Below are 72,089 nucleotides of genomic sequence, written 5' to 3'. Positions count from 1 at the left end.
ACAACAAAGTCTTAAAAGCGAGGGATTCTTAAATTGGGGGGTTTGAAATGGGAATACATTTACACAGGTTATGAACAGAAAGTCTGAGACAACAAAGTCTTAAAAGGGAAGGATTCTTAAATTGGGGGGTCTTGAAATGGTAATACATTTACACAGGTTATGAACAGAAAGTCTGAGACAACAAAGTCTTAAAAGGGAAGGATTCTTAAACTGGGGGGTCTTGAAATGGGAATACATTTACACAGGTTATGAACAGAAAGTCTGAGACAACAAAGTCTTAAAAGGGAGGGATTCTTAAATTGGGGTGTCTTGAAATGGGAATACATTTACAGAGGTTATGAACAGAATGTCTTCTTCTTCTTCTGCTCGATCGCTCAGACGAACAGAATGTCTGAAACAACAAAGTATTAAAAGGGAGGGATTCTTAAATTGGGGGGTCTTCAAATGGGAATACATTTACACAGGTTATGAACAGAATGTCTGAGACAACAAAGTCTTAAAAGGGAGGGATTCTTAAATTGGGGGGTCTTGAAATGGTAATACATTTACACAGGTTATGAACAGAAAGTCTGAGACAACAAAGTCTTAAAAGGGAGGGATTCTTAAATTGGGGGGTCTTGAAATGGTAATACATTTATAGAGGTTATGAACAGAATGTCTGAGACGACAAAGTCTTAAAAGGGAGGGATTCTTAAATTGGGGGGTCTTGAAATGGTAATACATTTACAGAGGTTATGAACAGAAAGTCTGAGACAACAAGGTCTTAAAAGGGAGGGATTCTTAAATTGGGGGGTCTTGGAATGGTAATACATTTACAGAGGTTATGAACAGAATGTCTGAGACAACAAAGTCTTAAAAGGGAGGGATTCTTAAATTGGGGGGTCTTGAAATGGTAATACATTTACAGAGGTTATGAACAGAATGTCTGAGACAACAAAGTCTTAAAAGGGAGGGATTCTTAAATTGGGGGGTCTTGAAATGGTAATACATTTACAGAGGTTATGAACAGAATGTCTGAGACAACAAAGTCTTAAAAGGGAGGGATTCTTAAATTGGGGGGTCTTGAAATGGTAATACATTTATAGAGGTTATGAACAGAATGTCTGAGACAACAAAGTCTTAAAAGGGAGGGATTCTTAAATTGGGGGGTCTTGAAATGGTAATACATTTACAGAGGTTATGAACAGAAAGTCTGAGACAACAAAGTCTTAAAAGGGAGGGATTCTTAAATTGGGGGGTCTTGAAATGGTAATACATTTATAGAGGTTATGAACAGAATGTCTGAGACAACAAAGTATTAAAAGGGAGGGATTCTCAAATTGGGGGGTCGTCAAATGGGAATACATTTACACAGGTTATGAACAGAATGTCTGAGACAACAAAGTCTTAAAAGGGAGGGATTCTTAAATTGGGGGGTTTGAAATGGTAATACATTTACACAGGTTATGAACAGAATGTCTGAGACAACAAAGTCTTAAAAGGGAGGGATTCTTAAATTGGGGGGTCTTGAAATGGTAATACATTTACAGAGGTTACGAACAGAATGTCTGAGACGACAAAGTCTTAAAAGGGAGGGATTCTTAAATTGGGGGGTCTTGAAATGGTAATACATTTATAGAGGTTATGAACAGAAAGTCTGAGACAACAAAGTCTTAAAAGGGAGGGATTCTTAAATTGGATCTTGAAATGGTAATACATTTATAGAGGTTATGAACAGAATGTCTGAGACAACAAAGTCTTAAAAGGGAGGGATTCTTAAATTGGGGGGTCTTGAAATGGTAATACATTTACACAAGTTATGAACAGAATGTCAGAGACAACAAAGTCTTAAAAGGGAGGGATTCTTAAATTGGGGGTTTTGAAATGGGAATACATTTACACAGGTTATGAATAGAATGTCTGAGACAACAAAGTCTTAAAAGGGAGGGATTCTTAAATTTGGGGGTCTTGAAATGGTAATAGTAATACATTTACACAGGTTATGAACAGAATGTCTGAGACGACAAAGTCTTAAAAGGGAGGGATTCTTAAATTGGGGGGTCTTGAAATGGTAATACATTTACAGAGGTTACGAACAGAATGTCTGAGACGACAAAGTCTTAAAAGGGAGGGATTCTTAAATTGGGGGGGTCTTGAAATGGTAATACATTTACACAGGTTATGAACAGAATGTCTGAGACAACAAAGTCTTAAAAAGGGAGGGATTCTTAAATTTGGGGGTCTTGAAATGGTAATACATTTACACAGGTTATGAACAGAATGTCTGAGACAACAAAGTCTTAAAAGGGAGGGATTCTTAAATTGGATCTTGAAATGGTAATACATTTATAGAGGTTATGAACAGAATGTCTGAGACAACAAAGTCTTAAAAGGGAGGGATTCTTAAATTGGGGGGTCTTGAAATGGTAATACATTTACAGAGGTTATGAACAGAATGTCTGAGACAACAAAGTCTTAAAAGGGAGGGATTCTTAAATTTGGGGGTCTTGAAATGGTAATACATTTACACAGGTTATGAACAGAAAGTCTGAGACAACAAAGTCTTAAAAGGGAGGTATTCTTAAATTGGGGGGTCTTGAAATGGTAATACATTTACACAGGTTATGAACAGAATGTCTGACAGGGATCGCGCTAACTTTTTAAAAAAACGCGTAAGTCATACGCAACGAAACGAAAAAAACGCGTCACGGACCAATATTTTTGCGTACTACGAAAACACGTACAGACACAAACAAAACACGCACGAAAGACTTAAAGACACTCCTTACCTAAATACGGCGAGTTTTCCTGTCGAACTCCGCGCACGCCTGTCGAATAACACCCCTGCTGTCTCCAATCTTCGGGCCTTGCATGCTAATGAGCATGAGATTGTTTCCCGCTCTAATACGACTAGACACACTTTCCGCCTTTTGGAAGCGCGAGATGGGAGAGCAGCTAATGTCTGTTTCATTATCCGACAAGACATTATCTGGTAATACCCTCGTTACGTTCGTTTGCGATACTTCGATGCAAAAAGAAACGGACTTTAGTTTTGACGCGCAGATTTCATGTGTGTCGTCACTTCTCGAGCCCTATAGTCAGTTTCAGGATCGGGTGATTATTAAGTCAGAGCAAAAGCGCTGCGTGAAGACAAGAAAAAGTTACAATATTTTTGCGTATGGCTTACGCGGCGCGGCGAAAAAAACGCGTCAGCGACTTTTAAAATGCGTCAAATACGCAAAAATCGTGCGTAAACGCGATCCCTGGTCTGAGACAACAAAGTCTTAAAAGGGAGGGATTCTTAAATTGGGGGGTCTTGAAATGGTAATACATTTACACAGGTTATGAACAGAAAGTCTGAGACAACAAAGTCTTAAAAGGGAGGGATTCTTAAATTGGGGGGTCTTGAAATGGTAATACATTTACACAGGTTATGAACAGAATGTCTGAGACAACAAAGTCTTAAAAGGGAGGGATTCTTAAATTGGGGGGTCTTGAAATGGTAATACATTTACACAGGTTATGAACAGAAAGTCTGAGACAACAAAGTCTTAAAAGGGAGGGATTCTTAAATTGGGGGGTCTTGAAATGGTAATACATTTACACAGGTTATGAACAGAAAGTCTGAGACAACAAAGTCTTAAAAGGGAGGGATTCTTAAATTGGGGGGTCTTGAAATGGGAATACATTTACACAGGTTATGAACAGAATGTCTGAGACAACAAAGTCTTAAAAGGGAGGGATTCTTAAATTGGGGGGTCTTGAAATGGTAATACATTTACACAGGTTATGAACAGAAAGTCTGAGACAACAAAGTCTTAAAAGGGAGGGATTCTTAAATTGGGGGGTCTTGAAATGGTAATACATTTACACAGGTTATGAACAGAATGTCTGAGACAACAAAGTCTTAAAAGGGAAGGATTCTTAAACTGGGGGGTCTTGAAATGGTAATACATTTACACAGGTTATGAACAGAATGTCTGAGACAACAAAGTCTTAAAAGGGAGGGATTCTTAAATTGGGGGGTCTTGAAATGGTAATACATTTACACAGGTTATGAACAGAATGTCTGAGACAACAAAGTCTTAAAAGGGAAGGATTCTTAAACTGGGGGGTCTTGAAATGGTAATACATTTACACAGGTTATGAACAGAAAGTCTGAGACAACAAAGTCTTAAAAGGGAAGGATTCTTAAACTGGGGGGTCTTGAAATGGAGGCTCCACTGTACATCTGTTGTGCTGTATGATGCCTTGTAGCCCAGTTGGTAGAGCACTGGACTTCTGATCGAAAGGTCGCAGGTTCGAATTCGGGCCGGGACGGACACGGGTCAACTTTATGTGCAGACCCAGAGACGGAAGCCATGTCCCACCCCCGTGTCATCACAATGGCACGTAAAAGACCTTGGTCATTCTGCCATAAGTGCAGGTGGCTGAATACACCTAAACACGCAGACACCTGGGTAGCGCGACTCCGTTGCTGCTTGCTTTCCACTGGGAGGAAGCGACCCGAATTTTCCAGTGATGGGACAATAAAGTAATGAGAAAGAGAGAGAATGAGAGAGAATCTGCTGCTTGCCATTGTGGTCATGTTTTTAAACTGTTTGATTTCAGCAAGAAGACAGTGGACGGCAAAGAGGTGTTTGAGTACAACGGCAAGTACTGGGAGGCACGCAAGGACCCCGGCTTTCAGCGCATGTCTTTCGTCAAAATCTACTGAGAGAGTCACGCAAAGATCCCAGCTTTCAACGCATATCTTTCAACAAAATCTACTGAGAGAGTCGGCCAGATGGTGCTCAGACTATACTCCACAAGTCGCTGGAATGCTCATCTTAATCTTCTGAGAGAGACGGAAGCTGAGGTGAAAGTCGACCAGGGAAGACGCTGGTTGGACTCTGGTGTCTTCTTCTTCTCGTTCGCTTGGATTCTGGTGAAGAATATTGCATGAGAGGGGCGGTCAAATTTTTGTCAGACACTTGTGAGAATCTTGACAAGATGCTGATGAAGATCCCCTCACTAAGTCAGCGAAGATTTGGTTGAATGTTTGTGAGAATCTTCTGGTAGAATCTGTGAGATGCTAGTTATAGACACTCTTGGGAAAAGATTGACGAGACGCAGATCATGATTCTCATAGATAGTCATTGCGACACAAATGAAGCTGGACAGAGAGAGAGAGACGGGACAGATTGTGGACAGATTTTGACGACTGTAATGTAGACTACTAGCAGATTTTTGGGACTCTCCTTTAAGCCTAACGCCACAATGTTTGTCAATGATGAGTTGAACGCTATGGACCTACACCTGTGGAAATCTGTCGTTCTAGAACTGGAAGGAGAGCTGCTACATGTGTGTAGTTTTGCTGCAGTCTGTAGCAGCTGTGTACAGCCTTGGTATGGTGGCATTTCATAAGTTGTTCTTCTTGTGTAGTTCTCAGCTTAGAAGTTGAAAAGTAAACAAAGAAGTTAAAGACTTTTGCGTAGAAATGGCGGTTGTCTAGACTTTTCTGTGTACTTTTAAATCTTTGAAAACGTGTCTTCCACTATTGCTACCGATTCAAAGACCTGGAAGGAAAGTTGGAGAGGGGGGAGGGGGATAGGGAATAAACCTGAGACTTTTACTTTGTTTTATGCGTAGTTGAGGTGTACGGTGACTTATAGTCAATAGGATTTCCATTTGCTGGTAACGTAAGCAAAAAAGACAGCTTTAGCCTGAAAGACTTGAGACAAAGAAGTGCACATGAAACTTTCACACTGAAAGGAATTTACAGTTACTGTGGCAAAAAAAGTTCATGGCACAACGGTTGCGCCTTGACTTAATAAGAAGATCAAATAGGATTTGATTTGTAACCACCGTACATATGTATATATTTGGAGTGCCTACTTGAACCATAAGCCTGTGAGTACATGTACTAAGTTGCAAGAGGGTTGCTAAGTAAGATAGTACATGTAATAAGTTGCAAGAGGGTTGCTAAGATAGTACATGTAATAAGTTGCAAGAGGGTTGCTAAGATAGTACATGTAATAAGTTGCAAGAGGGTTGCTAAGATAGTACATGTAATAAGTTGCAAGAGGGTTGCTAAGATAGTACATGAAAATTCTATAATTCATTGTAAAAGTCATGATCATGCCGAGAAACGAGTGTATGCTGTTAACAAAGCTAGAGGCCTGTTTGAGTTGAAGCGAATGGTACTCAGCGTTACTCCTAGACCCAACCACTTTTTGGGAATTGGGTAAAGTAGCAAAGGTTTTAATGAAGTTATCTCAAAGTGACTTGAGTTTTAGCGTAGTGTTCAGACCTATTTTTAAGGAAGGTTCAATATCTTGTTTTAGCTTATAGCAGCAATTGATAATGTATTGTTAAATCCAGCATGAATGTATGGTTGAAAGGAAATTCCACTACCTTTTTTATGCATATATATATATATATATATGTGATTATATATATATGTCATTTGTTATTGACCAGATCATGACCTTAAAATGTGCAATGAAGAATTCCTTTCTATCTCCTTCCTTCTTCTTTGAAACTAATTTTCTCAGATTTTTTTTTTTGGGGGGGGGGGGAATTTACCCCCATTGTAAGACTGCCACCTTTTTGGGATGACCTAATTTTCTCAGATTTCTGGAGGTCTTGAAGGGGGGGGGATCTACCGTATACAGAACATGGACAGAGTGAATGTAAGCTCTAAGCATGGTTTACACATGAAGGGTTATAGGTAGGTACCTTTACAGCATCACAGAAGTAAGTGTATTTAGTGGTTCATTCCCTCAGGGTAGTAAGTGTGAGGAACTTATACTTTGATCACATATCATTATTTCTACTTCTTTACAACAAATGTTTTAACCACTACTTGGCTATATAGTTCTTCCTACAAAGAATTGTGTATATAGTGGGTGTGTTAGAATTTATTTATAAATGAATATATAGATATATCACTGCCATGATTGTGCACTGTGTATTTATACCTGCTTTTTATTTTAGTGGCAACCTAGTTTTGTGTGAATTCAAAGGCTGGTCTACCGTAAATTTCAGGTGCAAAAGTGCTGACTATGCATCTGACTTTAATTAATATGTACACAATTTGAAAATGTATTTGTGAAATTGGAATGGAAGAAAATAGAAGAGAATAGGATCTGAATGGTTATACTGGTTATTTAGTTATGCAGTTAGTTATGCATATGCATTCGGTAACTACTGAATAAACATATATGCATTGCATAAATACCACCTTGCCATGTCAGTTATTCTTACATTTCTTCAGCTTCTGAGCCTTCATAATTTGTGCCCTGACCGAAAACTTTGTTTCCTTTTTCCATTGACACTAACAAGCACTGGCCTTTTTTTTTTTAAATCAAAATATTGATTAATATTATATGTTAAGTAGTTGTAGCAGTAACTCAAATGCCTATTAATTTATCAAGCATTTGATAAATCTTTGGTATACTTTTTTTCTTATGTATGTAGATGTGAAATGATGTACGTTATAATGCTTGTACATTTAATATGCATGGTAATGCAATGTGTGACTTTTGTATAAAAACTATGATCTTGCAATGTTTGTGGAAAGGTAGAAATTGTTTTAGCGAGGTCATGTCACGAAAAAGAAAATGATCTGGTGCTTTTCTTGTCACTTTGGTTTGCCAGTGATTCAGTTTTGCTGTGAAAAAAATATGTGGTATTAATTGTTCAGAGATAGTTTTTCTTTCAGTTTTATAACTGTTAGATGTGACCGCATTTACAATGGGATTTGTGATGCATTTTTACATGTCTATTTCATGTGCACCACACTTGTTTTTCCCTGTGGGATTCAGTTAATCATATTAGTTTGAAACATTCATGCATAATATATATATGTAGTACAAACTAGCTGTTAAATGAACAATTTTTGATTACTGTACTTGTTTGTGAATACATGTACTACATGTATTTGTAACTATTAGCAGCATTTAGGGAACTACACTGAACTATAATGTTTGAGTGTAAATGCACAAATATGGGTGCAAACAACTATTCAAGTTTATCTGATTTTTATGTGTGTGGGTGGAAAAAGTCATGCACAAAGGAATGCGCATAGAGTTTTATTCATTGGCTGATTTAGCCTGATTATGACGGTTTGTGATATTCAAGTGAAAGCGTTTATTAAGTAGGAAATGTTTTGACTGCAGACACGGACACACATGCAGACATGGCTCAAGTCAGCATGCTGGGTACATATACACACACTCACAGATGGACATATAACTCAATAAGCTGCTTTTAATCACTTTAATCTCTTTACCCTCTCTTTTTTGCTTTAGAGTGTATAAACTATGCTCATGCACACACGCACTCACACACACACACACACACACACACACACACACACACACACACACACACCTGTATCTGTTTTTGATCTCTGTGATCTCCTCACCTGCTTTATTATACTTCCTTTCATTAAAATCTCAGGTGTATCTTTGTTCATTTATGAAATCTGTGTAAAGAGAACATTGCAAAAAGGTATTATGAATTTTGCTGAGTTAACAGGTTAGACAAAAACTTACAGACTACAGCTTCTATTAATTCAGCTTCCAAACTCTGCTCTTTGTAATGACTGTTTTTGAGTGTGTGGTTTTTTTTTTACAAATGCACATTGTGCTATGCTTGAAAGAAATGTGTTTTGGTTTGTCTTCTATTGTTGTTGAAAAAAAATCCAACAGCTTACCATTTCTCATAGAGTAATTCCCAGAACAATGTGCTACGGAGAATTGGAAATATGAAATGGCGTCAAAATTGATGCTTGTTACAGATACATATAGGTGTTTCAGATTTGAGGTTCACTTAGAATATTGGAAGGGAGTTGGCACGATAAATACAGAATGATTTTTCTATGTGAAGTGTTTGAAATTGTTGTTTGAAAATTGTTTGCAATTGTTTGAAATTATTGCTTGAAAAATGTCTGCTTTGCTTGAAACATGTTTGAAGGTGATCTAAGTTGAACATGTGTATCTATTGGCTGAATTTGAATTTGAAATGTATCTGCAGATGAAAGTGGTTTTTGTTCTGGACAAGAATGCAAGAGATGTCAGTGCTTTGGTTGTTGTCAACAGTGCCTGAAGGAAAAGACAATATTTGCTTGAAGAGTATACGTTTTATGCTACACTGTGTTCTTTCATATGGTTGTCTGGGTTACAACTGTCAGCTGCGTGTATTGCTGAAAATGGGCATGACAAATGTGTTTTATAATGGACACTTTGAATCACCGTGGATATTGTTTGAAAACTACTCCAGTCTTTCAGTTTGTTATTCACATCAATACTTGCATGTACATGTGTGTCACTCTCATAATTGGCCGCTTTCGACTTGCTGCAGATAATCTGCTACTCTTTCAGTTTGTTATTCACATGAATACTTGTACATGTGTGTCACTCTCATAAAGGACAGGTCTCGAATAGCTGCGGATGATCTGCTATGTACTTTTTCAATGTGAAAGTTTTGACATTTGCTGCAGTATATTTTGTGGTTTTGTTAGAACTGACTGTGTCAGTTTCTTTCTTATCTATTAACAAATGATACTAAATCTTAGCATTTTGTTGCTAAATGTAGTTGTACTCTCACTTTCTTTTTTAGAAACTTGTGACCACAAAATCATGCAGTATAATGAATATTTTTGCTTTATGCTTTTAAATAATACTGTGTTAATCTGTACAGAGGTTTTCTATGGGATATACATTTACAGTCATCATATAAACATGCATTGCTTAGAATCCTGGTCATCCTGGGGCTTGTGTTTTTGTAATCAAGTCTTCAGTGTCATTCTTCAAACTTTAGATACACGTTAAAACATCTCAGATATGATCAATCTTTGATATTTTATCAAAGGAAGCTTGTTCTTTTTAACTACTCTTTTGGGGCATTTATTGCCAATTATAATCTTTCGTACCGTTTTAAGGCAAGTTGGTTCGCACTTGGATGACGTTATTTTAACTTTTCTGTGATTGAAAGAGAAAAAGAGCAGAAAGCATAGTTATTGTGACTCGTGTAGTTGCAATCCATACATTTGCAGTTAATTCTTTCATCCATTCCCAGCCAAATGTTGCATGCTGGTTGTGAAGCATTTGCCTGAACTTGCGCACCCTCCATTCAGTTCACAGCTTGCTGTTCTGTCTTTGCTGATGAGGATTGTGAAACAAGATACATTCCTTAATTCCCATGCGAACGCTTGTATCGACCCTCACAGATGTGTCCCAGCTTTTGTATGGAATAAAGGCATCGTATCACTTGAACACATGCACACACAATAATCAACGATCTGGCTGTGCAGAGAGAGAATTTTTTTCTCCTGAAGATTGACATGGGTGTCACTAGCAGAACTAATTCAGCAAAACATTGTCATTTTGCACAAGAAGCAGACTTAATCTTGCAGGCGTGAACATTTCCTTTTTGAAAGGAAGGCGAAAAATCCTTCATGTGACCTTGACGACTTAATGGGGGAGGAGTCTAAGTCATCTAAAGTGGGTGCATTTCCTGGAGGTGCACTTACCTGTGGGCGTATCACAGATCTCTCAGAGTCATGGGTGCATTCCTTGTTTTCAGGAAAAACGCCTACAGGAAGTGTATCTACAGGGACTGTTGGTCGACTTACACCCCTTCTGCGTTCATGGGCATAATGACAGAACTAGGAACTTGAAGATTCAGAAGTGTTTGCCAACGTGCTTAGTTTCTCTGAACTTGACACCTGTTAAAAGTGTTGACACTTGCATTTTGAAAACTACAGTTTGGATTTGTCCAGGTGCTTTAGATAATTATTCTTATAGCTGATTTGAATGAGTTTGGTTGACGAGTAGAGCACACTGCTGGCTTTTATCCTTCAGCCTCAGAATATCTGAAGGCTACTGTCTGTGCTCTTTGCAGAACACTTTCTCCTAGATACTGACAACATATTCACTATCACATTATAGGAATATTCTGTATTATTTTTAGCACTTGGTTCAGAATTTGTTTGAATGTAGGTGGTTGCAATAAATATGTATATCAGCATCTGTTTTGTGTTTGTGTATTACTGTGTGTGTATCAAGTATGTGAACTCCCCCCACCCACACACACCAAAGGAAAAAAATGTGACCCCCCCTCCCACAGAATAGAAAAGTGTCATTTTTGACATTGGGTATCCCTTGAAAGTGAATATAACCAGCTTTCAGATGGTCTTTACTACAAGTTTCTATTATTTAGCATTAATGAGATATAGCGATTTAAAGTTTGCTCAAACTCAAGAAGCCATTTTGAGAAAAGCCGGTTTGAAGGTAACAGGAGTAAATTTGCCAAAAATCCCTAGCAACAGGGTTTTTAGTTTAACTTCTAAAGCTGAAAGTGACTGATGATTAGATGTAAACTTTTTTCAATATGCATCACACACACACAAAATTTGTGCTAAAAGCGAAGAAACAATAATTCGGGGGTTAAAAGGGTGCTTATTTCATGTCTGCAGTGCAATAAAACCTCTTTTTTTAAAATCATATTTGCAAAGCGAATCTGAAATTGATATTTACAGAATAGATAGCACATAATGGTAGAGTGCAGAAATGCATAAATCTCAAAATCCAACATTTTGGCCATGGCTCAGGTTTATTGCTGTTATCTCTGTTCCGTCTCAGCGACTTTGTTATCCTTTCGTTGGAGCGGGTCACAAATGGTTCCAGGTCATCTTATCACACAGTTGTGGCACCCACAGGTTATATATGCATTCGTTTCTCTTACATGTATTGGCATACAGAATTACTTCTTCAGCTTGCTCACCTTGCCCTAACACACTCACTACATAAAATTGGCCATACACACGCACTCACTACATAAAATTGGCCATACACACGCACTCACTACATAAAATTGGCCATACACACGCACTCACTACATAAAATTGGCCATACACACGCACTCACTACATAAAATTGGCCATACACACGCACTCACTACATTCGGGCCGGGACGGACACGGGTCAACTTTATGTGCAGACCCAGAGACGGAAGCCATGTCCCACCCCCGTGTCATCACAATGGCACGTAAAAGACCTTGGTCATTCTGCCATAAGTGCAGGTGGCTGAATACACCTAAACACGCAGACACCTGGGTAGCGCGACTCCGTTGCTGCTAGCTTTCCACTGGGAGGAAGCGACCCGAATTTCCCAGCGATGGGACAATAAAGTAATGAGAAATGAGAAATGAGAAAATTGGCCATACACACGCACTCACTACATAAAACTGCCCATAAAACTCGCACACAAAATATTCACTTTTGCTTTATTTTTTTCGTCATTGAAAATTGAATCCATTTCTAACATGTACATGAGCCCCAAGCTTCAAAAGGCCCCCAATAACGGAAACAACTCCCTACACAATCCATACATCTCAAGCAGACAAAAGGAAACATACATGTACCCAATGTTACACTTCCTTTTTCAGACGTTTGGTGTTCACAGCGACTACCCTACAAAATCATGGCAGTTCTCATTGTACAGAGGGTCAGACGGGGAAGTGGGGAGGGGAGCTAGACAGGCTGTAGCTGTCGACACACAAAGCTACAGCCGTTAGTGTAGCCGTTGACACACAAAGCAATCTTCACTGTGAGAGATGAGGCACAGAATTCTACTTGTACGGTGATAAAAATGATGGCAACGTGTTATGTGAGAAAATAAATATCTGTATAAATGAAAATGATACATGAAACATGTCATTAGTCACTATCACCAACAGGTCATGTTGTGTTTTTCTGAGACATACTTTAGTACAGCAATGATGCTGTGTACTGTAACAGAACCCGTTACCTTGTGTACCCCTGCTTCCCAACATAAACAGAAACACTCTTTTACATACAACAGTTGTCTAAGTTTAGCAGGAAAAATATCAGTGCCCACATTTTTTTCCCAAATGTTTCTGTCATACAATGTACTATAAATGATAAAAGTGATGGTAAAAACCTGTGGTTAACTTGTGCCTCACTTACACACTTGCTGTATTAATAACGACCTATTTGATTTTGTCCTGCTGTTTTGTCAACATTTGCAGCTGCGAAAGACCCATGTTATGTTAGTTTTTAAATATTGTTCTTCGTATACAGTGGATACAGTCTGATAAAAATTTAGGTGTGTACACTGGTTTGGTGCTTAACACTTACGGTTTAAAACTGAGCTACCTATAAAGTAACTTCGCATTTTAATGTACGAGAAAAAAAATTACAAATGTGAACATAGCATCATGAACAAAGCACTGGCCTTTACAAAATCAAAAGGCTACCTGTACAATTTCATCAAGTCATTATAAATAAATACAATCATACACTAAAATAAAGAGAATCATGGAAAACAAGATGTACCTTACTTCGCAGGTAAGTCACAAATTTGATCAAACCAATTTCTTGGAATAAGCTACCTACAAACAGAAGCTTTTGAAGCAGTCTTTGGCACAAGAATCTCTTCAACAAAGTGTTGCCGAGTATACACAAAGTCAACCACACCGCTAACAGTCTTACACTTGAGTAGAAAGAAATAGAATAGAGAAAAAGCCGAGAGGCTCGAGATTCACCAATTAAGCGGTAAAAAAAGTTGTTCAGTCTTGGTGAAGAATTGCACAATCATCCTATGCTGTAACTTTCTTGCAGATGTGATAAAATGTTGCACCCCATACTGTAAGCCCCCGAACCGTGAAAATGTGTCAGCAAAGAAAAAAAACACAGAATTGTAACCATAGTAAACATAAACACAGTGAAAGAAAATAAAAACCATGGAACAAAATGTACACCGGCAGGTCATGATTAGTAGCATCAGGCCTCCACAATCAAATAATATTGATAATAAAACGCAACATGTATTCTCTAAATAATACGGAACACAAAACTTAAGTCTTTTGCCAAAAACGCAAGCACATACAACTGTCAACCTTTCAAAACAGCTTCTGCACTCTTCTCCTACACACGTTCCAATCAGCTAAAACGCTCGTTCACTTTCATTCATCCTCATCACTCATCAAACACACTCTTCAACATGTGTCCCTTGGATACGCTCGTCACTGTCGCTCAGATTCTCGGATTCACTTCTGGAGGTAGCAAACAAGATGTGGCCCATGACCACCAAATTCTCCTCGAAGCCGGCAACTCTCGTCACCAAATTCATTCAGGTCACTTCATGAAATGTGAAAGGTCAACCATTTCATTATGGTTGTGTTGAACTCAGCCTGTATGTGAGCGTGGCTCATAGAACAGGCTGTATGATCAAAATCCATTGGTAAAAAAAGAATTTAATTATTCTAGACTCATTCTTCCTAATCTTGGTCCAAGGTAGGTGTGAAGAACTGAACTTCATGTTCCCGAGAAAAATAGCAAGAATGAGCAGAAACAATTTAAATCCTCTGTGTTTTCAAAATGTAAAAAACACTTTTCTACACACACAAAAGAGAAACAAAATTGCCATGTCTGAAGTCATGTTTATAAGCCAAATAAAAGAGAGAAGAAAAAAAAACCTTCCTGTAACTAACTCCTTTTGCCATACGTCAAGTTAGAACTTATAAAATGTAACCTTCATGAACGTAGAATTTTGGACACAAAAATTTGTTTTCAAGAAACTCTGCGGATATGTGGATGTATGAATCAAGCATCTGTGATAGCAAACACAACTTTGTCTCACTCGATACTGTCCTCTATAATCTAGTGGTTCTTGCTTCCAGACCTGACACAATGTAATGTGATGATTAATGCCCATGACAACACAAGAAACTAGGATAACCATCTACAACTCCAAAGGAGTCTCCAAAAGGGAGACAATCAGAAATACCTGGATCTCCTCAATTCGCTCATTCCCCTTTTAAATTATCATCTCCTTGAATGTTTTCTCTCGTTTATCTCTACGGCAGATAGTCACAATTGAATCATCATATTACTCTGGGTGCTTGCGTTTATACAGGCTTTAAAGTTAATCCAATTAAAACAAGAAATAACTAAAAATAAATTGCATAAATAAAATATCCCACAGATTTCTTTACGTGTGTCATTCATTTTCTTTAAATAAATACTGAACTCTGGTAAAAAAAAAATATACGGCGATTGATCAATATACTTACCCGAATCACATATAGCATTGACACAGTCTGAGATGCTAAGGTCTGAAAAGGCTTACCCGTCAAACATTTTTAAAGGGAAGCAACCCCATCACCAAAAGAGCTAAAAATAGCCATGGTAATGGGCTCATTCTCTGAGAGTTACCTCCCATTGGTATGTAGTATGTCACTACCTCTATCACCACGTGTCCAAGATCATACGGCTTTAAAGAAACTAAAAAACCATAAGCGGGGTAGGTGGGAGGGTATTTAACTATGTGATTCGGGCAAGTATATTAATCAAATGAAAATTTACTTTTAAAATTTTCGATTAAATTACATATTCTTACTCCGAATCACATATAGCAGATAGCTTCAACAAGGCAGTGGGAAAGAAAATCTAACTCACTCAAAAAATCCTTGCAAGAAACTGGCCCACATCCAACAAATCAGGAAGGGCCCCGTGGGAAAGAAAAATCTAACTCACTCTAAACCCCTTGCCAGGAACTGGCCCGCTGCCAACAAGTCAGGAAGAGACCCGAGAATCATCCTGATTGACAGCCACGATGTCTCCCAGGCAAAACTTGCTAAAGACAACTTCAGAGAGCCAGTAAGCTGTGCCCAGCACTTCGTCCAATCCCCCGGACCGTAAAACGGCACAGGAAGAGACCCCAAGCCCTGGATTAAGTGAACCCGAGCCGAGTAGAGGGGAAAGACAATCTGCCCCCCCCCCCCCCCCTTTCTATTGTAAGGAAATGCGAATGCTCGGCAAGGCCTGTGAGATAGAGGTAAGCTCAAGAGAAGAGTGACCGATCTCCACGCAAAAGAGAGAGAGAGACACCTGAGTACATGGTACCAGAGTCCAACTCGAAGGAAAAAAACTACATAAAGAGCATAAGCGTTCCTAAAGTTCGAAGAACGTGAAGAAACGCTCACCCTCCAAGGCACGCTGTACTGCTTCTCTGTGTTCGAGTCCAAATCTAACCAAGGCAAGAATCATAGTACTCCTGGGTAGTGACAGAAAAAAACCTCAAAGAAAAAACCTGACTGCGATCTTTGACATCGTCACCCATAAAGCATGCTTGAGAAGGGTGCCGTAAACAGCAGTCTTGCTGCCCTCAAACGAGATGGTCACCAGTTATCCTCTACCCGTCCCTGCGAAAGCAGAGAGAGATAGTACGAGGAGGCAGCGACTTACAATTGTACGTAAGCAACCGAAAGTGTGGAAGTCACAGCGGTCGAAGCCTGGTGTGACCGGTGACCATGGACAAAAAATGGCTAAAAGCCATAGTGCCCGCGGTGGAAGTTTACATTCATGGCCAAATCAAGAGCCTTCCTGAGTTTGGGCGAAAAACCAGAACGCGTCTGTCTACCTCTGAAAGACTGAGGGCCAGACACGGAGATCAACGGGCAAACGCCGTAGTCATAGTTGCCTGTGGTAGAAGGGTGACTGTAAAAGGAAACCTAACGGAAATCGTTCTGACTCACCTCATGCTCAGGATGAGGGTGAAGAAAGAAAGAGTAGAAATCCGTAGTCACAGGAACCGGAAATGCCATAGCATGGGTGTTACTGGGAAAAATCAAAAAACCTGAAAGGCAGGGGTCCAAAATGCTCAAGTTTGAAAGAAAGTTTCTGGACACCGACGAAACCAAATCATAATAAGCAAGATGGCGGCAAATCCAAGGGAGCGAACCGAGAAAGCATGCGAACCGGTGTCAAAAGTCGGATCGGAACCGCTGCTCGTTATTTCAACTTAGCGAAACGAAGGTTGGTTTTTTTTTTTTTTGAAAACCCGGAAAACCGGAATTTCCGGCTTCAGATTTTTTCAAAAACCGGAAATCCGGCAAAAGCCGGAAGAGTAACACCCATGCCATAGTCACGCAGCGAAATGCAGGAGACAATTGCACAGGCCAAGGCTGAGAGCCGTGACGCCCGTAGGACAGCCATTGTTCCGAAGTACCCACCGTACGCAGGTAAACGAAAGAAAGGAAAGTTTCAGCTGCCAAAAAAGATGCTGGGCTATGAGCCCACAGCAAAGAAACCGGAACATTAACTAACCCTCTGCCAGAAGGAGAGGACTAGCCAAAACTGAGAGAGGTGGTAAGCCACAAAGGATGACTCCTCAAACCTACATTGCCAAAGACAATGCCCCCTCAGAAAATCTGTATGTTACCTCCGAGGCCAACTCAAGCGCGCCTTAAGTTAGAACGAAACACCAGAACAAGTCTGAACGCTAGAAAAAGACAGAATCAGACTCAGCGAAAGACAAACAAGGACCCCATAGGTCAGTCGTTGTTTCTAAGAAACCCTGACGTAACTATGACGTCGATAAGAGAAACAACCTCTCTGGCTAGCCGGAAGTGCGACAGAAGCAGCAGCCGGTGGCTGAAACGACTGTTACACTGACTGAGGCCGGAAGCCAGTATACCCTAGATCCGACCCGAAGAGACCTCAGCGGGTGCTCGAGCTGGTGAACCTAATTCGCTGTGTTAAAATCAGACTGAAAATATGCACCCGTCAGATCGATTGAAGTCGCCCGACCTCACAGTCCCACAATCCATTGGCTGTGTACAGAGACCATCCAATGCGAAAGTGCCCGGGAGGGGACCTCCCGCCATCACTAAAGTGAAGGGCGGAAGATGGGGTGAGATCGGGAGTACTTCATTGGAGGAGGGGCTTGCCGTAAGAGAAGCCCCTCCCCCTTCCCGAAGCAAATCTTTCTCGAACCACAAAAACCAGGATGAGCTTGCCCTTAGGCTGCCTGAGTTTGGGTTGAGCAGAGGACTGGGCCTGCTTCTGTTGAGTAGGCTTGCTCTGTTTCAACCCTTGTAGAGAGAAGTCGGAGAACTGATGTCCTCTGTTCGACTGGATCTCCTTTTGTCTAGCGTCAAAAGCCAAATGACCAAAAAGATATCCCTCTACCACCGGAGATGCTCTCAAGGTGTTTCTCGTACCTGATCCGTGAACTGCGAGTGCGAGAAGAACAAATCCCTCCGACACCAAACAGCGTGAGCATAGTGAAGGGAGGATAGTAGCATCTGCTCTTCATTCACCCTAGCAAAGGCTGAACAAAGAGTGAAGACGTCATCAGCATCCTGATCTACACTGAATGTGAACAGATCGAGCTAATCGGTCAAAGACCAAAAGAGTTCTGATGATCGACTCTGAAAGGATGCAAGTTCAAAAACTGACGTCCTATCTCCTCTGAAGAGACAAGGGTGTGTTCTGGTACTGACACAACCGAGTCCCTCCTAATCTGTTTTACCAGCAGAGGAAGCAATTCCTGAGTCACCAGTAAAGGTGACCGCGGAAGAGCAACGTACGAATGCAAGTTCCGACTAGAGTTAGGCAAGTTGAACTTCTAAAACACAGAAGGAACAAAAGTAGAAGCCTGTGTAGCCGTAGCTAGCCAAGGCTGAGCCTGTTCCGGAACTTGCCTTGAGGAACAAGAAGAGGAACAGGGACAGAAGGAATACCACTTCAGGCATGAGATGGCCTCGCCAAAACCTACGAAAGGTGGTATGCCACAGAAGGGGACTCTTCGAACCGGAAGCAGGAATCCTCCTCCTTCTCTTAACGGAAGTCCGACATCGCCGAAGGGGCAACCAAAGAGGAAGCCGAAACAGCTGATGCACCTTCCGGAAAATAACGTGAAAAAACTTCCGCCGCAGCAAGAGCAACCTGAGCTTTGACGGAAATCTCGAATATGTCTGTTCGCTAGCCACAGACTGAACGTCAGAGTGGTCGAGCGAAGGACAAGGACCGAAGTCACAGTCACCAGTGGCGGAAACGATGCACGGGATAACCGGAAACCGGAAACCCGCGTACCAGGACATCATCTTGACTTATACCCTGACTGGTGTGAGGGTAAGGAAAAGCCAAGTGAACGTCCGAAGCCGACGGAACTGAATGGACAGAAGCCGACGACTGCCCCGGACGAGGTAAACCTGAATGCCCGAAGGCCGGCCGCTGTTCCTCACTCACCGACAGGAAGAGGAACAGTGTATCCGGACGAAGCCGGAAATGCAACCAACGAAGCCGCAAAATGCGGAAACGAGGATTGCGTAGACTGAGGCCGGAAGCCATAAAGCCCGGAGGCCAGTCTCCGGTCAACCCCAGCACAGACCACGGAGTGAACAAGTGGTGGGGGACCTATGCTTCCGGTGCGAACCGGAAGCGCAGCAGCCGAAAACGGCTGCCGCCCCTGTTCTGAAACTAGCATTGACACATGAAATTTTGATATTAATGGTTGAATGACAAGAAACACACCATTTTAAAGAGATCAAAATTCTGAGCACATAGCAATTTGTTTTATTTAAATCGGTGCAGTAGTTCTCGAGATATGGTCATTTTAGTTGAGAAATGTTGGGCGTCATTTGAGGACAAAGCTAGTAGCTAAATACATGGGACATAGACTGATAGCTGTGGCAATAACATGAAATTTTGAAATTAATGGTTGAATGACAAGAAACACACCATTTTAAAGAGATCAAAATTCTGAGCACATAGCCATTTGTTTTATTTAAATCGGTGCAGTAGTTCGCGAGATATGAACATTTTAGTTCGAAATCACTTTGCTTTGAGCGAGCCGAGATCGCAACCTCTTCAGGCTTTTGATCGGCCGAGTTTCGCATTTTTCGGGTCCAGTTTTGAGCAGCATAATCGTTGGGAATAAGTCATTTCTTGCTCGATTCGTTTGATTTTTGGCTTAAATGAAACAGAAGTTAATGTTTTATAAACTGCATTTGAACCGTGTGTGCCGATGGAAGTTTTCAGACCAAATTTTAGTGAAACTCACACGAGTAATATTCACCGTCATGCTGACGGAGATGTAGCTTCCGGTTGGTCGCGGTTTTCTGTATGGGAAAGATGTAAAGCTTTCTCTGATTGGTTGCAAAATATCACAGCCCTCCAATGAAAATTACGGTACTCCCAGCAGTTTGAAATGAACTGGTCGTCTGCAAAGAGTGACGCGAAAATGGCCGCGAGAGGCAGTGAAGACGAACACGCACTTTCACACTCAAAATATTCCAAAACACATCTTTTATTAATTTCATACAGTAAACTTTGTTTTTGAATCATATCTTTATTCATTCCTTTTTCATTTGATACATAATTTGTGACTCACAAACATCAATTATGCCAATTATTTTTCACTCAAAGTGAAAAGAAAGTGCCTTTTCACTGTGTCCTCAGTTGACGCTGGGCGATGTGGCAATGCTACTGAAACGCCCGAGCCCACGGGGGGGGGGGAACATCGGGGGAGAAAGAGCAAAAGTTTTTGTGTATCCGGACCATGCCGGAAATGCAACCGACGAAGCCGCACACTGCGGAAACGAGGGCTGCGTAGACTGAGGCCGGAAGCCATAAAGCCCGGAGGCCAGTCTCAAGTCAACCCCAGCACAGACATCGGAGTGTACATGTGGTGGGGGCCCTATGCTTCCGGTGGGAACCGGAAGCGCAGCAGCCGAGAACGGCTGCCGCTCCTGTTCTGAAACGGCCGAGCCCACGGGGGGGAACATCGGAGGAGACAGAACAGTAGAATGCAAGTTGTGAAAGTGCCCCAGAGAACTGTCTACCAAAAGGGAGTGTCCAGTCGCCTCACGAAGGCTGTTGGACCAGTTCAACTTACCGTCCATGCCGACCACGGCAGTAGACGACGAAAAAAACCAAACAGGAAGCTAATCCCTGGAAAACGTCACAGACGGCAACGTCACAGAACGCCAAGGAACGAGCGTCACCCACGGACGGGGGAAAAACGACGCTGGCAAACAGCGTAGAATGCAATTCTTCTCTCCCAAACTGCGGAACTCTGGAAATAAAGAGCTAAGCAGTATAGACACCAGAGCACCATGCTCCGATGCCTAAAAGAGGGAAAGCAAGAAGAAAAAAACGAAAAAAACATGCTTACCTGCCCCCCCAACAAGTGTTCGTATGGGGCAGAATAAGTAACGGACATAACGGCATTAAATGCATAGTCCGAAACAACAACAATTACAAACGGTCTGGTAGATCCATGACCTAAGTCTTGACCAATGTCAGCCATGCTGGCCAACAAAAGGGGGCCAGACAAAAAGTTACTGGAAAATTTAAAGTCCAAAACGGACGAAAAGTCAGTAACTACAACGAAATTCCTGTCAAACTAATGACCAACAAGTCGCGCAAGGCGAAAATACAACATTTAGTCAAGTAGCTGTCGAACTCACAGAATGAAACTGAACGCAACGCAACGCAGCAAGACCGTATACTCGTAGCATCGTCACTCCACCGCCCGTGGCAAAGGCAGTGCCAGTGGAATTGACAAGAAGAGCGGGGTATTCGTTGCGCTGAGAAGGATAGCACGCTTTTCTGTACCTCTCTTCGTTTTAACTTTCTGAGCGTGTTTTTAATCCAAACATATCATATCTATATGTTTTTGGAATCAGGAACCGACAAGGAATAAGATGAGTGTTTTTAAATTGATTTCGAAAAACAATTTTGATAATAATTTTTATATATTTAATTTTCAGAGCTTGTTTTTAATCCAAATATAACATATGTATATGTTTTTGGAATCAGAAAATGATGGGGAATAAGATGAACGTAAATTTGGATCGTTTTATAAAAAAAAATTTTTTTTTACAATTTTCAGATTTTTAATGACCAAAGTCATTAATTAATTTTTAAGCCACCAAGCCGAAATGCAATACCGAAGTTCGGGCTTCGTCGAAGATTACTTGACCAAAATTTCAACCAATTTGGTTGAAAAATGAGAGCATGACAGTGCCGCCTCAACTTTCACGAAAAGCCGGATATGACGTCATAAAAGACATTTATCAAAAAAATGAAAAAAACGTATGGGGATTTCATACCCAGGAACTCTCATGTCAAATTTCATAAAGATCGGTCCAGTAGTTTAGTCTGAATCGCTCTACACACACACACAGACAGACACACACACACACGCACGCACGCACATACACCACGACCCTCGTCTCGATTCCCCCTCTACGTTAAAACATTTAGTCAAAACTTGACTAAATGTAAAAAGGAAAGAGCTTACCAACTAACAAAGTAGAAGGTATGTAAGAAGGTAACATTAAGTTTACCTCAACATAAAATAGGCCTAGCCACATTAAATACTTGACAGCTATGCTGACCAACGAAAAAAGGCGGCCAAAACGTAAGTTACAAGTCCAAAAACGGACGAAAAAATCAGCAACTACAACAACATTCCTGTCAAACTAATGACTAAAAAGGAAAGAGCTTACCAACTAAGCAGAAGGCAAGGAAGAAGGTAATATTATGTTTACCTCACCATTACATGGGCCTAGCCACATTTTATCACTGTCAGCCATGCTGTCAACGAAAATGGCGGCCAAACAATAAGTTACTGAAACATTTTTCAAGTCCAAAAACGAACGAAAAGTCAGCAACTACAACAAAATTCCTGTCAAAATAAGGACCCAAAAAGGAAAGAGCTCACCAACTACGAAGCAGAAGGCAAGTAAGACGGGTAAGTGGCCAGTGGGTGTCAAACAAACACCAAACCACACAGCCATGAGAGCGCCAAAATCAACAACCTGCTCGTCAGTGCTGAAAAAGTCGTATGATCTTGGACACGTGGTGATAGAGGTAGTGCATACCAATGGGAGGTAACTCTCAGAGTATGGGCCCATTACCATGGCTATTTTTAGCTCTTTTGGTGATTGGGTTGCTTCCCTTTAAAAATGTTAGATGGGTAGGCCTTTTCAGACCTTAGCATCTCAAACTGTCTCAATGCTATTTGTGATTCGGAGTAAGAATATGTAATTTAATAACCAAGAGCTACTGAATATCAGCATCACCATTTAATTCATCAGGCTGAAATGGCAGCAAGCGTTCCCATCTTCCACCAGTGCCACAGCATGTCTTTATTATCTCCTCTTCCAATAACTACGCGAGTGGCCCGATTCACTGAAAGAGTTCCAAGTCTCCGTCCCATCCTGCTAGGCCTATTCCTTCGTCCCCGAGGCATCAAAATTCCTTCTAATACGTCAGCCTTGTTAGAAATCAACTTGACCAAAAGGCTTGAAATATAAAGATCATGGCATACTTTCCGTGAAAATCCCTGAGCCTAGTTGGCACTAAACTTGACAGAGAAGGCTTGAAATGTAATGGAGGTGTACTACTGCAGGCTAGGTTTTGGACTTGTGATGGCTCTTCAAACCAGTGTGTTGCCAGCGTACCTAGCTCACCAGTGGAACACTGCAAGACGTGACAGGACTCAGCATGAGCAGTCTACCATTTCACTCCACTGTGTGTCTTTTATACAAGACTGGGCACGAGTAGTCTACTGTTTGCAACCAGCGTGTGCAAGCATACCCACTAGCTCCCCAGCAAGAAAGCCACTTGAGGTGTCAAGACACGACCCAGCCTGAGAAGTCCACCGGAACCAGCCACCAGAAAGTGAGAGCAGTCCACCGAAACCACCCACCAGAAAACGAGAGCAGTCCACCGGAACCAGCCACCAGAAAGCGAGAGCCCAGGAGCAGTCCACCGGAACCAGCCACCAGAAAGCAAGAGCCCATGAGGCAGGCTCCCACAGCCCCATCCTTGGCGCGACAGTGGTTTAGCGAGGGAGGGATGAGAGGCGAGGCGGCTTGACACCTGGGCAAAGGAGGGACAGGCGAGAGTTGCACCTGTCCTCCGCGACTGTGAGTGCCTGAGGTGGGGGGTGCAGCTGTCAGGATGGGAGCAGGGAGGTGGGGATCTTCAGGTTCTCAATCTCCGCTCTCTGCTGTTGAAGCACCATCTTTCTGCAAGGCAAACACACGCACAAACCATTAAACCATAGTTAGACAAGACTATCATCAAACAAGAAGAGCAAACGCTCGATCGAGTCACTTTCGCAGTTCTGAATATTATATGAGGCATCAGATGGACAGGAAGAAATTGCTATTCACAACACAATGAGTCACGTTCACATAAAATTTGAGCCCGGTCACTTTTATAGTTTCCGAGAAAAGCCCAACGTTAAGTTGTGTGTTGCCGAACAGAAAAGGCTAGTTATCTCCCTTGTTTTTCTGATAACGTTCGTAAAAGGCTACAGATGTAAATACTTTGATGTAAAGAATAATCCTACAAAGTTTCAATCACATCCGATGAACTTTGTCAAAGATATAAAATGTCTAATTTTTCCTTTGACGCTGACCTGTGACCTTGAAAAAGGTCAAAGGTCAACGAAACCATCGTTAAAGTGTAGAGGTCATTGGAGGTCACGACTAAACAAAATATGAGCCCGATCGCTTTGATAGTTTCCGAGAAAAGTCCAACGTTAAGGTGGTGTCTACGGACGGCCGGCCGGACGGCCGGCCGGACGGCCGGACAGACTAACACTGACCGATTACATAGAGTCACTTTTTCTCAAGTGACTCAAAAACTGCGAAAGTTTCAGATTTTATTAATTCCAAACATACAACTGCAAATTGTGGCTGACTGGGCAGCTCTGCGATAGCTCAGAAAATAGTAACCTCAAGCGATGCCATTGACAGAAAATGTCAGCCGTTACAAGACAGTGGGTAGTCCACAAAAGCAGCGCATTGTCATGGTACCCAACCACAGTCACTGCAGCAAGAGACTACAATGAAAACCTCACTAAACAAATTAGTAGCTAGTGCAATAGCAAATCAACATACCTTTGTTCGTGTATAGTAGATTGTATTTCGGCAGTGCGGACATTGGATCTTGCTCTTTTCAGGTCCACAGACACCCGGCTACAGTGGAGACTGCCAAGAGCTAACCCTTCCTGACGAAACCGCTCTGCCTGCACAAATCAACATGGAACTGTTAGTCTCTGCTCACTGACATTCAATTCATCCACCTTTTGCAGATGCGGAAATGTCACTTAGTAGAATGTTAATGACTGTTTGAAGCTTAAAGGCTTACTAACTCGCTCCTGTGTTTACGATGTGTAGTTTGCCCACAATCGATGTCAAATGCATCATAAGGCCATATAATGATGATATGTCGCAATGCGCGGACCATATACATGCATTACAGCTTGTTCTAGCCTCTGAAAAAGTGAGGATGTCAACAAAGACGCGGAGTTATTTCCCTTGCGTCTGTTGGCAAATCTATAAATAGGACGATCTAGATCAAAATAAAAATTCAAATATCTCAACATTTAAGGGGTCCTAGACCACAATATCTTGCAGGGAACTTAATTTAGCATGTCTCCAGCTGTGGGTAAAGCAATTAGCGTGAATAGTCATCAGCTTTCTATGCCTTTAAGCAAAAGTTATTAAAATGACCTTTGGTATGATGCACATTTGATTCCCAACCCTATTTTGGACCAATCTGTGTCCCCTGCTCAAATCATAATCAAATCACCACTTCAATACAGTTTCAGCTGCATACATGGAACTGAAACCTGGAGGAAACTAGACTTTGAACTGAAACTTTACGCACGTACAAAGTTTACGCACAGGCATCTCTCAGATTAACTGCGAAATTTTACGATTAATTTCAAAGGTTTTGCATGGCAACTTACACAAAGTTTGAAAAGCACACACAGAATTAAACACCAAAGGGAAATGGGCTACTGAACTGAGACCTCCAAGTCAACCCAGTCTACATCTACATGTGTACCACCCCAGATAAAATGCCAAATTTTTATCAAATCCGCACCTGTCTCTCTATCTGTTCTGCTTGCCAGCCCAGGACATGGCCGATCAGCTTCTCGTTGTAGTAGTTACTGAGGGAGGGGGTGAGGGTCACCGACTGCTGGGACTTGAGTGCCGCTGCCGACAGCGCGCTGGTACCGATGGCAGGTGCATTCTGGGAACTCCCTGTACTTGGCGTTGGACTCCGACTGAAATTCAAGACAAAACACTTTGTAACATGTGAGTAAAGAACAGAGATAACCATGGGTGCATGTGTGAATGAAAACTCTGTCTAAAAATGATTTTGATAACATCAATATGGCTCATAATTGCTACTTTTCTCTAGTTCAGACTTTCCTTTTCGTCCAGCACACTGCCTGGACAAACCCTTATCTTCCTGCTGGAATTCATTCTTTGGGAACAGCAACATGTGCTCAAGGATGACTGCATTATACAAACAGAGCTGCTAACTGGTAGGCTCTCATCGTAGCAGGCTACGTTAAAACAGAAATTCCTACGCTGTAATGTCAAGCTTAAAATTGCTATGCTCAAACAAATAATATCAAGCATGCAACAGATCTCTCTTTCTTGTGAGTCATGGAACTCAAGTCTGCTTCTCATACTGTGAAGCAGTCAGAATATGGATCAGAAAGTTTTGTTCACACTGATAAGTGACAATGTTTTACAAATCCTGGGTTTAACTTTAAATTGCAACCTGTATGAACATGACATGCAGATTTACAGGAGTCAAGTAAGATCCCTTTATCTGCCCTTCTCACTTTAAAACACAAAACCAGCCAGTGGCATCATTGCTTGGGCTGTGAAAAAAACAAGAAAAATCCCTATCATCTCCATAAAACAGAATGGGTTGCAAAAACGCAAACAATACCATAACGCATGGAAAAAAAAGTAGTCAGCAAAACACAGACTACAAGCAAGCAAGAAACACCTACCATGAAGATCTTGCGCTGATGTCGGACAAAGGACTGTCGCGCCCGTCCCGTTCGCCGTGGTGGTGGTGATGGTGATGATGGTGGTCTCCCCTTGACGGCGGATCTTCCGACACGTGTGACGGCGTGGGCATGGAGTTGAGGGAGTGGTGGGGGGACTCAGGGTGGATGGGGAGGATGTGTTGTTGTTGCTGTTGTTGCGCGGCTTGTTGCTGGTGCTGTTGCAGGATGTTCTGTTGCAGGACTGACAGCTGAGTCTGCAGTTGTGCCGAGGTTGTGCCCGTGCTGGAGGACGCTGTTTGTGACCCACCTGTCAGACAATACGTACATTTTGTACACCACTCTCACTTACACATGTCTAGGCAGCAAGTTGTTAAGGTCAACGCTCAGGACTACATGGTTTCATATATACGCAAATACTGAACGTGTCCATAAGCAATCTGCTTGTTAACGTTCTTAATGTTGTTATTGTTTGAAACGTGTGTATGAGAAATTAAATAAAACACGCTTAAACCAAATACTGAACGACACAAGCAGATTCAAGATAAAAAACGATTGAAAAGAAAACTAGAAATAGGTCAAAACAATAAAAAATAAAAAATACTTTTTCTTTACTTGTGGAAAAAATTTATTACAATCACCAATTCATTTTTATGCTGCAAATTTCATGTAGCAATAATGGCAAACTAGGTACCTTTTGCTTTTTAATGCAAGTCATAATGCATCAGACCTCAAAAAAGTCTATTTCATTCATAATTTCATGTTTGTGATGCTACTAGTGCTACCAATAAGAACAAAACTTTACCTTTACTCTGTTGTTTCTTTATGTGAAGAGTAAGTGCTTTCTGGAGTTCTTGTAATGTTTGAATCGCTGAAAAAAAATACAAAAAAATTCCAGCATTATTAAAACATGAAAACAACACACACAAAATTTAACCCTTACACTGGTGCAATTCTGTAACACATACATACATAGCCACTGGTGAATTAACAGAGAGAAAAAGAACAAAAAAACCAGTCATATAGGTTTTCGCATCCATGGGAGGTAATCGGAACCGACCAAACAGACTGAGCCAGTAGCGCGACATATGTCGTGACAACCAGGTGACAGTATACGTAAAGTAGCGCGACAACCAGCCTAAGGGTTAACTACTGAAAATCTATTTTCGGAAGGAAATTGTGAGAAAGAGAAAGGGAGGTGTCTTTATATTCATAAACAATGAAAGTTGAACCTACTATGAGTACTATTGCATGCCAAACAAAGAAATCTAAGGTTCAAAATCAAAACTCATGCACCACTATTCCTGGCTGACATGCATGGAAGTGACACAGACAATCATCAGAAGAAAAAGAATAGAAGAAGGTCTGCAAGAATGTTGGGGAGGCAGGTGTGATTAGGAGGATAGAAATTTAAAGATACCCAGACAAAGTTTCAAACTGATAAACTAGATGTCTTGTGAGTGATTTCTAAAACGGAAAAACCTACAGTTTAAATTCAATGGTTGTCCAGAACAGCCTCTTCAGTCTTACTCTTAGTCTTACTTATGACAGAAAAGACGGTGTTCAAAGACGAATCCCTACGCTAACAGTAACAGTTTGTGGCTTACACCCTGGAGTGCATAATGTATCATTAGATTATAACTTAGTACAAGGCACCCAGGAAGACTATCCCGTCTTTTTGAAATCGTTGGCACTAGAGCACTGTCACAATTTATCAAGCAACACATCTGGTAAGACTGTGCCATCACCAGTGACAAATGTTGGGACTAAAATCAAAAGAAAATCAAAAAGAAAGAACATAAATGTATGCTTAAAATCAATTAAGGCAGACCTTACCCATTATCATTGAGAAAAAAAAGCCATGCTGGGTAAAACTACTGGCAGATATAATACTAATAGGGAGTTGGGGAGGTGAAAACATGGCAGGAGGTAACCCCAGAAGAGGGCAGGGGGTACATACACCTAACATGCTTCAGCTACTAGCACTAGGTAAAGGGGCAGGTTGTACCTGAGTGAGAGGAGGGACGAGAACTAGTGGGCGTACTGCCAGGAGAGATGTCCATGTCATCCTGCTGGCCCCCATCTACACAAACACAAACGTAACGGGGAATGTCAACAAACAACAGAACAAAAACTCTCACAGTGAGAATGCATTCACAATAACCAACGTCTCAAGTCAAAAGGAAACAAAAATTTAAATGATATAACCGTAGTGGCTAAGCTCCCGCATAGTACCTGTTTTCAATCTTTCAAGCAACAATCTGAACAAGATGTGTTTAAGATTTGTTGGTTATCTAGTTTAGTAAAATTATGCAACCTTCGGGCAAATACAGAAAAGACAACTTTTAACAGGCTGACCTTCATCACTTGATGTTTAGAATATCAACCAAATGACCCATAATCTTAAATCGAAAATTTTTAAGTAAATTTTCATTTGATTAATATACTTACCCGAATCACATAAAAGCATTGACGCAGTCTGAATTGCTAAGGTCTGAAAAGGCTACCCGTCTTAAACAATTTTAAAGGGAAGCAACCCAACCACCAAAAGGAAAACATAGCAATGGTAATGACCATATACCCAGGGAGTTACCTCCCGTACCGGGGTATGTGACGTCACCTCCACTGCTACACCACATGGAATCCTCATTACGGCTTTAAAGAAACTAAAAAACCAAAAGCGGGGTTGGCGGGAGGGAATACACTATGTGATTCGGGTAAGTATATTAATCAAATGAAAATTTACTTAAAAATTTTCGATTAAATTACATATTCTTACTCCGAATCACATAAAAGCAGATAGCTTCAACAAGGCGGTGGGAATGAAAACCAAACACACTCTTAAAACCTTGCCAAAAAACCTGGTCTGCTGCCAAAAGGTCAGGGAAGGGCCCAGTGAGAAAGAAAATCTAACTCACTCTAAACCCTAGCCAGGAACTGGCCCACTGCCAAAAAGGCAGGAAAGGACCTGAGAACCATCTTGATTGACAGCCGAGATGTCTCTCAGGCAAAAAGTTGCGAAAGACAACATCAGAGAGCCAGAAATCTGTGCCCAGCACTTCTTCCTATCTGTTGGACCAAACGATCCAGAAAGAGACCCCAGCCTTGGATTAACCCTAGCCGAGTAGGGGGAAAGACAAGCTGCCCCCCCCCCCCTTTCTATTGGAAGGAAATGCCGCCCTAGAAACGATCCGTGCGTAAGGATGTCCGCTCAGAACAGTGAAGGACAAACCTCACGGAGACCGTCAGACAATCATGCCAAAGTATGCAACCTTGGGATGGAGTGAAGCCCGAAAGGACTGTGAGATAAAGGTCAGCTCCAGAAAAGAGTGACCGATATCGAACCAAGAAAGAGAGAGAGACACCTGCGTACAAGGTACCAGAGCCCACCTCGACAGGAAAATCCCAAAAAAGAGACGTTCGCCGGTAATCCTCTACCAGTCAATGCGAAAGCAGAGAGAGAGGTAATACGAGGAAGTAGATCGCGTCTGACTAACTCTCAGTGAAAGACTGAGAGTCAGACGCAGAGATCAACGGGCAAACGTCGTAGTCATAGTTGCCTGTGGTAGAAGGGTGACTGTAAAAGGAAACCCGACCCAAGGGAAGTCATCCTGATTCACCTCGTGCTAGGACGAGGAAGAAGCGGAAGAGCCCAATCCGAAGTCACAGGAACCGAAAATGCCATAGTCGCCCACGCTAGACAGGAGGCTATAGCACAGGCTAAGGCTGAACGCCATGAAGCCCGAAGGACAACCATGTACCAAAGTACCAACAGTACACATGTAAACGTAAGAAACGTAAGTTTCGGCTGTCAAATCAAATGCTGGGCTAAAGGCCCACAGCAAAGAAAAACCGGAACATTAGCTAACCCTCTGCCCAAAAGGAGAGGAGTAGCCAAAACCTGAGAGAGGTGTTAAGCCACAAAGAATGACTCCTCAAACATACATTGCCAAAGACAATGCCCCCTCCGGAAAATCTGAATGTTACTTCCGAGGCCAACTCAAGCGCAGCTCAAGTTTGGACGAAACACCAGAACGAGTCTGATCGCTAGAGAAAGACAGAGTCAGACTCGGCGAAAGACAAACCAGGACCAAGTCCAGAAGCTTGTGGCAAAAAGTGAGAAAAAATGAGGAAGCCTGAAGCCAGGAGACCCCACTCACACGGAAATCGTCCTATCTCATCTCCTGCTTAAGATGAGAATAAAGGAAGAAAGTCGAAGTCCGAAGCCACAAGAAAAGGGAAAGCAACCACCATCACCGCAAACAGGTGGAATGGCTGTTGCACCGGCCGAGGCTAAAAAACCTGGATGCCCGAAGGACAGCCGTTGTTCCAAAACTCAGACGTACCTATGAAGCGTCTGTGAAAGAAACAACCTCTCCGGTAAAACCGGAAGTGCCACTGTAGCAGCCCGTGGCTGAGCTACTGTCACACTAACTGGGGACTGAAGCAGTCTACCCGAAGAACAGCGTTAGCTCCGACCAGAAGAGACCTCAGCGGGTGCTCGAGCTGATGGGCTTAGATCACTGTTAAAAGATCGGACTGACGCATAAGCAAATATGCACACATAAGATCGATGGGAGTCGCCCGACCTCACCACTCCCACAAACTATTGGCTGTGTACAGAGACCATCCAATGAAAATTGCAAGGAGGAGGCCCTACCGCCCTCCCAAAGTGGAGGGCGGAGGAGGGGGGGTGTGATCGGGGGCACTTCCTTGTGGGGAGAGGCTTGCTGCTAGGGCTGCCCTTCTCCCTGCCCGAAAGTGATCTATTTCTCGACAATCGAGAATCAGGCAGAGACTGCCTATTGGCCGCCGGCTTAAATAGTCCAGAGGCCTGAGCATGCTTCCTCTGAGGAGGCTAGCTCTGTTTCGACCCTTGTAGAGAGAAGTCAGAGATCTGCTGACCTCTATTCGACTGAATCTACCTTTCTTTTCCGGTATAAACACCAAAGTTCAAAAAGTAGGTCCCTCTACCCCGAGCAAAGCCCGAGTGTCTCTCCAAGGCTGCTCAGAGAACTGAGAATGCGAGAGAAACAAGTCCCTCCGACACCTGACTGTAAAGTGAGGTGAAGGGAGGACAGGTCCTTTTTTGCTCTTTGTTCACCCTAACAGGGCTGACTAAAAGAGTGGAGATGTCATCAGGGTCCTGATACACGCTAAGTGTGAAAGGTTCAGTGACTCCGGGAAAGAGCGCGAGAGCGCTCTGACGATCATCTCCGACAAGGCAAATTCCAAAAACTGACGTCCAAAATCCTCTAAATTCCTGCATTACCAGTAAAGGTGTATGCGGAAGAGCAAAGACGCCAGCAAGTTCCGACCCAGCTTCAGAAAAGAGAACTTCTTATAACAAGAAGAAACCAAAACCGAAGCCTGTGTAGCCGAAGACAGCCAAGGCTGAGCGTGTTCCGGAACTGACCCGTGAATAACGAGTAGCAGAACCGGAACTCGTGGATACCACTTCAGGTAGGAGGTTGACTAGCCAAAAACCTGCGAAAGGTGGTACCCACATTGAAGGAGACTATTGAACCGGAAGTAGGAAAAAACTCCTCCTTCGCGGAACGGAAGTCCGACATCGCTGAATGCAACCAAAGAGGAAGCCGATGTACTTCCATAAAATATCTGGAAGTAACCTCCGTCGAGACCTCGAGAGAAGCCAAGAGCTTCGACGGAAATCCAGGACATGTCTGATCGTTGGCTAAAGACTGTATAACAGAATAGCCAAGAGAACTGACACGGCCTAAGTCACAGTTGCCAGTGGAACACTGCTGAACGGGATGACAGGAAAACCGGAAACCCGTCCACCCGGAAACCGTCCTGTCTCAACCCCTCCCGTAAGAGGGTAAGAAAAAGAGGAGGTAACATCCGAAGCCACCAGGCATAAACAGTAGACGCAACACCCAACCAGTGAAGAGACTACTTGTCACGGCCGAGGCTGAAAGCCTGAATGCCCGTAGGCCAGCCGCTGTTCCTCACTCACTGACATCCCAAAAGGAAGTGTTAGTAAGAAGAACAATGAATCCGGCAAAGCCAGAAACGCAACAGACAAAACCGCACAATGCAGAGGCAAAGATTGCGTGGACTGAGGCCGGAGGCCCGAACGCCCGTAGGCCAGACAACGGTCAACTCCAGGAAAGAACACACAGTGTAATTACAAAGGAGGACCTATGGTTCCGGTAAACCGGAAGCGCAACGCCAGCGGCTACCGCCCTTGCACTGAAAACGCCACTGCCCGCAACGGGACAAAGGAGAGATCAAAACAGTGCCGCCGGCGTTGAAAGGGGTGTCGACCCAACACCAGGGTGGTGAAAAGAAGACTGCCCTAACAGCCCATAGGGCGGATGCTGATCCTCGCTCACCAACAATCCGTGAAGGAGAGTCGGTAAGAGGAAAAGCAAATCAGGACTGCGCCGGAAACACACCCGACGTAAACGCACCTTGATGCAGAAACGCAAGGCATGAAGCTGGGGCCGGAAGCCCTGTTGCCCTGAGGCCAGTCCACGGTCAACTCCCACCATCACCTCTAAGTGTGAGTGTGTAGGAGGACCTTCGTTTCCGGGAAAACCCGGAAACGCGACTTCCGAAGGAAACCGCCTTTGCTCAGAGTCTACCGCACACGCATTGTGTACTGGACGAAACTGAACAGAAAACGCAACGAACGAAACCGCACCATGATGCGGAAACGAAGGTTGCGATGACTGGGGCCGGAAGCCCTGATGCCCGGAGGCCAGTCCACGGTCAACTCCGGCCACCACCTATGAGTGTGAGCGTACAGGAGGACCTTCGTTTCCGGGAAAACCCGGAAACGCGACTTCCGAAGGAAACCGCCTTTGCTCAGAGTCTACCGCACACGCATTGTGTACTGGACGAAACTGAACAGGAAACACAACAAACGAAACCGCACCATGATGCGGAAACGAAGGTTGCGATGACTGGGGCCGGAAGCCCTGTTGCCCTGAGGCCAGTCCACGGTCAACTCCCACCATCACCGCTGAGTGTGAGTGTGCAGGAGGACCTTCGTTTCCGGGAAAACCCGGAAACGCGACTTCCGAAGGAAACCGCCTTTGCTCAGAGACTGCCGCACACGCATTGCGTTTGGCCGAAACTGAACAGGAAAAAGGGAGTGACCCTTGCCAAGTGAGCTCCGTCCCAGCGGGGACCGTCCGGTGGCTTCACTAGAGCCAGTGGACAAGCTCGCATACCTTGTAAGCTTCCAGAGGAAGAAGCAGAAGTAGCAGAAGTTCCGTCATCACCGGATGTCGTCGCAACCGGAAAGGAACCGGAAGCGAACGAGCGAGAAACGCTCACCGCCGGCGGATGTACGAGGCTTGGAGTAGGTGTACCACGCTTCAATTCCCGCACACTAAATTGCATATCTCTGGAACAAGAAAGCTCAACAGAGAAGTAACAAGAGACGCTTGCCCGTCTTGACGAAACGGACGAGCAAGCCGCAAGTAGAAGAACGACCCCCGACAACGAATCGTGCGTCAGGGGAAGAAAAGGTAACAGACATGATAGTGTAAATCTCTTTGTCCGAAAGGACCACTAACACGGGAGGTATAGGAACCGCAGAAGACGATTAAGGCTTAACTTTGCCCTTGACGTCGCCCTTGCCCCGTTTACTACCGTTATCTGCCATGCCGGCCGAAAATACAAATGGCGGCCAACAACAACAACAAGCTACTGACGAAAATTCACAAGTCCAAAAGGACGGAAAATTATCAATAACAAGTCAAATATTCTTACTAAAAGCAAGACAAAATGGAAAGAGCTCACCAACTACACGGTAGAAGACAAGCAGACGGGTAGGTGGTCGGTGGGAGTAAAAACTCCAACAAACCACACAGAGCCTTCAAAAGACGACCTCTCCTCCAGAGCTGAAAAGTCGTAATGAGGATTCCATGTGGTGTAGCAGTGGAGGTGACGTCACATACCCCGGTACGGGAGGTAACTCCCTGGGTATATGGTCATTACCATTGCTATGTTTTCCTTTTGGTGGTTGGGTTGCTTCCCTTTAAAATTGTTTAAGACGGGTAGCCTTTTCAGACCTTAGCAATTCAGACTGCGTCAATGCTTTTATGTGATTCGGAGTAAGAATATGTAATTTAATCTTATTTCCAATCCATGCACTTTATTTTAAAAAGAAAATCAAATGCTCATATGACTCATCTTTAAAATGTGTAATGTGAATCAGAAATTAGGTAATTATCTGCTGCTCTAGCCCAATGAACGCTCAACCGAACTGAGACTTGAAGTCGAAATTTGACCAGTATCAACCAGACCTGTCTTGAGGTTATCAAACTCGAATAGCATGTACAGTTTCAAGGTATTCTAGCTTCAAAGGTGTTGAAGAAAACAATAAATGTTCTTTTATTTGACCCAAATTTGACCCAACTGAGACCACTAAAACAAGCTTGCATAATCTTTGCCATGCTCAACTGCCCACAACTACCCGAGTTTATTGTCGCCAGCAAACAGTGCTGCCTATGGCCACTCGGCAGGGTAGTTTCTCAGGTCAGTGACCACCTTTAGCAGTCAAGGAGTTGTGTCAAGAGGAGGGTGTTGCAGGGATACTTTGTTTTGGAAGAAGAGGGGATGCTCGACTCAAGGGCATTGAGATTGTGTCCAACATGGTGACAATAAAATTGCAGTCAGTCAGACCCCACTTCACATTCAGCCGTCAAATCATATGGAAATGACTGGGACCATTAGCAGTTTTAGAATTGTGTATGAATTTTCGTAGTTTTTGGAGGGTCTACGACAAATTTAAACTGACAGTTGGGACCAAAACTGACTGCCCGTGGTCGTGTTAAGACAGGTGGTCGCTATGGAAAGCCAAAGGTGAATTATATATTAAAATTCCTCGGGGATCCTTTGGGGTGGTCATTAAGGGCAGGCGGTCGTTATGGACAGGCAGTCGCTAAGGCAGGTTCGACTGCATTAAATCTTATCCTTCAGTTGACAGGCCTGAAAATTCCTCAAGCCTCCTGCTGTGCACAAACACTAAAAAAATGTGCGAGGAATGGTGCTGCGGCCTTATCAATACCAAACATTAATTGACATAATTTGAGGGTTGTACTTCTGAATGCATTTGATTTTTGACTCAAGGAAAGTTTTGGTAGACAATGTTAGGCTGTCTGGCTGTAGACGAAAAACTTGATGTTGAGGTTTTCTCTGACGTTTTTAAGCTAGTGCCTCCAAATTCCACACACTGGTACTGGTAGGTTGTTTTCTCTGACGTTTTTAAGCTAGTGCCTCCAAATTCCACACACTGGTACTGGTAGGTTTTGATAATTTCCAAACAAGAAATGAAGAAGAAAGTTTGGTTTACTTTTAAAATGTCAATGTCACACTCACAGCGGGGTGCTCAGGTAAAAAAAATTAAACATTACCATTTTCTCTCTTTTGAAGAAAGATCTTTTAAACTTCACACACTTTTAGTTTGATTTGATTTATTATCTTCGTCAATTTTCAAGGTCACAGACAGGTCAAGATTGAGTTCCAAAATGAAAATTACCATTTTCTCAGATGTTTTTGAAGAAGGATCTTCGTAACTTTTATGCTACTCTTACACTGTGCTGAATTGCCCTTGCGAATAGAATTTTCTAATAATTCACAATGATCGGGACATGGTTGCAAGACATTCGTAAATGTTCTTAACCATTCGTCTCTTGTTTTGAACAAAGCAACATGTTCCTAATATTCGCAAAGAAGTCATATTCTTAACTTTTTTGCAACGTACAGCAGACTTCCACTAACTGGCGGTCCACTAAATCGCGAATTTGGCTATATCGCGGAGACCTCTTGAACCCCGAAAAAAACAGGACCGACCTTTAAAAAAATTTTTTTTTTTTTAAATTAGTCACGTAACTTAGGCCAAAAAATAGAACAGATCATGAAAAAAAATTCTATCATAACCACGCTATCTCTCTCTGGGTCCGATGGCCTTTCATCATGCAGTAAATTGTCATTTCATCTTATCAGTCTCTCTCTCTTTCTCTCCCTCAGTCTCTCCAAATAGTGTTCTACGTGTGTGTGTGTTTTCAGGTTGTGTACATTACGGGTTGATCGAGACCTGTGAACAAAAGAACAAGACGCGTAAGGCGAAATTACTACATTTAGTCAAGCTGTGGAACTCGCAGAATGAAACTGAACGCACTGCATTTTTTCACAATGACCGTAGTCCGCCGCTTGTGCAAAACGGAGTGAAACTGACGGTAGTGGTTTCGCTGTGCTGCATAGCACGCTTTTCTGTACCTCTCTTCGTTTTAACTTTCTGAGCGTGTTTTTAATCCAAACATATCATATAGATCTATATGTTTTTGGAATCAGGAACCGACAAGGAATAAGATGAAATTGTTTTTAAATCGATTTCGGAAATTTAATTTTGATCATAATTTTTATATTTTTAATTTTCAGAGCTTGTCTTTAATCCAAATATAACATATTTATGTTTTTGGAATCAGGAAATGATGTAGAATAAGATGAACGTAAATTTGGATCGTTTTATATAAAAAAATTATTACAATTTTCAGATTTTTAATGACCAAAGTCATTAATTAATTTTTAAGCCACCAAGCTGAAATGCAATACCGAAGTGCGGCCTTTGTCGAAGATTGCTTTACAAAAATGTCAATCAATTTGATAGAAAAATGAGGGTGTGACAGTGCCGCCTCAACTTTTACAAAAAGCCGGATATGATGTCATCAAAAGTATTTATCGAAAAAATGAAAAAAAAATCCGGGGATATCATTCCCAGGAATTCTCATGTCAAATTTCATAAAGATCGGTCCAGTAGTTTGGTCTGAATCGCTCGACACACACACACGCACAGACACACACCACGACCCTCGTCTCGATTCCCCCTCTATGTTAAAACATTTAGTCAAAATTTGATTAAATGTAAAAACAAACCTTTCACGTGCATGTGCCCCACTCAGTCAAGAACTTTCATGCCACGATCGGTATCGTCAAATTGGCCACGTGCCTATAGAGGTTAAGTGTCTGACCAGTCAGTATGGCCAGTCACTGTCAGGCGTGCAGTTGAACACTCGAGTCCAGCTAATTGCGATCTCTGCTAGACGGTCCAGGTGGCCACCGGCGCCAATCAAGTGCTTAAACTGCGCTTCAGTCTTCTGCAATCTAGTCAGGCATACAATTTAACACTCGAGTCCCGCTACTCGCGATCTCAGCTAGACGCCTTGGATTTTCTACAGGCGCCATGAAGTGCTTCAGCTTCTTGTGTTATAGCAGGTGGCAGAAAAAGCAAACAATCAAAGAAGAAATCTACATGCTTTCTGCCAAAGACAAAACGCGTGTCAACTCGGACTCTCACAAATCTTTTGAGAACTTAGTTGCCAACAGAAGCGTCACACTTGCGAGAAACGCAGTAACACATACACATGAACATTGTAGCACAACCACATGCCAGGCGTGCGTGCGCACGCGCACACACACACACGCACGCACGCACATACACGCACACACAGTCACACACATGTACTCACACGGCAAACGCACACACGCCAACGTGACGCTCACAGGCTTTTTGTGACCAACAAGGGAAATAACCGCGGTTTTCTCTGACTCAGAAGAGAACGCGGTTTCTTCCCTTTAATTGGACCCCAAACTGCATCGTGAATCGGATACATCGCGATCAAAAATCTTTGGACCCCAAAGACCGCGAGTTAGTGGAAGTCTGCTGTACTTGTAAGATTTCGCAAGACATTCGTAATCATCGCAAGACATTCGTAATCATCGCAATGTATTTGTAACGCTCGCAAGGCATTCGCAACCATTCGTTATGCCTGTCTCACACTGTGCTGACTATCCTTGCGAACATTCGTAATCATCGCAATGTATTTGTCAGGCTCGCAAGGCATTCGCAAACATTCGTTATGCCTGTCTTACACTGTGCCGAATATCCTTGCGAATATAGATTCGTATGCATTCGCCATGATCAGTAGACATTCGCAAGCACTCGCAACCATTCGTAAGACATTCACAAGGATTCGTAAGGCTTCGAATGGTCAATATTTTTCCTGTCCATTAGTCTCTTTTTTTGGCCAAATACAACATGTATACATGTTCATCAACATATTTCTTGCGAATGTCTTACGAATAGTTGCGAGTGCTTGCGAATGTGTACCGATCATTGCGAATGCCTTGCGAGCGCTACGAATACCTTTACGATGATTACGAATGGCTTGCGAATACTGAAGAATATGCATTCCTTGCGAATATTAGGAGCATGTTGCTAATATTCGCAACAAGAGACGAATGGTGGCGAATGGTTAAGAACATTTACGAATGTCTTGCGACCATGTCCCGATCATTATGAATTATTGGTGAATTCTATTCGCAAGGGAAATTCGGCACAGATGATATCCAGATTCAAGTTTAATAAATCTTTGTCAAATTTCGCGGTTAACTCAATAAATGCATCCCCAACCTTCACCTGTCAGTGCGGTCACCTTAAAGTACACAAGTGCACAACCCAGTCCTTTTAGTTTAGAGACCATCTTCCCATGACACTAGTGGCTGAGACAGTGAAAACAAGTTGAGGGGGGAGTCACCCTGTACTTTTGGTATTTTCATTTGCAGTACTTTTGTTTGTGCCAGATCACAAGATGCATAATGGAATGGACCATAGTTTCCTTCTTCTCGTTCATCAGACCACAATTTTGATTCTTAGAAGATTCTTCGTGATGTGTCCTACCTAGGGTTCTCTAGTGTTTCATTGTGGATGATTAGTGAGTCAGTGCAAAGGTGCATTATTTATGTGTATGCCAATAGATGATGTTCGAAAATCAAATCATGTCCCAATATAGGTCCCAGTCACCTGAGAGGACGTTAAGCCTCATAGTCTGTCATAGATGTTCGAAAATAACTCTGCCGGGTTTCTATGAGTTGTGAACGAGTGAATACTCTTGGAACCATTGAGGCATATATGCAGTGCGATAAAGAACATGCGTCAGCAAATTGTGCGTACCTGCCTTTCCTCATGATGTTTGTACCAAGAAAACAGGTTATGACCAACACAAAAAAACAGCCAACCCAAAAACAGTACATCAGTAACACAACCACATCACAATGAACAAACCAAGAAACGATTTGACAGAATAGTCAGGTCTGCGCACTTCTGGGAGCTAGAACTGAACCCTATTAACAGTTGCAAGGTATAGGACATTGGACACAAAGCCTCAATCAAAATACTTGACTTATCCGTAATTCACTAATTGTTAGCTTTGTTTGTATGTATTGTGTGTGTATTCAGTGGTTAATGTTCCACTTCCAGTCAGCAAACATTTTACAACAAGAAATTGCAAAAGCTCGAACAGATGAGTGTCAACAACAAGATAAGCAGACGCCTGATTGACTCGGCTTCACAGAGTCACAGTGCAAATTTATAGTGAAATAAGCTGTTGAACGATTTTGGCCTCATTTTCACAAAAAATGTTAAGCAAAGTTGCAGTAAATATGGGTTCCATTGCAGCAGTGACCTTGAAATTTGATGCAGGACACTAAAACTTTGTAAACAAACCTGGATATTTAAAGGCTATAAGTATAAGTAAGCTATGTTTAACTTGAAGTTATCTAGCTGCAATTGCAAACACTCGTGAGAATAGTCTAATTTACCGCGGAAAACGTCAAAAACTCTACATTTCTTAAACGTTGTAAAGCTACAAATTTGCTTGCAAGTGCAACTTCCTATGCTTCCTGGGTTTGATGATTTTTAGATATGATTAAAATCTGGTTGATCCTGGACATATTTCAAGGTCACAGTAGGGTAAAGCTCCAGGTCAAAAAGTCAGAAATCATCATTTTCTTCAATGTCTACACACTAATCCAGCTAGAGCAGCAGGTAATTTTTTTCTGATTCATGACAAAGGTGAGCTGTATGACTGAGCATTTGCTTTTGTTGTATTGCCTAAAAATAGAGAGCCTACTCTAATCATTATCACATTCTCCACAGTATTCCTTCACAAAACTTCTAACAATGTTAACAGTGGAATATGGAAAATGACAGTGAAAAAGGAGAAAGCGTAAAACAGCTTAAAAACTTCTGCCTAAACATTCGACTTGAATGAGGCAAACTTTCTGAAATTCACACATACAAAACTTTGCCTTTAGTGATGGATGCTCCTGTTAGTTTCTACAGAAACAAACATTTCAACACAGAACACTTGACAGTCACTACAAAGGGCAAATCATTCAACCAATCGTGCAAATTACTGCTACAACATTCACACACAGAAAAATCCTGCAGATCTACAAGTAGTCCTATTGAAACCTAGAAAAAAAAATCCTCTAAGCTTTTGGCTCGAACACTTTTTAAACTTTTTCTCTTGAACCAATACATCAAGAAGTGAAACAAACAAAAACACAGAAATCTTGCATGCATGCCGAAGCACAAGCGAGAAAGTCAAAAGTACTCACCCTCCCCTCGATGCGAAGGTGGCCCTAACGGCCTATTGTTATCACTCTCGTGTCTGGTACGTTTCCTCGCCGGCTCTCCAGCCCCGGAGGAAGAACCATAAGGGTACACACTGTTCCGTTTGAGGTCCGGGTGGGCCATATGCCCCGCGTGATTCTGGGAATGAGAGGTCTCTGTGTGGGTAGAGTTATTTCTCTGAACGGGGCCCCCGCGTTGCATGCTTGGACCAGGGGTGGAGGAAGAATTGGATACGTCCATTGCCTGTGATTTTGGTCTGTCAGAAGGTCTCTGTAAGTGTTTCTCTGGTGTGGCAGAGCTAGAGGATTCCATGTGTTGCACTCGACTTCTGTTGTCGTATCTTTGATCTGTGCTGGAATGTCTCTGTCGGTCATCTCCTGTTCAGAAAATCAATTTGCATCATAATACACGCGCATACATGTGCAAGTAGTGTATCTCCTTATCAGCATTATAGTACAAGCTGGTTCTTCTTCCTTTCTATTTCCAAGAGACTCACATTAGACTATTAAAAAAATGTCAACAAGAAAAGTGACAAAACAAGCTAAACAATTTTTTTTTTTAAAGCTACCAAAACTTTTTTTTGAAGACTCATAAGCTTTTTTGGTGTAAGTCTGTACACACATAATGCACCAATACCAATCTATCAAGATAAACTGCACATTGTGCCTTTGTATCAACATCATGCCAAAACAACTGCTAACACTCACCCCTTGTTGTTGTGCTTGAGGTACTGGGTTTGGCATTCCCACGATTGTCCCTGGATCGGTCAGGGGGCTTGGCGCTGAAACACATATTTTTTATAGCTTATTTTTAGAACAAACAAAACCATGTATCTATATATTTTGGGATTCAGGAAGTCATAAAGAACATAATGAAATCATGTTTGTGTCTGTAAGTGTTACTGTGTTTTATCTGAACAAGAATTTTCAATAGCAAATTAGTTACCGTATTTTCAGGTAAGGCGCTTCATTGTAAAAGGCGCAACCCCCAGTTTTAAGGCTAAAATGAGACAAATCCACGCAAGAGGCGCTTCCGGTGTTTTGGCCGCAAGTCAAGGGAAATATGCGCTGTATACATTTTGGCTGCCACATTTGCGGTGACATCAAAGCTGCTGCTGGTTGGCCTTGTGACCTCAGGTCAATGACCAATATTTTCAGCTGAGACTAGCTGCCTGCCCTAGTTTACAGACACAGACCCCTGTCAATGACCAGTTTTCAACTATGAGACAAACGCCTTTACCAAGGACACTTTGCCAAGGTCATAGTTACAGAAAGATGCATATCACTATTGAGGGAGTGTTATTTTTCTTTGTATAGCCATGTGGGTACATTTGTACTCTTCTTTAGTCATATACAAGGTGATACTGGTCAATAGGACGCACCCTGGGTCAAAGTTGAGGCAAAAAGTTGCACCTTATAGTCCTGAAAGTACGGTAATATTACTAATAATTTTGACTCTTCGAAGCTGATATGCAATCACATGGTTTGGACCAAGGCAAAGAATGCTTGACCAAAATGTCAATGAATTTGACTTAAAAATGATGTCGCCACAGTGGTGCCTGAACTTTTTTTTAAAAGTTTGATGTGTCATCCGACATTTTCATCAAAAAAATGAAGAAAAAAACCCACCAATTTCTGGGAATATCATATTATGAAGAATTCACATGCAGTTTTATAAAGATCCGGTGCATATCTTGAAATTGCTCCACACTTACAAACACCCTCACCTCAATTCCCAGTCTACCAGAATGTGACAAACATCCCCCTGAGCAAACCGGTAGTGTTTGACCATACAAAGAACAGATAAAGAACAGAGAAGATATAGGAAACAGCATTTTTGAAGGGAAGAAAGATGAAAATCAAGCAGAGAAACAGCAGTAATAAGTTCTGTCCCAAGCTTACCCATCATGCCACTCTTTGGGTTTCTCCCACTGAGACACTTCTGTTTTGCAGTTGTAGTAGTAGCGTTTGCCCGAACTGCTGATGTGTTCCGACCAGTCTCCGCACACGCGCACTGCGGACTTCTGAACCTGCAGAGGGAGATTTCTCATGTAAAGATCCCATGTATGTGTAAAAGGAGTACTGAGGCATCCTGAACCCAGGTCAAAAATGAATTACTTCCCTTTGGGTCTCATTCTATCCCTGGCAGGATGCCTTGGTTTTCCTTGTCTGGAGAGGAAATCGATTTTTTTTTTAACATATTTAGATCTTTTCGTATTGTGTTATGGATATAAGCAGATTCGCGATCGTCAATCAATAATGATTTTTCATGGTGTTGTGTAATTTTTAAATTACAAAGGAATTGATATTGTAAGATAGTTTCAAGCGAGCTATTTCTCGCGGCTGTATTTACTGTGCAAACAACTCTAAATATGGCAAAAGTGTCACGTGATAATCAACCGTTTGGTTTCGGCGCTCGCTGGAGCAGACGATTTTTTCTGTAACCAGTTGACAGTGATGCAACCATATATTACGGTCTCCTTCCGGCAGCAGTCCCAAAATTTCGACTTGTTTTGACCTTAGAACGATGTCTTTATCATAACTGTGAAGAACAGAACAGAGATCACTGTCGAAGTCGGCCAATCTGCAATCATTTTCGTCTCGCGAACAACATATGGAAGATAACTCTGTATTCTTGTTTTGATAGATTCGCGTAGGAAATTAGCGTCCGGTCAGAGAGACAACTGGCGATAGCCGTGGAGCGATGATTATCAGAATGGTACTGAAGCTGCGGGCATTCTCTTTTAACAAATAGCTATGGGCATTATCTTCACAGAAACAACAAAGTACCTTTTCTAAAAAAAGGAAAGCAAATGTGTATACGACTCGCTTATGCCATGCGTAATATGAATCAGAAATGAACTATCTGATCTTCTAGCTCAATTGACACAGGAGAAAGTTACAGTTTTATATTTTTTTGACTCAAACTCAACCTTTACTGTGACCTGAAAATATGACCATGACCAACCAGACCATGTCCAGAAGTCTTCAAACCCAACAACCATTGGAAGTTTCAAAGAAATTTGCAAGCATTGCAAAATGTAAAGAAAATTATTAATTTTGATTTTGAGATGCTCAGACTCAGGACTACATGTGCTTCATCTTACCTCTGCTCGATGGTCTCTGTTGCCATCCCCTGCACCTCCTCCTCCTCCTCCTCCTGCCGGTCCTCCCCTTTTGCTGCCGCTGGGGCCAGGCATCTGTCCATGGTTTCCGTGGTTGCCTTCATGGTGGTTCCCCTCCGGACGTTGCTCTCGCTCTCGTTCACGCTCTCTGTCTCGATGGTCTCTGTGGGTGCCGGGGGCGTTCTGACCAATGCTCCCCGTGGCCAGGTACTGGTTGACTTTCTTTTCCGCCAAGCTGAGTGACCCTACAATCACATCAGCTGACCCAGTGAGAAATGGGCCTTGATATGCGAATACAAACCAGTAAAGTACAGGTGAGAAATAACTAACAGGATCCTGTGCACAAAGTCTGGAAGAGTCCAAAAAAGTGTTACCTTCTAAATGTGGCATATATTTGCGGAATATTAGTTACAGATTTTGAACATTCCTGTCATGTGCCAAACACTGCTAACAATAAACTGAAAGGGACTAGAATGAACTTTAAATCAATAAAGGCCTAATTTTTATTTAAAATTAATTGCTGCTAATGTCTGGCACATACTAGGTAGATTCCATCATTAATTAAGTGCAGTGATTCAATTTACTTTTCAAAGCAATAAGTAGAACACAAGAAAACTTGAACTATCTAAACACCAAAATTCCTCACACCACTTGGGGAAGAACCCAAACTGACCTCTTTTGTCTTTATTTCTTTCCAGATAAGAACCTTTGTTGTGATATCTGGGACTCGTGTGGCCGCCAGGGCTATCACCTCTGGGGCCATGACTGCCTTCTGCAGGGGATCCGTCACCGTACAGTCCACCATAGCCCTTCTGCTGGTGCTGCATGCTCTGGTGACGGTCCAACCACTGAAACGCAAACAAAACCACACGTTAACACAACATAAATAATAAACAGCTTGTCACATTACAGTTTTAAGACTCCAAAAATCTTAGATCATTAGATCTTGAAAAAGGAGGGAGTCTTACAATGGAGATAATTTTTCAGACTGAATCTGAGGTTATGAAAAATATCTTAAAAAGCAAGGTCTTAAAAGGGAAGTCTTAAATCGGGAGGTCTTAAAAGGGGGTTTCCACTGTAGCACAAGTCCCTTAAATGTGATCAACATGATTTGCCTGAATTTTTTGATAGACGTATCACCTCCCAGATCCCTCTTCAAATCACCTGTAATGAATGTACACCCTGATAACATTCACAGTGATATAAATATAAATACTCCTGTGAACATAATATCCGTGCTGTAAGACAAAAAAAAATTAATCTACACCCTTTTGGTCTTCTTCTTCTTCTTCTTGGCGTTCGCAGAGGTTACACGATCAGTCCAGCACTGGTGATAAATGTTGTCGTTTTCTCCAACTCCTGTCGACTGCCATATAGTTTGGTCTGCAAGGGAGTTGGTGATGGCCACACTTCTTTTCGTTCCTCATCTAGTAGGGGACATCGCTGTAAGATGTGTTCCGCTGTTTGGTCTTCTTGACCGCAGGCACAGGTTGGTGATGGCGCCAGCTTGAACTTTTGGTTCATGTGAGCATTGAGCCTGTTGTGGCCAGTACGCAGCCTGATGAGGTTGACTTGCTGCTCTCTGGACAATGTGTGGTAGTCATCTCTGTTTGTCCTTGGCCTCATCAATGCCTTGATGATTGTCTTCTGCTCACTAAAGCTGACACTGTTTTCAGGTTGGTCTTCCACGGCTCCTTCTTTCGCCAGCTCATCTGCCCTTTCATTTCCTGGTATCCCACAGTGTGCTGGTATCCACTGGAGGACAACTCTTCTGGTTTGTCTGACCATCTGTAATGCTTTGGCCAGCTGTGGGAGTTTGTCGTTCTCTAGGGCCTGAAGGACTGAAAGGGCGTCCGAGAGGAAGACAACTTGGTAGCAAGGGTCTGCGGAGTCCTGAACCAAGGAGGCGGCCTGCATGAGAGCTTCTGCTTCTGCTTTATAGTTTGACCCTTTTGGTCAATGCTGTCCATCCTTGAAAATCAGTATAGCTGAAGGGTGGTTCAAGTTTTAAAACCACACCTACTGTTTAGAAAATGTCATCATAAATTTGCATTGCAATCAGGCAGGGGTAAATTCAACCTAATCATACCATCACTTTGCTGCCTTCAGTGGGAATCTAAGGAAACTTCTCATAACACTTTTTTTTTTCAAACTCTAAACCGGATAACCTTTTCATTGTTTCCAAAATTTAGCATTGTATCAAATGTCATTACATTGGGTTGGAACAAATGGTGGAAATATTGTCAAGCTCTTTTGTGCAAACCCCTTTTTTACCATTTCATATAACATGCAGCAGGTGAATGCACTTGTAGATGATAGTAGCAAGAAAAATAAGTCAAGTGCACCATGACAGTAAGAACTTCAAATCAACTTGGTACCACTACCAGCAATAACTTCACCTCTGCTAATTTGTTTCAAGTTTATTCAAGTGAAGAACAACCTTCCTTGTTACACTAACTGACAATCTAAAGTCTAACAAGAAGAGCAAACGCTCGATCGAGTCACTTTCGCAGTTCTGAATATTATATGAGGCATCAGATGGACAGGAAGAAATTGCTATTCACAACACAATGCATACCTGAAGAATTCAAGACATACCTGTGACCTTGAAAAAGGTCAAAGGTCACCAAAGCAGACGTCAAAGTGTAGAGGTCACTGGGAGTCACGTTCACATAAAATTTGAGCCCGGTCACTTTTATAGTTTCCGAGAAAAGCCCAACGTTAAGTTGTGTGTTGCCGAACAGAAAAGGCTAGTTATCTCCCTTGTTTTTCTGATAACGTTCGTAAAAGGCTACAGATGTAAATACTTTGATGTAAAGAATAATCCTACAAAGTTTCAATCACATCCGATGAACTTTGTCAAAGATATAAAATGTCTAATTTTTCCTTTGACGCTGACCTGTGACCTTGAAAAAGGTCAAAGGTCAACGAAACCATCGTTAAAGTGTAGAGGTCATTGGAGGTCACGACTAAACAAAATATGAGCCCGATCGCTTTGATAGTTTCCGAGAAAAGTCCAACGTTAAGGTGGTGTCTACGGACGGCCGGCCGGACGGCCGGCCGGACGGCCGGCCGGACGGCCGGCCGGACGGACGGACGGCCGGCCGGCCGGACAGACTAACACTGACCGATTACATAGAGTCACTTTTTCTCAAGTGACTCAAAAATCAAATGGAACAATCTGTGAACAAATTTAACAGTATCTCTGAGTATGGTTCATTGGTTAAATATATTTGAAGACAAGAGATTTATTCATTTCTTCAGGTAATACAAATCAAGGAATGCCACAACAGTGAAATATTGCTTTTCCTTGGATTTAGCAAATGGACCTTTAAAGGAAACTATTTCTGATTGACACAGTTCACTTACTTTCGCCTCAGTCTGATCAAGAAATTCATGTGAACGGTACTGATTCTTCTTGTGTCAAGACTGCTACTGCACAGCTGAATAGTACTTGTTTCATATAGCAGACATGAAGGATGTATGCATTACATATGCTTTCAACCTTTCCGTAAATTGTTCTGAACCATTGTCTTTGTAACCTAACACTTAAGATCTGTACATCTATGCAGTACTTTACAGGTCATCAAAACTCTTATCACTTCGCTTTGAAGAGACCAACACATTCTGTTGCTTGTTACTGTTAGTAGGGCCAAGGCGCAACAGAGAAGTCTACCAGTGCGCTTCTTTATAGCAGCCCCTTTACCTGGTGGTTTTGTAGCAAACATGGGCTCACTTTCATCATAGTTTCCCAAACTTACGAAGTTAACCACTACGCCCGAAAGTTTACAAAATGGACTCCAGCACCTCCAGTTATGAGTATGACTGTTCTGTGTTCAGTTTTGCTTCCAGCAGGAACATCTGCTGACGGAAGTTCTTGCTACATCTTCTTTCTTCAGTGCTTTTGCTCTGTGACTTGCAGCGCTTACTATGCAGACAAGAGCTGCTTAAGTTTCAGGTGTTTAGGAGAACTTCTAACGATACTGAACAACAGCTGTTTAACTGTGTAAAGGTACATAATTTAATTATAGTTTCTGATGCTACTCTCTTTCTAAAATAACTGATTATAGTGTTTGCTGTCTTAATCTTAAGCTATCAACACTGTTGTAACTGGCAGTGGCAATTCTAATTTTTGGTTGCACTGGCAGACACTCAAGTTTTGTGTTTGCAACCCAAGACTGCAGTGCAGAAGTCCCGGTTTTGCAGCAATCACAATCGCCTTCAAGTACCTGATGCAGATGGGCGTCTTTTCTCTCACTGTACCTGTAAACACACCAAAAACTCAGAATTAGCGTGATTGTAAACAATGATTGCACAATTCATAGGTAGTTTGCATTTTTCTGTAATTTTGACAACAAAGATGGCGGACGACGTTTGATCATTAAACCAAAACAGACATTTACGTCATATCATTACCCATCATTAACTCTCGGCTGTTTCCGTGCATGCATCACCATTAATGCTACAGAAAAGAAGCAGAATGCAATGCACAGGACAGTCTTGTGCAGGGATCTGAGCCGGTTTTATGCAGCTTTATGCGTCTGCATCCGACATATTTGACGCCATATTACATCCGGGAATCTCAACATTTTAGCGATTCAACATCTTTCAAGTAAAAGAAAAATATAATTCTGTATCAAATTTTCCATTATTTTGCTATAAAAGCTACTTCAAAAGACTAGAGAATAAAAATTGATGATGTGATTTGTAACTGTAACTCAACCCGGGGTCAAAAGTGAGGTCAGAGGTCAAGGTAACACAAACATGGCCGCCAGAGAAAGAGAAAGTGAAGGTGGTTAGAAATGTCAATTAGCCTTGCACTCGCTATAACTTACTTTATACTGTATACTGCACTAACAATGAATAGCAATTATTCGTTTAAAGGAGGTAAAGTTCGAGACTATCGAATCATATTCTGCAATGCAGGGTCGCTTTACTTATGATTAGAGATGGATGGAGTCTGTATCTCATTTAAGGCTGTTCTTAACCAGACGAACCTTTGGTTCGCGAACTAGGTTCGTGGGGTTCGGCGAACCTCAAGACTGGTTCGGCGAACTTGTCTTGGTTCTTAACCAGACGAACCTGAGTTTTCGAACTAGGTTTGGGGGGTTCGGCGAACTAGGTTCGGGGTTTGCAAGTCATGTCTTGGAAACCTTGAAGATCGGGCCGAAGCTACCGTGGTATGATGGCGAGTTAAAACTTAAACGTATTTTACCAGTCGTCCAGTGCCTTGTCATAAGCGCTGCCACAGATTTGGTTATTTTGGGAAAATTATCACGAGGTAACGTTGTTGTCACACTGCAGTTATGTTCAAAATGAGCATTCCAGATTAATATTGTAGTTTACCATCACTTTTTTTTCTGAGTGAATATAGAGCTACAAAGTGGTATCCAGGTTTCCCAATTGCTTCGTTTCCGGCCGATTTATGTGGAGCACGTGATGCGCACAAAAAATATTGGCGGTCTAGAAGTGTCGTCTGCGCAATGATCGCGGCGGCTTTCTTGACCGCCAAGGACGACCACGCACGTTGTGAGACGTCATTCGTTAGACCTCAATTAAATCATGCTAATAAATCATGAAACAGGGGTCCAATCGTACCACTTTGTTATACTAGTACTTTCGCAAGTTGAGGTAAATACTTACAGAAACGACTGATATGATTAAACTTCTTCCATGAAAACATTCCGGCCCAATCATGCACTTTCAACTCCAATTGTTAAAAATACCTGAGCTGATAAGTTCTACTGTGCACATTCATCATGACAGTATGCAGCTGGATGTCTGGTCGTTGTAGGCTAGCTCTGACATGGTGCATTAGCTAAATGTTTTTGAAGGAAACAAAGTAACAGCTTAAAATGACGTCTGTCATTATGCAGTGTGCGTTTCAAATTGTCGGCACAGCATGCAAATAATGCTGTTTTCTTTCATCTGTTATCTGATATGGCATGATTTTCTGTACGGGCGTGGAACTGATATGCAACTCTAATGTATATTATGGGTATTGTAGTTGAGGTTTTAGATGTAGGTCTATAGGCTTGAAGTTTCTATAGTGGCTTAATTAATTTACAATTAGAACGTACAGGCAAAGGGTTGAGGATTTTTCAGTACAACAGTATTTAACTTTAAGTTATCCCCATGCTGTAACTGTTAGCATGTACAATACATGTGCATAGGGTTACACAGGGATCTTTGTACCCTAGCTGTGCATAAATAATAATTACACTAGGAGGAGAAAGTGTTTGCATGTCTTTGAAATGACATCATCATGCATAGAACTTATAAATGTCTTTTGGATAAAGTATAAGGTCCTTGTTTGTGAGGGGTCAAGCATGTCGAATGAAGGTGAGTAGGACTGAGAGCTATAGAGCTTCTGTATAATTTTTTCATTGTGATGCAGACATCGGGTACGTACATTGCATCCTTTTTATCATTCAAGCTTTTTCAAACAGAAAAACATTGAAACGAATGCCGCTTGAAAGTTATCTTTTTTTTTTTTAATGATATTCTAGTACATGTAGGAATAAATGTACAGTTGCAAGAGTGCCACTACATGTGCAGAAATTTAAAAGAACAAGAAATTCCTCCGAGGTAGGAAAAACACCCCCGTCAAAGGGAAATAACCTTCTCAGTTGGTGGCAGTGACTGAGTGAGAATGGTTATTTCCCTTTGACCATTAATATTTCCCTGTATAAGTCCTTGTATAATTTTAATCCACCAATAACTCCCTAACCGTGTGTTTGACTGGTCCCAATTTTTGTAAGGACCGTCTCAGGAATGTATAGAACCTGTTCACCAAGTTTGGTGACGATCGGTCCGTTCATTCTTGAGATCTATATGTGAACACAAACACACAAACAAACAAACAAACAAACACACAAACAAACACATCGACCGAAACCTATACACACCCCTATACCGGGGGTGTAATAAATGTATAGTTGCCAGAATGCCACTACTACATGTGCAGACAATGAAAGCAAAGGCCACAATACAGTAGTTTGGGCCCACTTGTAATGCGGGAGTCACACATACATGACGCGTGGCCCGCGCATTGAAAATTAATAAAAATGGATAATAAGATCAGTGCGTCGTTGTGCACCCAACTTTTGTCACGGTTTGGTCACACATACGCGACGCACGGCCCGCCCATTGAACATTAATTAAAAATGAAAAATAAGATCAGTGCGTTGTTGTGCGCCCAACTTTTGTCACTGTTTGGTACAGTGCAACCCCCGTGTAACGACCCCTGGTACAGTGCGACCCCCGTGTAACGACCCCTCAATTTAAGACTTCCTCCCTTGTAAGACCTTTGTTTTTAAGATTTTCTGTTCAAATCCTCTGTAGATTTACTCCCATTTTAAGACTCTCCTTTTTAAGACCTGATTTTTTTAGATTGTAGACTGTAGAAGCAAGCGAGTTGAAAATGAATACACAGCGTGTGCTCCGTGTGTGTCTGGCGTTGGTCTAGCGCTCTGCGCGTGTCTGGCGTCCTTCTGGCGTGTACATTCATGCGTCGAGCTCCGCACACATGTTTGTGCATGCTCAAAAATCCAAACGCACACAGCGAATGACAACGAATACATAGCGTTGGTCCAGAGCGCTCGACGAATGAGTAACGAATATTGACGCACACCCAGCGAAGGACAACGCACTGGCTAAAATTGCGATTTTTTCAGTGCGCTGGCAGTGCGTCGTGTATGTGTGACTCCCGCATTAAGAGCATGAAAGCTTCTTCTTCTTCTTAGCATTTGCTAAAAAGCATGTATAGTCTAAACATTTGTTTCATGTAGTAATTATGAGCTACATATTTTCTAATTCCTTTGGAACAAAGGATTTCTTTGATTGTTCTGTACTCTTTGCTCAGTAGTTACCTTTTTATTTATTACATTTCGTCAAGTTTTGACTAAATGCTTTAACATGGAGGGGGAATCGAGACGAGGGTCGTGGTGTATGTGTGTGTGTGTGTCTGTCTGTCTGTCTGTCTGTCTGTGCTTGTTTGTGTGTAGAGCGATTCAGACTAAACTACTGGACCGATCTTTATGAAATTTTACATGAGAGTTCCTGGGAATGATATCCCCGGACGTTTTTTTCTTTTTTTCGATAAATGTCTGATGACGTCATATCCGGCTTTTTGTAAAAGTTGAGGCGGCACTGTCACACCCTCATTTTTCAATCAAATTAATCGAAATTTTGGCCAAGCAATCTTTGACGAAGGCCGGACTTCGGTATTGCATTTCAGCTTGGTGGCTTAAAAATTAATTAATGACTTTGGTCATTAAAAATCTGAAAATTGTAAAAAAATATTTAAAACGATCCAAATTTACGTTCATCTTATTCTTCATCATTTCCTGATTCCAAAAACATATAAATATGTTATATTTGGATTAAAAACAAGCTCTGAAAATTAAAAATATAAAAATTATGATCAAAATTAAATTTTCAAAATCAATTTAAAAACACTTTCATCTTATTCCTTGTCGGTTCCTGATTCCAAAAACATATAGATATGATATGTTTGGATTAAAAACACGCTCAGAAAGTTAAAACGAAGAGAGGTACAGAAAAGCGTGCTATCCTTCTCAGCGCAACTACTTCCACGCTCTTCTTGTCAATTTCACTGCCTTTGCCACGAGCGGTGGACTGACGATGCTACGAGTATACGGTCTTGCTGAAAAATTGCAGTGCGTTCAGTTTCATTCTGTGAGTTCGACAGCTTGACTAAATGTTGTATTTTCGCCTTACGCGACTTGTTTTGTTTTATTATTGTGTTGTTTTGCTTCTTCTTCTGCGTTCTTATGCTACCCTTAAGTCCAATGTGCAGTGGAAATCCTATGAGTGGACTTAGACATTATGACCATATTCTATGTTCCATGAGTTTGCCCGTCAAAAACTGCATCAGCTCTTTTCCAAACAGGCGCTGCCTGCAAGCAAACACCTTTGACATTCCACAGAAACTAGAAGCATTGGCGGAAATCATCAAAACTTGTACAATTAAGATTAATTTTTCCAGTTGAAGGGATCTTGCCACATGTGCAAAAGTAAAGATAGATTTGTTTACGTTGAGTAGAGTGCAAAGATTTATTAATTTTCTGGGTATTGCAAAAAGAACATGAAATATCCCATTACAATTTGTAAGCATCCATACAAGCGAAATCTCATGTATGACTTATTGATATGGAAGTTTTGTTAAGTGATTAAAAAATCAGAAATGCAGATTTCTGGAGTTGAGTTCCACAGTCTCATGCATGAGACTCTTCATGTGTGCTATTTTTTCAAAATACACTAGCTAGTACGATGTAGTATTTTTGTATTTTTCGTTTCAGTGGCTTTGTTTTTTTCTGTTTCAGTGGTGAATCACATGTGGTCATTTTCAAACCGCCATCGCCATCGGCAGCCACAGGCCATCTTTGACCATAATTATGAGGGATCACAGAAGCACTGCTTCAGGGCATAGCCATTCTCTTGGGTATCAGACCTATGTCAGTACATGTATGTCAAGATGAGAGTGGGATCTTAAGTACAGAGTTATTTGTGAGTACAAGACAGGCGCAGTGGCCCAGTGGTTAAGACATCGGCTTTCTGTGTGGAAGGTTTGGGGTTCGATTCCCTGCCGTGCCTGGTGGGTTAAGGGTGGACATTATTCCGATCTTCCAGGTCAACTTATGTGCAGACCTGCTAGTGCCCTATCCCCCTTTGTATGAACACGCAAGCATAAGACCAAGTACGCATGGTAAAGATCCTGTAATCCATGTCAGAGTTTGTTGGGTTATATAGAAACACAAAAATACCCAGCATGCATCCCCCGAACTGCAAGTGCGACAAGCACTATTGAGTCTGCACGTACAAAATAGACACACATATTGTGATGGAGGGTTAAGCTAGAACAACTAAGTGACAATGAAGACCTGTGCATGAACCATCATATCATATGTGCTATCTCCAATTACAAGCAGCCAAGTTGATTTTGCTTCATTTTTTTCCAAGGCGTTAGAAATTATGATTTTTCCCACATAAACTCAAATGTCTATTAGTAATAACTGTTTTTTCAACCATTCTTACCCATGTTTGTCAGCTCTTTTCACTTACTCTGTATTTTATTGGCAAAATTATCCACATTTACAGGAATTCCGAGAGAATTCATAATTGACCAACGGCGCGTGAAAGACACTAGGATAGACATTTTGGTTAAGAAAAGATACTGAAGTACAATACATCGTGCTCCTGTCTTAGTAAGGGAGATTTACTGAGACAGAAGAAAATTCGTACTACGGAGAGATTTGAAAATGGCTTCTACGGCAGCCACAGTCTGTCTAAGAGGATGCATTTACAAAAGAAAGAAACAGTGGAGAAAATGGTTCAGGATTTGTCACATTCTTTTCTCAATAACACAAGATTATGATAACTGGAGGAACAAAGTATAGGAAGACAGGCATAGTGAAAGCATTCTAAACAGCAACATTGAAATAATAGTACACTAAAATGTATCTTCTGTGTGTGCATCTAATGCCTGACTGAGCTTACCTCCATTATGATCTCAGGACACCATTATAATGCGTGTTGCAGACGCCTGGATGGATCACTCTCGCTGTCCTCGACGACACACATCCGAGTGGGCGTTCCCAAGGTAAGGTGACTTCCCTTGGATCACTAGGCATCCGTCTTTTCATTCGTTCCATCTTTTCCTCTCCGGTTTCCATTTTTCTCTCTTTACATCCTTCCCTCATTTTGTTCAGATGTGTTCTCACTCTTTATCGCCAGTCGGTTTAATCAATACTTGGCGTGAAAAAGAAAATGGACAGAACTCTCTCTCCGAAAAAGCTCATTTAGCCTCTGATGCCCCTGGGGCTGATCAATAAAGTGTAACTTAATACCAAGTGTTATCAGGTTCTCATGCGTGAGTGTGTATGCAAAACTGGCACTTGGTGCATGCACTCAATCTTTTTTGGTCAAGTTCAATGACTGTTAGTGCTTCGAATCAGCCTTTCTGTCTTTTCTTTTTTTAGAGTTGCCGCTGTTTTCTTGGTGTACTCGGAGACTGAGTTTTGAGTGTAGAGCTCTACATTTGTTCAAGTCACTTTAAGTTGTTTATTCATAGCCATAGAGCCTATAGTGGCACTTCTCAGCTATATATATCTAATAATTACGATTCCATTATTATCAAATTACACTGTTGTGATTTTGTAGTAAACTAGCAATTGCATTATTGCAGTAGCAATAATTGTAGAATAACTGCTTAATCGTCCTGCATAGAACAAATTTAACAAGAAACTGAAAGACAACAAATGGAAGACTTCCTGGGATAAAAATTGTATGAAGTACGATGGAAAATTCCAGTTTTGGATTAAACTTTTGATTTAATAAAACAACAACCTGTTATTTCAACTGTACATAGAGTACATGAATGTTGGTGCTAATCATATACACACAAAATCTATAGTAGGAAGGCACACAGAAAGTTTTGGGGATCAATAGCTTTGTTTAATGCAGCAGAGAACTTAACCAGGAAAGTTAACTGTGCTGAGAATAACATGTCACACCATAGCAACCATAACATCTAGTTGCTATGGAATACCAAAAGGTGTCAGCTTTCTTATCTGTTTGCATGAGAATTGAACTGTCTTGTCCCCTCGCATCAGCTTATTTCCCAAGAGCCAAGAACACAGGATAAAACCATCTGAACAGACTCGTTTGAGTCAAATGAGCTAATGGCTGATATTATGTCTATACCCCCAAGAGGTAGCTTGAATGGAAGCTATTGGGCATTACAATGGTACCGCCCTTTTAAGACCTCCAAATATGAGATAAAAACCACCCCCCGCGGGTTAGGGGGAAGAATTTACCCGATGCTCCCCAGCATGTCGTAAGAGGCGACTAACGGATTCTGTTTCTCCTTTTACCCTTGTTAAGTGTTTCTTGTATAGAATATAGTCAATGTTTGTAAAAATTTTAGTCAAGCAGTATGTAAGAAATGTTAAGTCCTTTGTACTGGAAACTTGCATTCTCCCAGTAAGGTCATATATTGTACTACATTGCAAGCCCCTGGAGCAATTTTTTGATGAGTGCTTTTGTGAACAAGAAACAATTAACAAGTGGCTCTATCCCATCTCCCCCCCTTTCACCGTCGCGATATAACCTTCGTGGTTGAAAACGACGTTAAACACCAAATAAAGAAAGTAAAGAGATAAAAACCAGTCTTAGAAATAAGGTAGTATTGAAATGGGGGTACCCTTTTAGAGGTTATGAAGAGAACGTCTAACAAAACAAGGTCTTAAAAGAGAGGGAGTCTCAAAACAAGGGGGAGGAGGGGGATCTGAAAAAGGGGGTACCATGGTAGTTGAGCACCGTTGGTTCTTTGTCGGCGAGCCCTGTAACAGAAGCAAAGATAGACAGTGATAACGTTCGGCCTGTTGCAGGGGACAGAGAGGGCAGCGAATTATTGATTGGCGGTGGAACCTCAGAATTGGATCGGTCCCTGGTTCTCTTGGCTCCACTGTCTCAGCCAATCAGGGCAAGAGAGTCTGTATGGAGAAAGGGGAGGGAGGAAAGAGAGATGGAGAGAGAGGGGGGAGGGGGATTTAATTCATTTTGCTGCAAGTATCTCTTTGCCTAGTTTTCCTTACCCAACATTGTCTGTGCTTAATGAGTTGTTTGTATGGCTGTACAGTCTTATGACTGAACTTGGCTCCAGTTTCGTCCTCTGAACAAAGTAATAACGCCCGAATAGAACGACACTATAGTGGTCTTGGTGCGCTATTGATCTTGTCTCATACCCTCGTCACTAACACTTGATTTTCCCTTATATCTTCTCTTCCTCCCAGACTGATGGCACGCCACAGAAAAGAAATTAGTCTCCACCGTGCCCCAGAGAAAAGAACGGCCAGGCTTCAGTGGATGAGGCAAAGGAAGAGGCCAGAGTGGCAACATGAAACAAGTGGCATGGCCCAGTAATCTTCCCAGCCGTCTTATTGGCCGCTGGGAGGCTGCCGGCCAAGCGCTGAAGAGAAGCAGGCACCGGGCAGACAGACAGACAGTTGGTGAGTGACTGGCATCGTGGGCAGGGGAGGGAGAACGAGAGAGACAGAGAGCGAGAGTTTCAGAGAGAGAGAGCGAGCGAGCTGGGCAGTCGAGGCAGGAAGAGAAGTTTGAGACAGGAGCGAGGGAAGGGAGGAAGGAAGCCGGTGAGGAAAGAAATGGAGCGGAGGATTTGAGGCTTGTGTCCAGGCTTGAAGGAGAAGGGACAGAGTCTGGAGTAGAGGACTGACGTCCGACTTGACGGAGGATTTGAGGCTTGTGTCCAGGCTTGAAGGAGAAGGGACAGAGTCTGGAGTAGAGGACTGACGTCCGACTTGACGGAGGATTTGAGGCTTGTGTCCAGGCTTGAAGGAGAAGGGACAGAGTCTGGAGTAGAGGACTGACGTCCGACTTGACGGAGGATACTGGTTCAGGGATTCTTCTTTGTGGCCGGTGCTTGTGAAACCTGTGGTGCAATTGTTGCTGCTGCTGTTTCTACTAACGCCTCCACCGACGCCTCCACCATAGAGGTGTGACCAATGTGTGAAACCGTTTTGTCTGGCACTTGTGTGTTGTTAAGTGCAGTCTCGCTGACATAAAGACCCCGTGGCTGAGCTGCTCGTAACTAAGCGCTTGCCAACACTTTCTGTTTGATCTTTGACTCAGAGTCGACGCTGTGACGTTCAGGAGGTAATCTTCTTTTTGTGTTGAATTACTGTTGCAGTTTTATACCTGATCACAAGAAAGGGAGCAGTAGTGGTAGCTGCGATAGTGCTAGTCATCTTTTGGTGTTGAATTACTGTTGCAGTTTGATATCTGATTATGAGAAAGGGAGCAGTAGTCGTACCTAAGCACAAGAATACTCTTCGGTCCAGTCTTTAGATTGTGATCATATTGTTGAAAAGCACCATCAGGCATTTTCTCTTGAATTACCATGGCAGTTGGATATCTGATCACGAGAAAGTGAGCAGTATTGGTAGCAACGCAAAAACAAATACTCCTAGGTCGTAGGTAGATTGTGATTGTGAAGTTTAAAAAGCATGTACAGACATTATTATTATTTAATTAATTTCTGTTTATTTGATTGTGTGACAAGAGTGTGTGCATGAAGAAATATTGAGCGCCATAGTCCTCTGGATAAATGCTAACTGTGAATAAGTCAAAGAACTAAGCGTAAAAATAATATCACGGCTGACTAGTGGGAATCAGAACAACTTATTATTGTTTCTGTTTGCTCTTGTACTTTGGGCTTGTTCATTTATTTGTTTCAGAGTTTTCATTTTATAATACATGTGTTATGTTCATTTCTTGTTTATATACTTTTATACTGCTGATACTACTGTTTCTGATTTAGTCCAATTCAGTATGCAGCCACAGAAATAGAGATCGACATAGATACTGACAGACTGACACACAGATGCAGACAGACAGACAGACAGACAGAGATGTGCACACACATGCATACACACACTAATACACACATGCATACACACATCCACCCCCCCCACACACACACACACACACATACACACCGGGTGGGGATGTAGCTCAGTCGGTTGCGCGCTGGATTTGTATCCAGTTGGCCGCTGTCAGCGTGAGTTCGTCCCCACGTTCGGCGAGATATTTATTTCTCAGAGTCAACTTTGTGTGCAGACTCTCCTCGGTGTCTGAACACCCCCGTGTGTACACGCAAGCACAAGACCAAGTGCGCACGAAAAAGATCCTGTAATCCATGTCAGAGTTCGGTGGGTTATAGAAACACGAAAATACCCAGCATGATTCCTCCGAAAGCGGCGTATGGCTGCCTAAATGGCGGGGTAAAAACGGTCATACACGTAAAAGTTGTGGGAGTTTTAGCCCATGAACGAACAAACAAACACACACACACACACACACACACACACACACACACACACACACACACACACACACACACACACACACACACACACACACACACACACACACACACACGCCTCACAGTCTATGAATAAATAAGCCATCTTAGACAAAACAGCAAGGAAGCTTTTGCATACTTTTTTCTCCCTTAATCTTTTATGGTGGCTGTATAAAGAAGAATTATTGATTTTTTTCTTCTGAAGATGGACTTTGTGCCAGCAGTGGACGGCAGGTGAATTGAAATTTTCCTTCTTCTCCAAAGGGACTAATCATCTGCAAGGCTTAAAATTCTCAGCAGCAGTGACATGCACAGGAAGCCACTGGGCTGCTTGTGAGTACTCATGTTTTACATGCATGTTCACTGTCATTGCAGCACCTTTTGATGAATGTTTCAAGTCCCTGTGGTGGTAGGGGTATGATGGTGGTGGTGTGTGTGTGTATATAATGCAAGTAAGTTTCTCTCTCTGTCTGTAACCTCCATTCTTTCTTTCTTTATTTGGTGTTTAACGTCGTTTTCAACCACGAAGGGTTATATCGCGACGGGGAAAGGGGGAATATGGGATAGAGCCACTTGTCAATTGTTTCTTGTTCACAAAAGCACTAATCAAAAATTTGCTCCAGGGGCTTGCAACGTAGAACAATATATGACCTTACTGGGAGAATGCAAGTTTCCAGTACAAAGGACTTAACATTTCTTACATACTGCTTGACTAAAATCTGTACAAAAATTGACTATATTCTATACAAGAAACATTTAACAAGGGTTATAAAAGGAGAAACAGAATCTGTTAGTCGCCTCTTACGACATGCTGGGGAGCATCGGGTAAATTCTTCCCCCAAACCCGCGGGGGGTTGTAACCTCCATCTTTCGTCTCTCCGTCCATCATAATTATGTAGGATGGTGATGGTGGTTGTTGTTGTGCTTCTTCTTCCCGCTGTCCGTCTGTCTGTTTGTTACTTGGTTTGCTGTATCATGCCACTTTGTCAGATTTAGTGTGTCTTGTCCTTCTAATGACGTTTGCTACATTTTTGCAAAATATTTTTCAATTTTACATTTTATTTATTTATTTATTTATTAAGGAGATTTCTATAGCGCATAACTAAAAGCACTATGCGCTTTTAGGCTTTTAGTTATGCGCTATAGAAATTATCTCATGTACAGTGTCTCTAGTAAACATTGTTTGGCAGTGCCATGGAATCAGTATGCCCAGCTGTCAACACACTCTGCTTCAAAGTCTGCACTATTTACAATGGAACTCCTCTTTAAGACCACATGATTTAAGACTTCCCCTTTCTAAAGACCCTGCTTCCTCACAGTTTCTGATCATAACCTCACTGAATTTACCTCTCTTTTTTTGTACACCCCTTCCCTTTGAAATGACCGGCACGGTTGGCCTAGTGGTAAGGCGTCCGCCCCGTGATCGGGAGGTCGTGGGTTCGAACCCCGGCCGGGTCATACCTAAGACTTTAAAATTGGCAATCTAGTGGCTGCTCCGCCTGGCGTCTGGCATTATGGGGTTAGTGCTAGGACTGGTTGGTCCGGTGTCAGAATAATGTGACTGGGTGAGACATGAAGCCTGTGCTGCGACTTCTGTCTTGTGTGTGGCGCACGTTATATGTCAAAGCAGCACCGCCCTGATATGGCCCTTCGTGGTCGGCTGGGTGTTAAGCAAACAAACAAACAAACAAAATCCCTTTGAAATTGAAGACTTTATTTTTGTCTTTTTTTCTGGTCTTAACTCATTGTCTCCCAGGTACCCACTCATATGGCTCTATCTGACCAGGTAGGGATATATCCGCTCAGACTGTTGGCTTCAGTTGCTTCCTGTAACGTCCATCTAACGCCTGCATTCCAGTGTGTTGATACACAGTTACCACACAGTTACTACAATTCTGAGTGACCTGCTGCAGCACAGCTGGTCTCGGCTAAACAAAACTTGGTCAACATAAGTGGGGTAGAAAGTGTTAATAGGGGGTTCCATTGTGTAAGTGAAGCAATTGAGTTCAGATTAGGCTAAACTTTGATGTAGAAGTCATGACACTGCAAAGAAACCTCATTCAGTGGGACAACTGTTAAAGCTGCAAACACATGCAGCGAATGATCTGCATCCTTGTGAAAGAGCAACCAGTGACTCTCTCTCCAGGGGTGACTGGCAGCTTGTATAACAGCATTGATTTGAGGCCAGGAGTTCATGCATTGCCAGCTTTCAGAGGACTGGAGATGATGATTCACGTAACTGACTCTGTGCTTTGCTTGGTAGACCGATCTTTCACACTGTCTTGAGTTGTCTGAATAAGAAAATACTAAAGTGGAACCCCCTTCTTAAGACCTCCCAAAATCTGACACTTCCAGGTCTTAAAAAGGAGGGAGTCTTAAAATGAGGGTTAATTTATAGAGGTTGTGAACAGAAAACCTGAAAAAGCAAGGTCTGAAAACGGGGGTCTTAAATTGGGGTGCCGTAAAAGGGGGGGTTCCACTGTACCAGTAACTATGGTTACAACGAAAGACGAATCGTTGACCATCACCACAACATGTGGATGAGGACTGTGTAGTTAAACCTTTGGCATTGCAGACACTGCAGGGATGTCGTTAGGCGGCATCGGACATAGACCGATTAAAAGGCTCAAATGTCCGATTCACTTAGCCGCATGGCGGATGTCCTATCGTTTTCAACTGAGCGCGGTCATTGTCCGATTAGAACTCCATTCCTTCGGACAGCGCGTTATTTGATAATTTTCCTTTCATGATATTGATAATAATCTTCAAAATGTGACCAAGCGCTCTCGCGTACAGGTGCCCTGAAGTTGTGCAGTGCATATCTTGCGTTTTACGAACCGTTTGCAGTATGAGCTGTTTGCGTACATCCGTCTACAGCACTTTACTTGGAGACAACTCCAACTGACCAAGACTCGCGTATGCTTTAATTTGCTTTCGGTTAGAGTTGAAGCGGTGCGTCCCGCTAGCGCTACGTGTCATTTGTGCTACATATCGTTTGCGCTATTTTCTGTAGTGCTATCGACACAAATTGCCAAAAACAGTAGTGCTATCGGCACGTAGTGCTATTGCCACATTTCACACATGCCATTATCACTACGTCTCAATAGAACTACGTGTCGATATCACTATTTTTGAAAAACCAAAGTACTGTAGCGCTACGTGTCGATAACGCTACGTGTCGATAACGCTACGTGTCGATAGCACTTATATACTACATGTTCAAACGGCAGACACTTCCCTTTGTGTGTGTGTGTGTGAGTGTGTATATATATTGTCTGCATGGCTGTCTGTCTCTCTCTGTCTCTGTCTCTCTTTTTTTTTCACCACGTATTTATTTCATGGTTGTTGTTGGTGTGTGTTTATTATTTTTTTAATTTTGTTCTTCCCCCATCCCCCGTGGTTTTGAGTATGTGGCCTGACCATTCTGAGTTCTCTCTTTCTCTCTCTCTCTCTCTCTCTCTCTCTCTCTCTCTCTCTCTCTCTCTCTCTCTCTCTCTCTCTCTCTCTCTCTCTCTCTCTCTCTCTCTGCACTTCTCAATCGCTCTTTCTCTGTACCTCTTTTAAATCGCTCTCTCCTTGTCTCTCCCGCTCCCCTCCCCCTCTCTCTCTCCATCTGTCTTTCTGTCTTCTCTCGCTCTTTCTTTCTCGCTCGCTCTCCCCCCCCCCTCCCCCTCTCTCTCTCTCTCGCATGATACCGTATATACATACACGGATGTTTTTCTGTGTGTGAGTTTGTGTGTACGATACCGTGTGTACGTATGCGTTTGTGCGTGTGTGTGTGTAATGAAGAGAGAGAGAGAGAGAGAGAGAGAGAGAGAGAGAGAGAGAGAGAGAGAGAGAGAGAGAGAGAGAGAGAGAGAGAGAGAGAGAGAGAGAGAGAGAGAGAGAGAGAGAGAGAGAGAGAGAGAGAGAGAGAGAGAGAGAGAGAGAGCGGTAATTGAATTTGCCTTTCACCAAATGAAAACTATTGTCAATAACAGTGCATTAAGAACTAAAACCAACCAACCATGACATAAAAAGCACCACCCTCTCTCTCTCTCTCCCTCTATCTCTCTCCCTCTATCTCTCTCTCTCTCTCTCTCTCTGTGTTAACTGTCTCTCTCTTCCGCTTTCTCGCTCTTTCTCTGTCTGTCAATCCCCCCCCCCCTCTCTCTCTCCCCCTCTAATTTCATAAAAGAATTTGGGAGAGAAGAAAAGGTTTCAATATCCTCGGTTGTACCTTGTGTCAATATTTGTATTTAAAAATATATGCAATAACACTGTCTTTCAATTTGTCAAAAACAAAGCCCTTTTTTTCTAAAAAGATCAAAATCCGAAAGAAACAACTGAAAATCATGCAGAGACTTTCTTCCAAAAATTACAAATCTCTGGCAAAGTGAAAGGAACAACAAACTATTCCTTTAGAGAGAGCGAGCGAGAGAGAGAGAGAGAGAGAGAGAGAGAGAGAGAGAGAGAGAGAGAGAGAGAGAGAGAGAGAGAGACAAGACAAGACAAGACAAGACAAAGACAAATTCTTTATTAACGAGGGTAATGGCATAAGCAAACAGGTGCTTTTTTACATCCAGCCCTCGCCCATGGGAGGGTTTAATCTAATGATAATACGTTTAAAAAATGTTAGAATATGAATCAAAGAAGTAATAAAAAGCAAACAACCGAACAAACAAACGATTAACAGACTAAACACACAAACAAAAACATACATACAAACTAACATAACATAACATAACAGAGAGAGAGAGAGAGAGAGAGAGAGAGAGAGAGAGAGAGAGAGAGAGAGAGAGAGAGAGAGAGAGAGAGGCAGGCAGAGAGAGAGAGACAGAGTGATCGAGTGAGCGAGCGAGTGAGCAAGAGAGAGAGAGAGAGATAGAGACACACACACACACACACACACACACACACACACACACACACACACACACACACACTGAAACAGACAGACACACACGCACACACACACACAAACCAGAAGGAGTGAGAGAGAGAGAAAAAATGAGAAAGAGAGAGTCGTCAGTAAGTAGTGGTATTGACACGTAGCGATAATGACACGTAGCGCTAAAAGATGTAGTGCTGTCGACACGTAGTGATAATGAACGAATGATAGTGACTCATAGACAAATTATTTGTAGCACTAATCAACGTAGCGATAGCGGCACGTAGCACAAATGACACGTAGGACAAATGACACGTAGCACAAATGACACGTAGCGCTAGCGGTACGCACCCGAGTTGAAGCACACAGCACTGAATTATGCCACCGAAAAAAGCTAAAGCCTGCCAAACAAACAAAAAAGCTGAACACGTTTGGCGTTTCAACGGCATCGTGTGCTACATTAGGGCCAAGAAGAACATGGGAAAACACGGCTAGCAATAGCATAATTCCGGAAAATGACAGCGCCAATGACAGTGTCGCCGCTGAAACCTCCACAATCACAGAATGTAAAGTTTCGTGACTTGAAGATGTACATGTCAGTACAACAGGACATTCGCACAGACGGTCTTTTAATAAGGTTAACTATTCATGGCTGACCCTGTTTAGTACTAGTGGGTTAGAATTTGACAGCAAAGAGACCATCTATTAGGTAAACTGTTTCGTCGAATATGTCAAGAAAAAGCTCTGTCACTGTCAGGAAATAATGCAGTTTGTGTGCCAATCAAAGTAAGAGTGCTGAAGTTTTTGGTTGCTTTTTAGTTTGTTTGTTTCTTTTTTGTGTGTGTCCTGTTTGAAACAAAAGTAATAAAACAATATACGCACACAATGTTGGTGCATATATTGATATTTGTGTGTGATCATAATTTTGTGTTTTGCACAAAATTATAATGTCCTCCTATTAAAATGTCTGAAAGCAGTCAAATGTCCTATTGATACCGAAGAGCTCAGGACATTTGTCCTATAGGTATGAATTTGTGGCAACATCCCTGCACTGAAGTGATCCTGGGCGCTGCAAGTGGTCAAGCTTGGTCAATAGTCCACTTGCATGGTTCTAACTAATGGGTCCTTTGGGGCGCTCTAATTGTCTGGCTGGAATATCTGTTCCCCACAGCGCTCAGAACCTCTGAGTTACAACACTGACACACGGAGTTTGTATGACAGTATGGATTGAAAGCATGGCCGTCTGGAAGTGGGGATAAGGCTCAAACCGAAATATGAGGGTTAGCTGGGGGTGTTGTGTGTGTGTGTGTGTGTGTGTGTGTGTGTGTGTGTGTGTGTGTGTGTGTGTGTGTGTGTGTGTGTGTGTGTGTGTGTGTGTGTGTGTGTGTGTGTGTGTGTGAGAGAGAGATGTTCATTCGTATGGCAATATGGATTCACAGCATGAACGTCTAGAAGAAGGATCATGGCTCAAACAGGCTTTCATGGCCCGTAATTGTGTGCTACTCAGTAAACGCTGAGAGAGAGAGAGAGAGAGAGAGAGAGAGAGAGAGAGAGAGAGAGAGAGAGAGAGAGAGAGAGAGAGAGAGAGGGAGAGAGAGAGAGAGAGAGAGAGAGAGAGAGAGAGAGAGAGAGAGAGAGAGAGAGAGAGAGAGAGAGAGAGAGTCAAGTTTCAAAATGGTTTATTGTTTCATGTTACCTGCCCATTACCAAGTGGATAGGGAGGGGGAGGGGATTGGCCAGGAGAGGTCGTGGATGTGGGTGGCTTCATCATAATGCAAAACTCATCGAAATCGATTAGCAAACATCGTCTAGAAACATGCAAACACTACAACAAAGCTAGCAAGCCTACACTATTAATTTTATTTGAAAACTGAGTGGCAGTCTTGATCTTCTGCTTTCTGAAGGCGACTTGCCGACTGCTGCACAAACCCACACAATCCAGTATTGATTTTCGGGCCCCCAAAAACTACTCAGGCAAATTTAACATTAAGTGTCTTCACAAAGCGTTTGCAAATGTCATCTCAGTGTCTGCCCTGGTTTCATAAGAAACACTTTCGTTAGGTTGCATGCTCTGTGCGTTGACAACTTCCGAATAGTGGATTGTGATAGGCTTATTTTATGTGATGCCTTCTTCTTCTTCTGCGTTCGTGGGCTGAAACTCCCACGTACACTCGTGTTTTTGCACGAGTGGAATTTTACGAGTATGACCGTTTTTACCCCGCCATTTAGGCAGCCATACGCCGCTTTCGGAGGAAGCATGCTGGGTATTTTCGTGTTTCTATAACCCACCGAACTCTGACATGGATTACAGGATCTTTTCCGTGCGCACTTGGTCTTGTGCTTGCGTGTACACACGAGGGGGGGTTAAGTCACTAGCAGGTCTGCACATAAGTTGACCTGGGAGATCGGAAAAATCTCCACTCTTAACCCACCAGGCGGCAGCGACCGGGATTTGAACTCACGACCTCCCGATTAGGAGGACGACGTCTTACCACCACGCCACTGCGCCCGTCTTTGCATCTGGCTCTGTATCTCTTCATCTCTCTATCTTTGTATCTATCAGTCGACTCTTCTCTGTACATTTGAGAGGGCGTGCGATGCCTTCAAAACTCTGCTTCATTGACATTGTTTGTGGAAATAAAATCGAATTTTTCTTTTGTTGAGATTTATGTCGCAATTGGGCGTATGTTTGTTTATTTCTGATCGGTGAGTCTCAGATATAACAATGATTTTGCTCAGATATTTGATTGTGCAAAAGCGTTGATCAAATGGCATCGTAGAAGATCATAGTTCGGCCAACAAAAACCGAAACATCGATTTTAATGATAAAGCAGTACTTCCTTTCCTTCTGTCCCATCAGTAAAGAATTGTGACAGCACATAACATGTCTGATTGCCCATGCCAATAAGCAGTCATTTAATCTACTGTTCGCGTGTTCTCGCGCCTGTGTTTGTGTGTGTGTGTGTGTGTGTGTGTGTGTGTGTGTGTGTGTGTGTGTGTGTGAGTGTGTGTCTGTGTGTGACTGTGTGTGTGTGTGTCTGTGTGTCTGTGTGTTTGTGTGTCTGTCTGTACGCCTGCCCGCGTCATCGCTTGTGGAAGCAATTTTATGTACATCTCTTTATCATCATATCTAGATCTGCTCACCAGTTAACCCGCACAGCGTAGAGTTCATACTCAGTCGTTTTTAGTTCCAACCAACACACCGTTCAGCTCGATCACAGGTTACTAGCCCACAGAATCCCCACGGGCAGACTCTTTGAACCTCATAACGGTCATCGGGTAGACCCCAAAGCCCTGAATGGGGTCGCGACGGGTCCCAGACTGATCCACAGATAAATACCACTCGTGGCTCGGGGGCGGACAAAAAAGCCAGCCATTAAATCATTTTATGGTCGCCTAGGTGATTGGCACCCGCGGACAAGATCACAGAGGGGGGTGGTTTGGGGTCGTGTCCCTGTCTGTACATCAGTCTCTCCCTTTTCCGAGAACATGGTATGGAGGCAGGGCAGATTCAGCGAAGCGTGAAAGCGAGAGAGAATCATATGGCTAGTCTATCTTAGCCTGTCCCCGTCTCACCCTTTTCCTAGTAATAATAGTAATAATAATAAAACATTCTTTTATAGCGTTGTTCACCGCCAAATGGCAGCCTCATGGCGCTTTACATTAGACATTAACATTCAACATTTTACATATAAAAAGTTTCTTCCTAATAACATACAAGCATTAAAAGCATTAGTACATGTATGTGGACAGGTACAGATGCAGACAAGATCTAGCGAAGCGTGAAAAACGACAGAGAATTATGTGACCAGTGGTGCTGTTAGCCTGTCCCCGTCAGTACTCTGCCGTCTCCCCCTTTTCCTTAGTACATGTATATGAACTGGTACAGATCAAAAATGATCCATTGAAGCACGAAAACGACAGACAATCGTGTGACTAGTGGTGCGTGTCCCCGTCTGTACTCTGCCGTCTCCCCCTTTTCCTAGTACGTGTATACATCAGAACTGGTACAGATCCAGACAAGATTCAGGGAAGCATGAAAACTTATAAGAAAATCATGTGACTATAGTGGTGCGTGTCCCCGTCTGTACGTCTGCCCCCTTTTTCATAGTACATCTATATGAACTGGTCAATTGCATACAAAATCAATTGAAGCGTAAACAACGACAGAAATTACGGTGTGACTAGTAAGCGTACGTGGCCACGTCTGTACGGTCCCGGGCGCTTTTCCTAAAATATAATCTGGTACAGATGCATAAGGCCAAAAAAAAAAATAGGTCTGTTTACGGTAACATAGGCCAAAAAAATAGGGTCGGTAGGTCGGGATTTTTTTTTTTTTTCCAAAAAACCATATTTTTACGTTATTTTGCCAAAAAAAACAGATTTTTTTTTTTTTTTTTTCCCAAATGCCAAAAAAAAGTCTAGGGTCGCGCGAAAAAAATAGGGTCGGTCGGGTTACCGTAAACAGACTTTTTTTTTTTGGCCTAAAAGATCCATTGATCTACTGGCCGTATAAAATTTCATCTCACACGGCATCACTGCAGAGCGCCTAGAACTGTACCCACGGAATATGCGCGATATAAGACTCATTGATTGATTGATTGATTGAAGCGCGAACAGAGAATTATGGTGTGACTAGTGGTTACGATAGTGTGGCCCCACCTGTACCCCCCCCTCCCCCCTCCCCCCTCGTTTCAAAGTACATGTACTGATATAATATGGAGGCAGGGAAACTGATCTAGTTAAGCATGAAACACGACAGAGAATCGCGAGGGGATTAGTGGTGCTGGTAGAGTGTCCTAATGAGAGGCTTCGTCCTTCTGGAATGTACGAATATAGCATGAAGAGTCTTACGAAGCATGAACACGATAAGGAATGACGATAGTGTTGTGCTCCCGTGAGCAAGTTCTCTTTCTCTACCAACAGGTGTTAGATGAATAGAACTAGAGGGGTTGATAAAGCATGAAACGACAGAGAATCACAATAGAATCATAATAGTGCTGGTAGCGTGTCCTTGTGAGGATGGAACTTGCCCATTCTCGAAGCACTAGCAAAGATCTGCAGACGATTTGGTGATGTGTAGCGTGGAAAATGGCCAGGAATAGAGAGAGATGTAACTACTGGTCCCGTAGAGAGAGGTTCTTACGAGTAACTTAATTTTCCCCACTCCAAGAACTTGTATAGGTGAAAGAGGTTCTTGTGAGGCATGAAATGAGAAAGAATCTAACGCGTTGCTAGTTATGTTGTGTTTTTGTGGGCAGGTGCCCTAATTCCATTAACTAATACGGATACAGGAGCATCTGTTGAAGCGTGAAAACGACAAAGAGTCAGAAGATGACTACTGCTGCTGGTGTCGGCGAGTGCTCATAAATGACTGCCCCCCCCCCCCCCCCCCCCCCCCCCCCCCGTCTTCAGTCACTAAGAACAGTGACATGAAGCATCTCACCGAGCTTGGAAAACAGATTCGAATCAAGCGCTGACTACAGTCGTTGATCTTACTGTGTCCATGTGTGTCACGTTTCAATAGATCACAGAAGGTGATTATGAACGGTTAGTTACTGTTAACTAACCACACCACGATCCACTCTCGCAGTCATACAAATAGATAGAATCAACAAAAGTATGTTTCAGACGCCTGTTTATATACTATCTCGCCACCTCCCCCGAGACTTCACTCCAAAAGATGTTTTTACGTTCAAAACGTAAAAAAGGGGTCACTGACAAAAAATGCCAGTTAAAGTTTAGAAAATGATAATAACACGCTGATCCCGTGTATAGACAGGAAAGTTAACTGTTCTGCCAAAAGCGCTGGTTAATGCAGGTGTCGCACACCCCACGTTGTCACCACTCAAATGAAATCACAAATTATACATAAGGTGACTTGGTGGTTAAAGGCGCAATGACATGGTGCACTTAGCTTTTAGTTACGGAGTGGGCGACCCGTAAATATTCCTTCCCCACTACTGCTTCGTAGATTGTAGTGCCAGTCGGCGTGGAACGAAGCAGGGAACCGTGGGGAAATCAGGCGCCTCACTCAGCTGCTGAAGACAACGGGTGGTCGTGTAGGTGATGTCACTGCCTGCCGGAAGACCCCTGCAGACGGTGACGGCCTCACCGGTTATCCCAGCAGCAGCAATACCAGGTTACAGCATACAGCTCCGCGACACCAGGTTATGTAGGTAGTAGATACCAGATAAAGATGTTCCGGTTACCGCTGAGTAGGCTCAACAGCCTAATGTAAGTAGCTCTCCTTTAAGCGAATCCGCTTCCTTTGTATGGCTTTCGTCCGTCGACGAATTTCCTGCCACACTCCCTCTTGTGCTGAATTTACTTCATGCGTGGGAATTCCCCCCCCCCCCCCCCCCCCCTCAGCCAAGAAACAACCTGACAACCTCGTCGTCACCAACATGTAAACAGAGAAAAGTGGTCCCTTCTTGACGTTCCTAAAAGCCCCACTGTACAAGCAGTGTAAAATGCTATATCCCGTGTTGAATACCATCAAACTCTTAGGAAAAAAGACACCGACCCTTCCTCTCTTGCTGCTTATGTTCAAGTGGGTCGTTTCAAGTCATCCTCAAAACACCTTGAAAAACATCACGTGACTCCAGCGACCAATCACTATCGTCACACGTACAGCTCAGTTCCCAGTTGATCTTGTCCAGACAGCAATTTAAATCACGCACGTGGAACCCCTGTCGTCCCTTGCATGCCAGCCAGGCGTGCAGAAAACGAAATCCCCGTGCCAAGCTCGGTCAGCAGAAACCAGCCCGTCACCAAAAGCACAGGCGCTTTTCGTTGCAATTCGAGAAAGGCACCCCACAGAGTGTTCGTTTCTCAATCCATGTCACTAAATCGTGACACTATTCAAGCCAATGCTTCTTCTTCTCTTCTTCGTCTGCGTTACCGGCTCCCATGGGGTCGCCTTCACGCGGCGGGAGTGTTCTCACCAAGCTACCCCACCCCTTTACTTCTCTTCTTTAATCTTATTTCTGCCTTACCAGTCCTTTCACCTATATTTCCTTCCAAGACAACTCTCCCTACTATTCCCTGCAGTTTTCCAATTCTTTTCTTGTTGTCTTATTTCTACCTGACTGGATCCATCACCTTTATTTCACTTACCAAAAGTCTTCTTTTCCACATCCTTATTTCTCTGCACCCCGCATGTCGTAAGAGGCGACTAACGGATTCTGTTCCTCCTTTTACCCTTGTTAAGTGGTTCTTGTATAGAATATAGTCAATGTTTGTAAAGATTTTAGTCAAGCAGTATGTAAGAAATGTTTAGTCCTTTGTACTGGAAACTTGCATTCTCCCAGTAAGGTCATATATTGTACTACGTTGCAAGCCCCTGGAGCAATTTTTTGATTAGTGCTTTTGTGAACAAGAAACACTTAACAAGTGGCTCTATCCCATCTCCCCCCTTTCCCCTATCCCATCTCCCCCCTTTTCCTCGTCGCGATATAACCTTCGTGGTTGAAAACGACGTTAAACACCAAATAAAGAAAGAAAGTCTGCGTTACCGATCATAGTAGATTAGTAGCGTTTGTAGACCGAAGCCTGCAGTCCGCCGTTCCCCACAGCTTCTCGTGGGCCCCCATTGCACGGGACCGAGGGCTGCGTGGTTTCATTGTCCAGCAAAACAGTCGGTCAACTGCAGTTGAACGAGTGAAATGCAGTAATGAGACAATATCGAGACTCATGAAAAAGATGACAGTGCCCCTTCGCACGAGGAGTTGTCCGATTGCAATGCTACTCCATTACGAGATTAGGCTAGAACATACACAGAGGATCTGTTCAAGCATGAAAACGGCAAGGAATCTGATAATTGCTGCCGGTAGTGTAGTGTAGTGTTATTGGGAGCGACTCTCCCAATCTCCAAGTAAATGCGCATAGGATTTGGTGAGGCATGAAAGCTACAAGAAATTAGCCGATGATTACTTCTGCCGGACGTGGTGCTGTGTCCTTGTGAATAAGTCTTCCCTTCTTCAAGTACTGGTCTGGATCGCAGAGGATTTGGTGAGGCATGAACACGAAAAGAAATTAGAAGATGATTACGACTGCTGGACGTGGTGCTGTGTCCTTGTGAATAAGTCTTCCCTTCTTCAACTTCCAAGTACTGGTCTGG

General features: G+C 42.5%; 2 protein-coding genes across 3 annotated transcripts in view; one reads left to right on the top strand and one right to left on the bottom strand.

Moving 5' to 3' along the window:
• The window catches only part of LOC138958210 (oxysterol-binding protein-related protein 3-like), a gene marked incomplete in the record, with an annotated part of 100,054 nt that extends 93,557 nt beyond the window's left edge, over nt 1–6,497 (top strand). The window contains 1 exon segment of the mRNA XM_070329304.1: nt 4,591–6,497. Within this exon segment, the coding sequence (XP_070185405.1) occupies nt 4,591–4,696 (106 nt within the window).
• Nucleotides 6,498–21,613: 15,116 nt separating this feature from the next.
• Nucleotides 21,614–48,749, bottom strand: LOC138958213 (WW domain-containing adapter protein with coiled-coil-like). Of its 2 annotated transcripts, XM_070329309.1 has the most exons (13): nt 48,606–48,749; nt 48,419–48,452; nt 44,863–45,037; nt 44,172–44,434; nt 42,967–43,094; nt 41,773–41,846; nt 41,050–41,442; nt 28,622–28,696; nt 27,419–27,484; nt 26,617–26,923; nt 25,689–25,872; nt 24,698–24,825; nt 21,614–23,818 (listed from the first exon to the last, which is right to left on the bottom strand). In XM_070329309.1, exons 1-13 carry the CDS (start codon nt 48,644–48,646, stop codon nt 23,746–23,748), a joined length of 1,941 nt encoding a protein of 646 aa, XP_070185410.1. In that variant the 5' UTR covers nt 48,647–48,749; the 3' UTR covers nt 21,614–23,745. The 2 variants fall into 2 exon arrangements, with proteins under 2 accessions (XP_070185410.1, XP_070185411.1); XM_070329310.1 differs by lacking the exon at nt 28,622–28,696.
• Nucleotides 48,750–72,089: the final 23,340 nt, after the last annotated feature.

This window comes from Littorina saxatilis, linkage group LG2 (assembly GCF_037325665.1).
Source record: "Littorina saxatilis isolate snail1 linkage group LG2, US_GU_Lsax_2.0, whole genome shotgun sequence".
NCBI classification, from domain to species: domain Eukaryota; kingdom Metazoa; phylum Mollusca; class Gastropoda; order Littorinimorpha; family Littorinidae; genus Littorina; species Littorina saxatilis.
Note: the sequence above shows the minus strand (reverse complement) of the source record. Positions and strands in the feature narration are given on the sequence as shown.

What these genes read in the sequence shown, in the direction of transcription:
- LOC138958213 (XM_070329309.1), bottom strand. Translation starts at nt 48,646, where the DNA reads ATGGTGATGCATGCACGGAAACAGCCGAGAGTTAATGATGG. An exon ending in CAGCCGAGAGTTAATGATGG is followed by an intron (nt 48,453 to 48,605) that starts GTAATGATATGA and finishes GTGTGTTTACAG; the next exon opens with GTACAGTGAGAGAAAAGACG. An exon ending in CAGAACAGATAGAGAGACAG is followed by an intron (nt 24,826 to 25,688) that starts GTGCGGATTTGA and finishes TGATTTGTGCAG; the next exon opens with GCAGAGCGGTTTCGTCAGGA.